Source organism: Mobula birostris, chromosome 26, assembly GCF_030028105.1.
Source record: "Mobula birostris isolate sMobBir1 chromosome 26, sMobBir1.hap1, whole genome shotgun sequence".
Lineage (NCBI taxonomy): Eukaryota > Metazoa > Chordata > Chondrichthyes > Myliobatiformes > Myliobatidae > Mobula > Mobula birostris.
The window spans coordinates 21,027,037-21,099,125 of NC_092395.1; the positions used below are offsets into that span (position 1 = coordinate 21,027,037).

At 42.9% G+C, this 72,089-nt stretch overlaps 1 protein-coding gene and 1 long non-coding RNA gene across 2 annotated transcripts; one reads left to right on the forward strand and one right to left on the reverse strand.

The window, feature by feature from the left end:
• Positions 1–5,572: 5,572 nt before the first annotated feature.
• On the reverse strand, positions 5,573–21,205 carry LOC140188332 (sphingosine 1-phosphate receptor 3-like). The gene is made up of 2 exons (XM_072244483.1): positions 20,909–21,205; positions 5,573–10,262 (listed from the first exon to the last, which is right to left on the reverse strand). Exon 2 carries the CDS (start codon positions 10,102–10,104, stop codon positions 8,983–8,985), a length of 1,122 nt encoding a protein of 373 aa, XP_072100584.1. The 5' UTR covers positions 10,105–10,262; positions 20,909–21,205; the 3' UTR covers positions 5,573–8,982.
• A 22-nt stretch (positions 21,206–21,227) lies between these two features.
• LOC140188334 (uncharacterized) lies at positions 21,228–29,983 on the forward strand. Its single transcript, XR_011883275.1, has 3 exons — positions 21,228–21,936; positions 22,838–26,846; positions 27,745–29,983. It is a non-coding gene; the product is annotated as an uncharacterized lncRNA (long non-coding RNA).
• The last annotated feature ends 42,106 nt before the right edge of the window (positions 29,984–72,089 follow it).

Consider the following 72,089-nt stretch of genomic DNA (forward strand, 5'->3'; position numbering starts at 1 on the left):
TCTAAATGGACACCCCTCTGTTCTGAGGCTGTGTCCTCTGGATTTGGACTCTGCCTGCAATCACCTTAAAATTATGCCCTCTTGTATTAGCTATTGCCACCCTTGGAAAAAGGTGCTGTCTATCCTCATATGATCTTTATCGAGTCACCTCTCATCCTCCTTCGCTCCAAAGAGAAAGCCCTAGCTCACTCAACCTTTCCTCATTGGACATGATCTCTAATCCAGGCAGCGTTCTTGAAAAATCTCCTTTGCACTCTCTCTAAAGCTTCCACATCAGCCAGTTCTCAAAAGCAGTAGTGTGTGCCATGCTGATATTGAAAGCACCTGAGCTGTGGCTTGAGGAGAGCCTGATGTATCAGATTATCAGAATGTGCTCTTGGGTTTCTGTGAGGTTTGCTTTGTTTACGTGCTCGCCCTTGTACCGATGGAATCCAGATACAGTGTGTGTTGAGGATTAAGCCCCAAATCCTGAGGCAGCCTGCAGCACTGGACTTCAGGGAGCTTCTGAACATTGAAAAATAATGGACCAGGAGTGTTAGGTATTATTGGGAGTTCTGCTTCATCCTGCTGATCTCAATATCCCTGCATTAATTTAGATTTTAGTTGGAAAGAATGGTGATAGAGACCTCATGTCAAGCTGTTGGAGAAGTTGACATTGAATCTCAGAGTAATACAGCATGGAATCAAGCCCTTCCGTCCAACTTGTCCACTCCAACCAGCTTGTCCCATTTGCCTGTATCCCTCTAAACCTCACCTACACATGTATTTACCCAAATTATGTTATTATGCCAATCTTGATTATATCTCCCATGTTCCCAGCTGAGGTAGTAGACACCTTGAGCAATTAAAGCTCAAAGTGTTTCTTAGGCTAATAAACTCCACAGAGAGTAAGCAGCAACATCCCAAATTTGATGCCCCATATAATGTCTGTAGGTTCCTTTGCTGTTCGTTGTTAATATGGGTAGATTCACCAAGAAACATCCTTTATAAAAGAAAGCCAAATCTCAAATAACAGGATTGGCTGGTACAATGATGTAGCAGGAGTCATTCCACAGATTACACATGTAATAAGAATCAGAACCAAGTTCATGTTACTAACATGTATTGTGGAATGTGTTGCTTTATGTCAGCAGGACTGTGCAAGATATAAAATAATTATAATGAGTTACAAACTAAATAAACAGATTCGCTCCTCTTTTTTTGTGGAAGTTTGTGAAGAACAAGAATTTCAGGATGTGTATTGTATACATTTCTCTGACATTAAATGTACCTTTTGAAATAGTGCAAAAGGTGAATAACGAGGTAGTGCTCATGGGTTCGTAGACCGTTCAGAAATCTTGATGGCAGAGGGGAAGAGACAGCTCTCAAAACAATGAGTGTGGGACTTCAGGCTCGTGTATCTCCTCTCTGATGGCAGTCATGAGAAGTGGGCATGTCCCATGATGGTGAAGTTGTTTAATGATGGATACTGCCTCTTTGAGGCATCGCCTCTTAAGATGCCCTTGATGGTAGGGAGGCTTGTGCCTGTGATGGAGCTGCCTGAGTCTACAACCTGCAGCCTCTTGCAATCTGTACATTGGAGGCTCCATAACAGGCTCTCCACTGTGCAAAAGTCTTCGGCACCCTAGATTTTATATGGTTTCAGATAATACGGCCTCTGAAGATCCCTGATCTCAATATCATCAAGGCTGTCTGGGATTACCTGGAGAGACAGAGGCAGGCAAGTCAGCCAAAGTCTGCAGAAGAACTCTGGCAAGTTCTGTAAGATGCTTGGAACAACCTACCAACCAATTTTCTTATAAAACTTTAGAAACTTCTCATTTCATTATTTTTTAAACCACCTTTGCAGGGTCATTTGAGAGAATAATTTTTCATAGGAATGTAAAGCATTACAGAATCTCAGCACAGAAAGAGGGCATTGGGTTCTTTGTCATCTGGAGGGGTTAAGTTATAAGGAGAGTTTTGACAGGCTGGAGTGGAAGAGGCTAAAGGCTGATTTATACTTGTGCGTTCTAGCTTACGCTGTAGCCTATGCAAGTGGGCTACGCCTTTGTGAGCATTTATACTTGTGCGTTGGTGTGTCTGTGTCACTCTGCAATTCAACGCTAAAACACCAGCTGACTAAATGTCGTTCTTTCTTCTGCCATGACTCATTATTGAGCTTTAGGGGAAGAGCTTAAACAGAAATTAAGATGCAGAGTTTAAATAGTCTGGCACAGGCTCAACTGTTAGAAGGACTTGTCTGTGTAAGTATCTTTCTTTAATTTATTCCCCATGATACTAGAGAAAAGTTAATAATTTAAACTGACAGGCTAAGGTACCTTATTTGTAGAAGAACTTAGTTTGTGCAAGCCAGCATTTCTTACCTTGCGCTTTCTCCCACTTCCAGGAAATTCTATACTCAATAATGTATCCAGTGACGGGACCCAATTCTGAATGTGGTTCCAATCAATATTACAAACTGTATGTTACAGTGGACTTTTGAGTGAGATGTTCAGGCTGAAAGTTAGGCTGTCTCACAGATGTGTGTTATGGTTAATTTATATTTCTAAAAAACATGTAATATCATCTTGTGTATATGTGATGCAAACAACATCTGCATTTGTACCTTGCTGTTAAGACCAAAATAAAGCAGATAACCCAGTTCTGAAGCTCTAGTGATTGCATCATTTAAAGTTCATCCATGCGTGGTAGCTTGTAAGACATGAGGACATGATTTGCCCTAAACAGGAAGTATTTGAACCTTATCATAGAGTCATAGAGTTACACTGTGATGTTCTTTGTCCTTTGGCCCTGTTCATCCATGCCAACCAAGATGTCTACTGAAGCTAGTCCCACTTGCCGCTTTTTGGCTTATCTTCCTCTAAACTTCTCCTAACCAGGAGCCTGTCTAAATGCAGTAAATCTACAGATTCCTCTGGTGCCTCACTCCATATACCCTCCATCACTTTCTGTAAATGTATTCAGAATTGTTTACAACAAAAACATCAAAAATCATAGATTTGAGTTTAAACTTTGACTGTTGCATGCCTTCCCCATTGCACGACATTATGTGTGAGTTGTAATGCTCTACATCACAGTGTCCCCTCTGTACTTGTAATCTCTGGCTGCACGAAGACTGCTCCTTCCCCCTTGAGACCACACAAAAGTCTTTGGACCACAAAAAGCTCTTACCCTGGAGGGACAGGCCTCAGGCTGTGGTCCTGGGCTAATTGACGGGCTGGTTTGGGATAAGCAGGTAGTGATGGGAAGTGACTGATGCTTTCGCGAAGTGAAGGTGGGGCGGGGTGAGTGTGAGGGGAGGACACCGGTACCCCATGCCTGCAGACACGCTGACCTCCCTGAGGTGATGCAAAGGTGTAATGATCCGCTGGCCCTCAAACGCTCCAGCACAGCTTCACAGTCAGGACTCAGAGTGAGCTGGCTGGCTGACCCTCGATCACAGGACCCTGCTTTCTTCATTCTTTTTCTTAGTCTGCTTAGTCTGAGGAGGGTTCTGCTCCTGATAAAGCTGGCCACTCGTGGTGGGTAATGGACAGTTAGGTGTCTGCTCCTGCAGTTCCCACAGCTTATCTCTGCCCCATGGCGGGTGGCAATCTGCTCACACACAGTATGCATCTCACCGTGGGGCAGAACAGAGAGGTGCTCATGCACACCACTCCTCTGCTGCGAAGAACATCCGGGATCGCAGCACTGACCGAGAGCAGCAGCTGCCCATGAGTGGCTTCCCACTGTGTTCATCGTGATGCTCACTGGCGAATATCACTGTTCCCTCGGGAGCTTCACGTTTCCCTGAGATCAGACCTCCACAAAATCAAGGCAAGGCCGCACGGAAGCAGCAAGACATTTCCTGGTCTCCCCCTGTTCTTCTCCAATCACTGTTCGCTGTACCCTAGGTGCTGCTGATGGAAGTGTCACCTAATGTCACAGGAGAGGTACACATCTTCTCCAGAATGGAGCTTATGGTGCCCTGGCCTCTATTCTGGAGCTTGGAGGTGAAGTCCATGTTCCTTAGGTGAGGCAGATTCAGGAAGTGCCTCCTGTCTTTATCAGCCATGTCAGGAAGGTATTCCAGTCGTGTGTCCCAGCCCCAGTCCCGGCCCCAACCCCAGTCCCAGCCCCAGGCCCCAACCCCAGCCCCAGGCCCAGGCCCCAACCCCAGCCCCAGGCCCCAACCCCAGCCCCAGGCCCCAACCCCAGTCCCAGGCCCCAACCCCAGTCCCAGGCCCCAACCCCAGTCCCAGCTCCAGTCCTAGCCCCAGCCGCAATCCCAGCCCCAGTACCAGTCCCAGTCCCAGCCCCAGCCCCAGGCCCCAGCCCCAGTCCCAGGCCCCAGCCCCAGTCCCAGGCCCCATTTCCAGCCCCAGCCCTAGCCCCAGCCCCAGCCCCAGCCCAAGCCCCAGCCCCAGTCCCAGTCCCAGCCCCAGCCCCAGTCCCAGCCCCAGTCCCAGTCGTAGTCCTAGGCCCAGGCCCCAGTCCCAGGCCCCAGTCCCAGGCCCCAGTCCCAGGCCCCAGTCCCAGGCCCCAGTCCCAGGCCCAGTCCCAGTTCCAGCACCAGTCCCAGCCCCAGTACCAGTATGCTCTCTCCTTGTCCTCCTGTGCCTCTGTGACATCCAAGAGTATGCCTTTAAGGGCTGACTCCAGTCAAATCAAAGTGTCTACATTTAGACAACCTGGAGTGTTTCCCATCAGCACTGGAGTCCCTTTTTAGTCCAGGTTTCTGAATGTTTACTGCCCTAACTCTGTCCCTAACATTTCTTTTTTGAGAACCCAGTCACCATCCACGCTAAACACGGAAATGGGCTTTCTCAGCCAACTCAGGGGAAAATACATTTTCCAGGTTTAGTCATCTTATTTCCTTCTCTTCCCATCTGCAGCTTTCACATTTTACAAAGTATAATACCTGCAACAAGTACACAGACTTTCAAGGCTCCTTTCTCCATTTCTCCTGAAGAACCTGAAGACCGGGATATATTCCATCAACTGGATCAGCAAGCGATTGGACAATAGGAAAAACCAGGTGCACAGCAGGCTTGTCCTTATCTCTGAGCCTGATGAGGACTCTTCAACTACCTCTGGTGACAGGGACCTCAGTTCAATGTATCAGCCAAAATTCCAGGTTCCTGAGGGAATTGGAATGCTACAGAATTAACACCATTAGTTCTGTAGCTCTCCAATTACTCCAACCAATTTAGAATTTGTACTCAAATTTCCAGATGGTCATTTGAATCCACAACCATATCACTTGTAATCAACAGTGCTGTTTGATAAGCCTCAGCTGACACGGACAAGGGTGTTTAAATTCTTTGCATTCAAGTGTAGGGTTAAACACATATGGATTTTGTGTATATCAGCAGATAGATTGTAGGATTAGTATCATAAAGAGTTCCTCTAATTAAAATCCATCTGATTGGACAAATGAAGCCAAAAGTCATTTGTCTAATTAAAAACCAAATGAAGGATTTGTTTCATGTTTAGACCTGGGACCATCAGGTTATTCCATCAGGACAGATGATTCAAATCAAAGGGTTATCTTCATGTTTTAACTGTATGAGACAATCACTGAAAAAAGTTAAATAAACGTATCACAGATTCTTTATTAATCAAAGTGCTCCTTTTCTCACACTGTCATACAAATATACATTGACATGCAGTACGTCGGTAGTCCATTTAATACGGCCGTCATTACCAGCTACACAGTTTATGCTACTAATACATGTACAATTCAAAATGAACATTGTCGATAGAAAATTCATTTCTACAAGGCTCAACAGAAAACAAATAATCACAATATTTAATAAATAGTGCACAATTAACAGTCCCTTTGGAGGATTTACAAAAACCATCTCTATCAACCTATAATTAATGGCACATTTCCAACCCACAAGGTCTGCTTCTTCATAATAGTTTACATGCCCACTGCAAGCCGAAGGGTAGACTGTAGCTGATGCACCCTCCTGAGTGGCAATGGGAATTATGGCATGGCATTCTCCAAGCTTTCCCCGATCCCATATTGGCACGTAGAAGCAGTGCACTGTTATAAAAGGGCAAACTAAATCCACACATTATATCTTCAGATGCCTACATACTTGCCTGTAGTGAGACATGGGCAATGGGTAATGAAGACAGTGAAGCGAATCAGAAGAGCTTTAAAGAAAGTTTAGGAATGTTGGCCAAATACATAGAATTTAAGGACAGGTTTTTGGGAAAGCACTAACAGATTGGCCCGTGAGTGAAGGCGAGAAGGGTAATGCTGAATGTAAGGACCAAAGTTAAATATTGTTACCAGTGTTATTATTAAAAGTCTCACCAAAACTAAGAAGTGACAAACCATAGTAACACTTACACATTGAATGGTAGGGCACTGTGGTGTGTGATAGCATAAGAGGACCTGGGAATACAGATCCATAATTCCTTGAAAGTGGCATCACAGGGTAGATAAGATCACAAAGATAGCTTTTGGCACATTGGCCTTCATAAATCAAGGCACTGAATACAGGAGTTAGGATGTTATGTTGAAGTTGCACAAGATGTTCGTGAGTCCAAGTTTGGAGTATTGTGTGGTCACCTACCTACAGGAAAGGAAACAATAAGCTTGAAAGAATGCAGAGAAAATTTACAAGGATGTTGTTGGGACTTGAGACCTGAGTTATAGGGATAGGTTGAATAGTTTAGGGCTTTACTCCCTGGAGTGCAGGAGAATGGGAGGGGAGAAATCTTATCGAGGTACACAAATTCTGAGGGGTGTAGATAGCTTGAATACATGTAGGCTATTTTTCCTTCTGGTTGGATGAGATTAGATTTAGATTAAGGGCGAAAGGTGAAATATTTACGACAAGCCTGAGGTGGAACTTGTTCACTCAGAGGGTGGTGTGAGTGTGGAATGAGCTGCTGGTGGAAGTGGTGGATGCAGGTTTTACTGTAGCATTTAAGAGAAGTTTAGATAGGAACATGGATGAGAAGGGCAGAGAGGGCTATGGTCTGGGTGAACGTAGATTAGGCAGAAAATCAGGCTGGCATGGACCAGGTGGGCCAAATGGCCTGTTTTTGTGCTGTAGTACTCCATGAATCTATGACCCTTACCATTTCTCTCCTTAGAATTGTGCCTAAGTCATCTCTTGCATACATTTATATCACCATTACTAATTTCTTTCTGAAAATTTAGCTCTGGTTTTCTATGGTTCTCCCATGTTACCCCCATGGTCACAAAGTTATCCATCCATCCAAGCCAGCTTGTCAATCACATCTCCCTTCATTCAGTCCTGAAGGATGAACCTGTTATTCATTCAAAGACGAAGCTGTTGTTCATAGCTGATGTTCATTCAATATAAAAAGACCATTGAATTCTATGGTTGGATCTTGACCTTAGATACAGAGCATGTGGATTTGTTTGATTCCTCAATGACTTCCGAGATCATCCAGGCCTTGGGATTCTATGCCCATACTAAAAATGTGCTGGTAGGATTATTGATTAGTGTTAATTACCCTTAGTGTAGGTTAACGACAAAGAAAAACCCTCAATGAAAAGTTGAAGGACATGAGTGAGAGAACAAATTGCAGGGGTACAGTCAGGAGCAGAAGCAGATCATGCAACACCACAGATCTACTCCAGAATTCATCAATGTCATGGTCAACCCTCTCTCTGAGTGCCACATACCAGCATTATTTTGGCATTCCTCATTTCCCTTAATATGCAGAAATCCACCAATATCTGTTTTGAGCAAACACAATGACCAGGATACCGCAGCTCTCTAGGGTAGAGAATTCTGAAAGTTTGCCAACTTCAGAATGAAGAAATTTCTCATTATTTTGGTCCTGAATGTCCCACCTTTTTCTCGCAGAGCATTACCTCTGCCCCTTGGAGAAACCTCGTCTCCGCATCTTGCCAATCAAGCCCATCAAAAGTTTGTAAGTTTTGATGAAATCTTCCCTCAATTTTCCAAACTCTACAGAATACAGTTCTGACATTCATAATCCTTCCTCATACTGCAAACCTACCATTCCTAGAACTTCTTCATTTGGTCTATGCCAAACACATCCCTCCTTTGGGAAGGAGACAAAAACTGCACGCAGTTTTCCAGCTGTGGTATCACCAGGGCCCTATACAAATGCAATTTGCATTTCCATTTCTCACTTCCATAATCAAAATATTTCATAAAAAGGGCAAGCACCCTTTTTGATTACTGCACCTATGTTGACTTTCAGTGACTTGTCCAAAGCACATCCAGGCTGCTTTGACCCAATCCAATCTCTCACAATAAACACTCTGTTTTCTGTTATATGAAGCAAGGTATACATAAACTACATCACAACATTGGATCGGGGAATGGGATGAATAAGATGCTCTCTGGGAGCCATCATGTACTCAATGGACCAAATAGAGGAGACAGCCAACTAATCAGATCAATGGACCATTTTTGCTCTGCTCTGAAGCCATTTCATACTTCTCCTACACTCTGTGAACCTTCTGGATCTCATTCCAGTTTGTCTGGATAGTTAGAGCTAGGAAACCTCTTGACCAAGGATCAGAAAATCAATCAAAGGCATAGATATTGCGGTTTCTGGAAAGGTGAAGTGGGATATGACACTGCTGCTGATGGAATGATGAGAGAAAACGTTGATATTTCAGGACAATGACCTTTCAACACTGTGGTTGCTTTGTAATGATTGTATTTCCCACTTGTTACCATCATGACAGTATTTCTGTCTCTGGACCCTTACCTCATTCAGTGAGCGTGAAACCGAGATACGGCATCTTTGCACATGAACACTCCCTGCACTGAAGGTGTGGTGATCTTTGGGCCAGAGGATTGTCAAACCTGAGCAAGTGGTTCTAATCAGCACTGTTGTGAAACTGTACTGTTTGTACAAGGTATTGCTAACGGTTTATACATTAACACAGAAACACTGACATCAATGGTCTTTAAATCACAGTCCCAATGCAGGTAAATGCACTTTTATTAGATTATTCAGCAGGAATACTCATGATTTCCCTTTCTCCAGAGAAAAGTCACTTGCTTTGACTATACATTGTGAAATGAGCATTGATGGGGAGTCAATCTCTTCCTTGGGCTTGTTAAAGTTGCTCCCGCTGGACTTACTCCTGCTGTTGTCTGCAGTTGGTGCTATTGGCAAATCCCTGGCCACTCTGGAGCCCACAAAGCAACAGCAGAGTAGCCTGAAGAAGGCAACCCGCATCTCCCTGCTGGTCAGAGTGTAAATAATGGGGTTCAGGGCCGAATTCAGTACAGCCAAGGCAACGCACCAGTCGGCATTGTAGAGGATTGTGCACTGCTTGGGGCTGCAGGCCACGTCGAGCATCAGGAAAATAAAGAGCGGTGACCAACAGGCTATAAAGACACCTAGGACGATCATGACCGTGCGTAGGAGAGCCATGGCCCTCTCTGACTGGTTGCCCTTTGGGTTTTTCCGTTTCTTGACCTTGCGGCTGCTGGAGTTGACGAGCCGGTAGATACGGACGTAGAGGATCACAATAGCTAGCAAGATGACTGTCAAAATGGTGACGCAGAAGGCCACATAGCTTTTGGCATAGAGTGGTAAAACTGTGGAGCAAGACTTGAGGTTGCCAATGCAGTTCCATCCAATGATGGGCAGGATTCCCAGGAGTACTGAGATAATCCAGCAAGCCCCCAGAAGTAGGAAGAGTCTGTACTGCTTCTTGGAGTCATATGGCCTCATCTTCACCATGGTCATGTGTCTCTCAATGGCGATGGCCAACAAGCTAAAGGTTGATGCACACAAAGCGACGAACATGCTTCCCTCTCTGACAAACCACAGATTAGGTGTTAGAGATAGAGTGCGTCTACCAGACATAAGGTTATTGATTAGATAGGCCACCCCTGCCAAGAGGTCCGATAGGGCAAGGTTTCCAATGAAGTAGTACATTCTTGTGTGAAACTTCTTGTTTTTCCAAATGGCGACAAGGACCATCACATTCTCAATGACAATCAAAATACATGCCAGGGTAATTATTACATCCTTAACATTGACGGAGTCACTCTCTGTCCTCATGTGCAATTTCCCTGAATAATTATAATGCAGATAGATGATCTTGTTCTCTTGAAAACTATTGGCCGAACTCATTTTTACGCCTGTGTTGGTTGGCAGTGGTACGAGTCTACCATCTGCACTAATGCATCTCAGACTTCAGAGGGCGCCATCGACACGCATGTACCCTGTGCATACTGGGCAAAGGAAACGTCCACTGTTTCAGATGAAATCCTTTCACTGAGGCTTCGGACCTGAGGAGAGAGGTTTTAGAGAAAGTTAGTTCAATTATATTAGTTGCTGCATGTATTTCTGAGGTTAGAAGTAAAAAGGGCATTCGCTGTTGGCAATAACATTCAAAACAACAAGTAGAAGACCCAGATCCCGTTTCTCTTTAGTAGCACACACAAAATGCTGTACGAACTCAGCAGGTTAGGCAGCATCTACAGAAAGGAATAAAGAGTCGACGTTTCGGGCCAAGACCCTTCATCAGGACTGAGGGTTGTGATGAAGGGTCCCAGTCTAAAACGTCGACTCTTTATTCCTTTCCATTAGATGCTGCCTGATCTGCTGAGTTTGGCCAGTATCTTCTCTGTGTGTTACGCTGGATTTTCAGCATTTGCAGAATCTCTTGTGTTTCCCCATGTCTTTTTCCTGGGTTGTCCAAATCTTGCCTCCCATAGCCGTTGATTCTGGTTGTTAAAGGCACATTTCTATGGTATTAAAGCATTGAGCAACATACTGTGTTATGGATCCTGTATAAACCAGACCAAAATTTTTCTGTCAACCAGCATCACATATTCTCATATTTCATAATGACATATATCAAAGCCATTTGGCCCATCAACTGTATGTCAAACTTTCAGAGACTTTCCGTTTTCCATCTAATTTCCCTGTAACCCAATTCTCTCACACCTGTCCATCGATACTCTTCCGATTCTCCCTCCACTCGGACAAATTACAATAGTCAGTTTCCTATGATGGGGGAGTCTAAGACCAGAGGACACAGCCTCAGAACAGAGGGAAGTTCTTTTAGAAGGGATACGTGGAGGAATTTCTTTCGCCAGAGGGTGGTGAATCTGACAAATTTGTTGCCACAGGCGGCTGTGGAGGGCAAGTCACTCGGTATATTTAAGGCAGAGATTGATAGATTCCTGATTAGTCCGGGCATGAAAGGATATGGGAAGAAGGCAGGAGATTGGGGCTGAGAGGGAAAATGGATCCACCATGATGAAATAGCGGAGCAGACTCGATGGGCCAAATGGCCTAACTCTGCTCCTATAGCTTATGGTCTTCAAGTCTTATAGCGCATCAGCTAGTATAACTGTTGGATTATGAGAGGTACACCAAAGGGCTGTGTGCTTAGCTCCCTGCTGTATTTGTTTTATACTTATGACTGTAAGGCAAAGCACAGCTCTAGTTGCATTGTTAGGTTTGCTGATAACATCACTGTCATTGGCTGGATCAAAGGTGGTGACCAATTAGCATATAGGAGGAAGATTGAAAACCAGGCTGAGTGGTTCCACAACAACAACTTCTCATCCAATGTCAGCAAGTCCAGTGAGTTGCTTATTGACTTCAGGAGGTCCATGACTAGTCCTGATCGGAAATCAGAGGTGGAAATGGTCAGCAACTTGAAGTTCCTCAGTGTTATCATTTCAGAGGATCTGCCCTGGGTGCAGCACAAGTGTCGTTACGAAGAAAGCACAGCAGTGCCTCTACTTTCTTAGAAGTTTGCGAAAATTCGACATGTCATCCAGAATTTTTACAAGCTTCTAAAGATGTGTGGTGGAGAGTATATTGACAGGTTGCATCATAGCCTGGTATGGAAACACCAACGCTGTCACGCAGAAGCCCTCTCACCATTGTGCACATATATATGGAGCGCTGTCACAGGAAAGCAGCATCCATCATTAAGGACCCGCACCACCCAGGCCATTCTCTGTTCCTACTGATGCCATCAGGAAGAAGGTACAGGAGCCTCAGGACCCACACCACCAGGTTCAGGAACTGTTATTACTGTCAACCTTGAACCAGAGGAGATAACTTCACTCAACTTCATTTGCCCCAACATTGAAATGTCCCCACAACCTATGGACTGACTTTCAAGGATTCTTTATCTTATTTTCTTGATATTTATTGTTTGTTTGTTAATTATTATTATTATTATTTCTTATTTTTCTTTTTGTATTTGCAATTTGCTGTCTTTTGCACATTGGCTGTTTGTCTGTCATGTGGAGCAGTCTTTCATTAATTCTACTGCGTTTTTTGCAAGAATCTCAGTTGAATATGGTGAAATATATGTACTTTGATCATAAATTTACTTTCAACTTTGAACTTTTGAAGTTTGGAAGCACTCAGAGTAGATACAAGAGATTCTGTAGATGCTGAAAATCTTAAGCTACACACACAAAATGCCAGAGGAACTTTGCAAGTCAGCAGCATCCATGGAGAGGAATGAACAGTTGATGCCTTGGACTGAGCCCTTTACCGGGACACGAAAGGAAGAGGTGGCATTCAAAGTAGATAGTCTGATCACAAGCAGGATTAAGGTAGAAAGCACTAAAAATGCTTGAATCGGAAACAACACACTAAGACTAGAGGTACTCAGCAGGTCAGACTGCATCAATGGAGGGGAATAAACAGTAAACTTTTCAGACTGAGACCCTTCATCTGAACTGTAGGATCTTGTCCCGAAGTGTATAATGCTCAGTTCCCTCTGTAGATGCTGCCTGACCCACTGGGTTCCCCCAGTGCCTTATGAGTTGATTACAAATAGAACATGCAGACTCCACTCAAGCAGCATCATGGTCAGTGCTGAGCCCAGGTGTGAGACAGGAATACTTCCTCTATCATTGATTGTGAAAGGGCTGGGTTTCTCAGCCTCCCAAAGAACTGCATAACCCCCAATCCTGAAGAACAGTATTCCATTTCTCCACCTTCAACGCTTTAACAAAAAATGTAAATAACAAAATATTTCAAGAAGAAAGAAAAAAACAATTTTGCTTTTTAAATGCCTTCAAGATTTTTTGCAGCAATTCCAGATTCTCTTCTTACTGCCTATTACACCACAGGTGTTTAGGGTAGCAATGAAAGCCCTCCACCCCTGCTGGTCTTCAGGACGTCCTTCGTCATGTAAGTAGCTTGCACTCAGCTTTCATGACTATCAGTCATGCAAGTCCCAGATGAGGACTCAGGAAAACCGTCACACTCTGACGTAGAAGGATCCTTCATTGCTGTTCCGGTAATAGTTTTGTTTTACCAGTCAGGGTTGTTAGCCCTGAGCTGAACCCCCAAACCTGAAAGAATAGTGGACCACTCTTAGTCTGGCCTCTACCCTTTGACCTGTTTGGCATGGGTGACCTTACCAAGTGCCAAAGCACAAAGCCCTGACTCCAGTCAACATAGCTCTCTGGGTCACTGAGGCACGCAAGCCTCCAAACCCTACGTTGAGGTTGTGAGCACCTTGGAGGAATCTCAGGATAATCTTTTATTTATTTATTTGTTTGCTTTACTTAGAGATAGAACATGGAACAGACCGTTCCAGCATAATAAGCCGCGCTGCCCAGCAGCCCTCTTATTTAACCCTAATCACAGGACAATTTCCATGACCAATTAATCTACAAACCGATACGTCTTTGGAATGTGGGAGGAAACCGGAGCACTGGGAGGTAACCCACGTGTTTTTATGGGGAGGATGTATAAACTCCTTATAGAGGGCGCCAGAACTGAACTTCAAACTCTAGATCCCTGAGCTGTAATAGTGTCGAGCGAACCGACATGCTACCGTGGCGCCCCTTTGAATGGCAATTGCAGTGGCAGTTCTTGAAGACTGGCAATGCAACCCTAACAGTGGAATTCTATTTGACCCACTGATATTACATCAGCTCTGTATAAAAACAATATCGTCAATACCATTTCCTGATCTTTTTCCTGGAACTCTGCAACATTTTCCCTTTGAAGTAACAAGCCAATTCTCTAAACACAAGAGATTTTGCCAATGCTGGAAATCCAGAAAACACACGCAAAATGCTGGAGGACTTTCGTAGGTCAGGCAGCATCTATGGAAAGGAATAAAGAATCAATGTTACGGCCAAGATTCTTCATCAGGGCTTCCTTCAAGGAATTCACCTCCATTTCCTTCTAGGAATGTGCTTCCACTTCCTTTCCAGGCAACAAATCCCACATCATAACTACATGGCTATATTTTGCTTCTGGCTTCCCAAGTTCTTTTGCCAGCTACTTTAACTTGTTTGGTTCTCAACTCTTTCATCAATGGAAGCATTTTCTCTTTTTCACTCCACCTGGATCTTCCTTTTGAGAAAAAGTCAAAGGGTGAACTGACAAACTTTAAAACGCTAAAAGGTTTTGACAGAGCAGATGCAGATCGAATAAATTTTGGGGAGAGAGACATCAATATAAGATAGTCACCGAGAAATTCAGTACGGCTTTTAAAAGAACTTCTTTATGCAAAGCAAGAACGTGAAACTCACAGGGAAGTAAATGGCGTCAAGAAGCAATAGAGGAACTAGGAAATAAGAGGTTACATGGATAGGTTTAGATGGGGAAAGTTGTGTTTAATCCCGATACATTTGCGATCTGAAGGTTCTTTGGAAGTCAAGATTGAGGCATAAAAATTGGATGCTTACAACGTTTCATTAAATGTTAGAATAACCAAAAATGAATGGAGAGAAGCTGAGAGAAAAAAAGAAAAAAAAAGAGAAAAGTAATCATGCTGGTCTCATACTTAGGCTAGAGATAACAAAATTACAGTGATACCTATTCATTTATAAAATAGCCAAATTTAAGTAGCATGACATCTGCTACGGCAAACTAAGAAGCTTCTAGAAAAAACGCAGAAGCAACTGTACCAAAATTGCTGGAAAATCCATTGAGCAAAGGCATGTATATAGCTAATTATATAAAAATACAAGAAAGCATAGGAAAGTTGTACTGCAAGAAAAATAAAAATTCTACATCTCAATCCAGCAGCTGGGAGAGGCTCAAAAGGAACACAACTGCTTTCCTGGGCTGTGTGGGTCAACAACTTGTTTCTGTGCCATTTATCTCAAATACTCTTTCATACCTTGAAACCCTCAATCAAATCTCTTCTCAAACTACACTGCTCCATAGAACATGCTCACTTTGCCGTCTGTGTATGTGGATGAAAGTCCCTTATTCCTGTGCAATTTCACCAAATCTTTTCTACACAAACCTCCTATATCACCAAGACCAAAATTGGAGGGAATATTCTAATTGTTGTCAAACCATAGTACTTTAATAATTTGGTACAATCACCTTGCTTTATAATCGCCATTTATAACTCCCTATGCCTGCTTATGAAGCATGTTGTACGCTTTTGTAAAATTTTCTCAACCTTTCTTGACATCTTTAAAAAACTGTGAATATGTACATCCAAATTCCTCAGCCCCTGCATCAAAGCCTTTCCTTAATTTCCTTATCAGAATTTACCAGTTTGTACTCCTCTCCTGAAGACTTAGTTTACATTGTAAATATTCATTCCAATATTCATGTCAATCTTCAAGCACTGTTGCTGCCCTCACTTTTTACCAGGCATTCAAGGTTTGTGCCATCTTCAAATTTTAAAATGGTGCTTTATATGTCCAATTCAATATCGTTAACAATTACCCACAAAGCAATTCTTGTCTAGTACACAGCCCTCTCTCCACAGTGAAGGATCAGTCCTTGGGCTCTCAATGTATTAAACACCTAAAAATACTTAGCTGTTTGACTCTTGATGCACTGCAAAATTAGGCACAATGATCCATGTATTCCATCCCTCAGAAAATAAATTAGTCATGATGCAAAGCCATAAAAATGAATGTTCAGACCACATTTGTTTTCAAATTTGATAGACTTGGATTTCTTTCGCACTGTAGGAGCTTCAGAGATTATTTGCAAACAACTTAATACTTTTGAAGTGCTGGTAACACAGTATTGAACTTGTCCGCAGTAAGTTCCCAGAAAAATACACCTCAAAAAATGACCGGATAATCTGCTGTTTTGCTGTTGGCTCAGAGATGACTATCGGCTATGAACCTGGGTAGAAGTACTATTCTCTTCTTTGGAGTAACTCATGGAATCTTCCATGATCACCTGAGAGAAGAGATGAGGGCCTCAGTTTAGCATTTCTGATTCAAAGGTCACCAATGTATCCAAGGCTACGTGCCTCAGCCACACTGACTGCTAAAGGAAGATAAGTATTAGAGCCCCTAAATCATCTCAGAGGCTATGAGATTGCTTTATGTGTCTGACCATTGTATATTCACTCTGTGCACAAAAGCAAGCAGACTTTGTGAAGTGGTTCAGTTGTCATTCAGACCAAACATCAGAATGGGAAAGACATGTGATCTATGTGACTTTGACCATGGAATGATTGTTGGTGCTAGATGGGGTAGCCTGAGTATTTCAGAAACTGCTGACCTCCTGGGATTTTCACACACAGCAGTCTCTAGTGTTTACAGAGCATAGTGCAATAAACAAAAAAACATCCAGTGAGCAGCAGATCTGTGGACAAAAATGCCTTGATAATGAGAGAGGTCAGAGAAGAATAGCCAGACTGGTTCAAGCTGACAGCAACTCAAATACCACGCGTTACAACAGTGACAGTAACTCAAATACCACGCGTTACAACAGTGACAGTAACTCAAATACCACGCGTTACAACAGTGGTGCACTGAAGAGTGTCTCTGAATTCAAAACATATTAAAGGATGAAGTGAATGGACAGCATAAGACTATGAACAATAACTCAGTGGCTACTTTATTAGGTATGGAAGGTACCTAATAAAATGGCCATTGAGAGTAAGTTTAGCTGTACCTGGCATGGGAAATCAATTCCAAATTGAAAGCTTAATATTATGAAGTAACTGCACTAGCCTCTGAAAGGAACAAAGGTAAGATTGTCTTTTAGGTAGGGACACAATGTAGGAACAAACTTCTGATGCTCAAATAGCCAGCAACTCATAATCTTTCTAGATATAAATCAGCCTGCTTCACATCTTCTGGTTAACTTCAGATTTTATATTTTGGTTCAACTAGCAGCTGCCTCACACACTGGTAATTTCCCAAATTATACCTTCTGAATTTCTGGCCACAAACCCAAATAAAGCCCCTAAGACAGAGGTTATGCAATGTTTTTGGAACTCGGATAAGCTACGCTCTGGTAAACATGTTGAAATATTTGGTTATGATCTACAGCTCTGAAGTATCAAAAGAGACAAGCAAAACGGACATAAAGATTCACTTTATTTGTCACACGTACATCAAAACATATAATGAAGTGTGTTGTTCTGTGTCAACAACACAGTCTAAGGATTGTGCTGAGGGCAGTCCACAGGTGCCACTACAATTCCGGCGTCAACATAGCATACCCACAAATTACTAACTCTAACTGTGCATCTTTGGAATGTGGGAGGAAATCAGAGCACCAGGAGGAAATCCACACAAACAGAGGGAGAATGTACAAATTCCTTACAGACAATGGTGGGAATCAAACCTCAATCAATGATCACTGGTGCTGTAAAGTGTGCTAAGACAGCAGTAATCAAATAAAGAATTTAGATGGATATCCACGCTGTTTCAAGGAAATGCTCCTTTTTCAAAGTTCAAAGTAAATTTATTATCAAGCTACATGTATATCACCACATACAACCCTGAGATTCATTTTCTTGCAGGCATACTTAATAAATCTATAATAGTACAATAACCATAATAGAATCAATGAAAGACCACAGCAACTTGGGTGTTCATCCAATGTGTAAAAGACAACAAACTTTGCTAATACAAAGAGAAAGAAATAATAATAATAAATAAATAAGCAATAAATATTAGGAACACGAGATGAAGACAACTTGAAAGTGAGTCCAAAGGCTGTGGGAACATTTCAGTGATGAGGCAAGTGAAGTTAAGTAAAGTCATCCCCTTTGGTTAAACACCACAACAATCTTTGCAACTGGCTGAGCATGATTTAGATGCCATTAACTTGCCAGATTATTCAAAGTTGAAGAGGTTTACAGTAGGCAACTCAATGAAGAATTACCTTAGCCTCATTAGAATATTTAATTCCTGGCATTTTCATAATTGGTTGTAATTTTAAGATCTATCAAACTTTAAGCAACACACATCAAAGTTGCTGGTGAACGCAGCAGGCCAGGCAGCATCTCTAGGAAGAGGTACAGTCGCCGTCAGGACGAAGGGTCTCGGCCCGAAACGTCGACTGTACCTCTTCCTAGAGATGCTGCCTGGCCTGCTGCGTTCACCAGCAACTTTGATGTGTGTTGCTTGAATTTCCAGCATCTGCAGAATTCCTCGTGTTTATGCGATCAAACTTTAACTGGTTTTGATAAATGAGTAGATAATTAAGGAAGTGATTATTGCTGCCTTTCCCTGAGATGCCCTCATTCCAGAATATGAGGGTGCATCAAATTCCAATCCCAATCACTCTACTCTGTCCAGTGGTCATCGCAGCTCACTGACCTGACAGCACAAGAGAAATCTGCTCAGTGATCACAAATTAGTATTGATTCTCAAAATGATACCTAGGGCTTATCAACACCTGCCTGTGTGAGGAATGCAAGTCCTGCCTTGTTCACACATTTTACAGTTTACTGTTCGGTTCAGTTTAATCATTCAAATTTTTAAAATCAATTTGAAATGGACAGAATCACAAGGAAGGTCAATATTAACCATATGTCCTCAATATTTTCTTTGTTTATCAAAATGACATAGCTTGATATATTGTTTCTTAAACCTGCAATTAATTTTTGATAACAGAGACTGCACGTAGAAAGAGCATAACTGAAAGTAAAGTGCTTTGGGTGTGCCGAGTTCATGTAATGCAAGTCTTTAACTTTTCCTATCGAATTCCCAACTAATTGATGCAAAATGGGATAAGGTAGACTGTACAGTTCTTCTGTTGTTTTAATCATTATTTTATCATGACTCCCACTGTCCGAACTAATATGATTTTATTTCTATGTAAAGCCTGCAAAGTAACATCTTACAGGGGCATACCCAACCCATATGCAATAAAAATTCCAAATACACTCAGTGTCCACTTTATTAGGTACGCTTGCTCATTAATGCAAATATCTAATCTGCTAATCATGTGACAAACACTCCATGCATAAAAGCATGCAGACATAATCAAAAGGTTCAATTGTTTTTTCTGACCAAACATCAGAATAGGGAAGAAATGTGATCTAAGTGACTTGGACCATGCAATGATTGTTGGTGCTAGACGGGGTGGTTTGAGTATCTCAGAAAGTGCTGATCTCCTGGGATTTTTAAGCACAATAGTCTCTAGAGTTTACAGAGAATGGTGCAAAAAGCAAAAAACTTTCAGTGAGCAGCAGTTCTGTTAGCGAAAAATGCGTTGTTAATGAGAGAGGTCAGAGGAGAATAGCCACAATGGTTCAGGAAGGAGAGTAACCATATGTTACAACAGTGGCTTACAGAAGAGCATCTCAGAATGCACAGCAGCAGGGACCTTTGACTGAGCTACAGCAGAAGACCACACTGGATTCCACTCCTGTACCTAATAAAGTGGCCACAGAGTGTATTTTCCCAGTGTAACCAATATCTTCTGCTTACAACAACAGAAGCTAATTCAAAGTCTCACAGAATGCTGTCTTTTTTTTCTTTACCATTTTAACTAACAACCCGATCCACTCGCATTGCCATACAACAAGTAGGCGCGTTGACATTTAATTCCTCAAACGCAAGAGCATCCGCAGATGCTGGCAGTCCAGAGTAACGCATACAAAATTCTGGAGGAACACTGCAGGTCATCTAACATCTACAGAGAGGAATAAGCAGCCTACCTAGTGGGCTAAGACCTTCATCAAGACATTTAAATCCATAAATGTGTTGTAGAATTATGAGGTTAATGAAGCCGCCGGGGATAGATGTCAGTCAGATACCTTTGTCAACGATAGGCACCCATTGGACTCACAGTAAATCAAGAAGCATATAATCCGTGGAGAGAAATTAAATGTATGGTCAGTGCCGTAGACATAGAGGTATAGCGCATAACTTTATTGCCTCTATGCAGTTGTGCCAACTAATTCCCATTGAAGTCAATGACGCCACATACAAGGAGCGGAGCACAGCAGCCTGCTGATATACTATCACTTGACTAGCATTACCCCTCACTGAGTGAATAAAGGGGAAAGTGAAGGGCTGTATTTTTGAGGTTTCCCCTGTTTCCTGTGGGTGTTACATCTCACCAAACACGCCCGGTTAGGGAATCAACCCGGGCTTTCGGGCGCTGCCTTCCAACTCCTTGCAACGAGTGACTCTTTCTCGAAGTCCCTTGCTGTTTTTCACATTCTGTGTTTATCTCTCTTTGCGCTTGATCCTCTTCTAAACTTCGGCATTTCTGCTTCTAGTCTTAGTGAAGTGTTACCATGTCTGCATTACTATTTTTTTCTCTCTCTGCCCACTTCATGCATCTCGCTTTCACTATCCAGCCTGTGACTGTGCTTGGGACTGTCTCCGTGTGGGTGAATATCCCTATGTCGTTATTTCAGCTTGAGTTTGCATGTTTCACTTAATGTGTGTCCTTGCCTTTTGCTGTGTGTCTGTTTCTGTCTGTCTGTCTGTCTGTCTCTCTCTCTCAAATTGTACTTCTCTCTGTAGAATATTAATCCCTCTAGGCTGTAATTATATCGCTAGCCGCATCCGTGAGGTGTACAACAAGTTTGCAAGTATTGTAACCTTCAAACTCTACACAACCCCCGCGGAGACCTTCCGATTTACACCCGTACATGAAGTGTCTCCACACGATAATGAGCAGAGTTGAAAGTCAGACAATATCTCTCGCTCTGATCTGCTGAACTTTTAGAAATAGTTAAAAGTTTCAGAAACAACGCACTCACCTCTAATACATCCAGAGACGGCCGGCTGTTCTATCCAATATCAATCTAACCGCAAACACAACATCTTCAGATAGTTTTGAGCGCGATGTCAACAATCTGCCTTTCAGTATTTATCCTTGGCGAGAAAAATATAGGAGAGTGCCACGGCGCCCCAAATGTATGCGAAACACCTCTCAGTAATGTGCGGAAGTCAAGAGGGCAGTGAGGCAGCGAGTTTCTAAAACAAGATTTCACGCATGGTCCTCTTATTCTGTCTGAGTGGGAGGTGGTACATGACGTTACCCATCAATCCAGTCACCATTTGTCAAAAGACTGCCCAGTTCTGTTAGCAGGGGCCACAAATGATCGCGTCGAACCGGTACGCAGAGAAGTTTCTTTCACGCGGGATAATATTCAGCATGCCTCCAAATGTTTCCTCGCTGAGGAAATAAAAGCTCACGTGTAATTTCTGGGGACGGAAAAGCTTCGCGCACTTTAAATCTTCTACCCCTAGACTCCAGAACATCTGTTGTCAGTGCCTGGCGTTTTATCCTTTGTTATTTATCTATCTTCCCGCTTCGTTTTCATCAAGTGATCCCACCGGCCAATTAGCTTGGCTCAGTTAGCGGGGAGCAGGTCTCAAATTAAGAAAGTGGCTGGAATGGACTCCCTTCTAGGAATCAAAGTCTAGTTTATTGCCATATGCATAGGTACATTCCTCAATATAATCTAGACCGACTACCCACTCCAGTGCTAATGGACTACCCAGTATAAGGGTTCCCACACTTTTTTTTAAATGCCATGGACCTAACCATTAACTAAGGGGTCTGTGTGCCTCTAGATTCTAGAGCATCGGTCCCTAAAGTGAAACTTGGCAGTGCAAGGGACGACAGATACAGATACCGGAATCTGGAGCAACGAACAATATGCTGGAGGAACTCAGTGACCAATCAACCAGCATCTGTTGGTGGAGAAGAACTCTTAGCACTCTGGGTCGAAACCCACAACAGGCCCCGAAGATTAGCCCTCACTGGTGCACCTGAACGTCGGTAGGTCTTGTTCTGGCTGTCCACAAAATATGACATTCAAGGCAAAATTTATTTAAGTCTAAGGTGGCTGACAAGATTTACTGTTAATGAATGACCACCACATGTATCCCTGTAGATGCATTCCAAAACAACTCAATTTACAAGAGCATCTAATATATCTAATATTCAGTGACTATAAATTTATTTGGTATCTTTAATGCAGTTAAGTATTCCAAACTGCTTCAAAGAAACATTATCAATCAACATTTGACACTATTTATAGCGGCACTTGGAAATGCTTGTTCAAAGAAGGAAGGTTTTAAGGGCATATTAAAGGAGGGAAGTCAGGGAGAGAGATTCTTTTATATGCACTAGTGCATTCATTCATTTGTTTGTTATGTACCATGTCACATAGTGTAGGCAATCATGGTCTTTCCATGACCATGATTGTTACTGGAATTTTTTTTCTGCAGAAGTGGTTTGCCATTGCCTTCTTCTGGTCAGTGTCTTTACAAGACAAGTGACCTCAGCCATTATCAATACTCTTCAGGGTTTGTCTGCCTGGGGTCAGTGGTCATATAACCAAGACTTGTGATAAGCACCAGCTGCTCATATGACCATCCATCACCTGCTCCCATGGCTTCATGTGACCCTGAGCAGGGGGGGGGGTTGCGGGGGCTAAGAAAGTGTTAAACCTTGTCCAAGGGTGACCTGCCGGCTCATGGAGGAAAGGAGCACCTTACACCTCCTTTGGTAGAGATGTATCTTCACCCTGCTACCCGAAATGCCTTTTGGCTTATTGAAACTTGAAGATCTCAGATTTTACATTAACAACTGATCCACCATAGATGAGTATTTGTGGAAGAGAATCCTCTGTTAACTAACTGTCTCTCTGTTGCAATTTCATTAAATGATTCCACAGGCCAATTATCGGATACCATATGGCAAGACATCAAGCATGAAGCTGGCCGAAGACGATGACATATAAGATAAGATAAGATAAAACTTTATTTATCCCAAAGGAAACTATTGTTGCAAGGTTGTTCAGTCAGATTATATACTTTAAAATACAAAATGTAAGCATTGAGGTCCAAAAAATACGAAATGTCCATTAAAAAGTAAGAGTGCAAAATAGAGATGTGCAATGAAACCATATACGTATATACTTAAAGAGGAGTAGTTGTAGAGTCTTATTGCCACAGGGAGACAGGATCGCCTGTGGCGTTCAGTAGTGGAATTGGTCTGTTACTAAAGGTGCTCCTCTGTTTGTCCAGTATGTCATAGAGGGTCTGAGAGGGATTGTCCATAATGCTTTGAATATTCTGCAGCATTCTCATCTCAGACACAACCACCAGAGAATCCAGTTCCACCCCCAGAACAGAATCAGCCTTCCTGACAAGTTTATTGATTTTCTTGACATCAGCTGTCCTCACCTTGCTGTCCCAGCAGACTACAGCGTAGAATAGAATGCTGACCACCACTGACTCGTAGAACACCTGCAGACATTGAATGACTGGAGCCTCCACAGGAAGTACAATCAGCTCTGTCCCTTCTTGTACAGAGCCCCTGTATTTTTAGTACAGTTCAGTTTATTGTTCAGGTGAATTCCCAGGTATCTGTAGTCCCAGACAACTTACACATCTGTACCCTTGATGGAGATGGGAATGCAGGGTGTTTTCACCTTCCTGAAGTCCAGCACCAACTCCTTTGTCTTAGTGATGTAGAGCTGCAGGTGATTCAACCCTATGCGTCAGCCTCCCCGCATTAAACAAGGTCACGCTCAGGCATTCTCCATGTATGTGGATCCCTACAATCATCTGAAGGCCCACCAGTAGACAATTCCTTTGGAGAACGTCATGCTCACCTCACCTGATTGTGCCCCTTTGGGACATAAACCTGTAACTTCTCACATCAGGAAAAAACATAGAGCAAGGCTGACTTCATACAGAAGTCCATGAATGTGAAGGAACCCTCATAGTCTATCCAGTGCGCCCATCCACAACCACGATACTTATGGACCACAGTTTAATGACTTCCAACATCATCTGAATATCACAATTTCCTGAGAGAGAAAATAAATGGGAAGTAAAGAGAAGCTGGAAAACTTTTCTCCTTTTCTTTTAGCTAAGGTCAACATTTAATGACCAACTCCAAAATACCCTTGAGAAGGTTGAGCTGGGTCAGTTTCTTGAATCTCTTCAGTCAGTGGTGATGGTGCTCAGATTGTACTATTTATTCATTCATTAATAACAATAGATCCAACAGCGTAACACAAAAACTTTTCAAAAGATAATGATTCTTGATGAAAGTTTTTAAAGAGCTGGTACAACTGATCTCACAGTGGGATTACAGATTGTGTCTACCCAATGTAGATACAGCTTTTAGTTCCTTTCCCCAGGATAGAAATGGCTAATAAAATAGCTAATATTTTAAGGTGATTGGAGGAAAATATAGTGGGGGGACAGGACTGTGCAAAAGTTTTAAGCACATATATATAGCGAGGGGTGTCTAAGACTTTTGCACGATACTGTTATTTGTCAATGTGGAGCAGGCAGCAACTTTGTAAATGCGGTGGAAGCGAAAGATGTTAAGAATGGTGAGGGTGGAGCACCGCGGTGGGGTGTGGGACAAATGTCAAAGAAGGAATTCCAGGGCAGAGGGTGTCACGACACACACACACTCAACCCTGAGACACCAGGCAAGGTCATTTGATTCCAAACAATTGGTTTATTGATCATTACAGAATGTTTCATTTGGCCATATTAGGCAAGTGATCACAGGGTAAAAGCTGGAGGGGTGTACTATTGAACAAAAAAATCCTACCTGGTATCTTATTTGTGAACAGATATTTCACTGAGTTACATATATTGAAATTGTACAGCTAACATCTGACTATTTATATATATACTGGTGTTTCTGCAAATGTGATAAGATTTTCACTTTGTAATTATCTGAGCAGATGCAGCCTGCCAGGCACAATTTGTAAATCAGTTTGTTAAATTAGCTTTTCTCTGAAGTAACTGCTAACGCAGTCAGCTGTCTAATCATACTCATAAGCTTTCTGAAGACCAAAGATAAGACAGAGCAAAATAAAGTGATAATGAGTTTGCCAGCGAGGAAGGAATTGGGGAAGGAGTGGTTAGGGATGAGTGAGGCCAATAAATATTTCCCAGGGTTCCCATTACTGACCACCTAAGTATCCCTGCTGCCTTTGCCCCAGCACTGACCTCAAAAAATAACCTACGTATAGGCAACACATTTAACATTGAGGAACATTACTAGCCATATTAAAATAGTACTATAAGGCACAGTTTCCCATGAACCATGAAGTGGATGATGGGAGAAACAATTACAGAGCTTCGAAGCTGTGCCATTGATGAAACAATTAATATGGGAAAGGACGGAAGTGCAGGTGGGCTGCAACCCTGAGGAGTTCCTACAACCTATTTTGCCCTATTTTGCCATTTGATCAAATCAGAAATGCCTCCTTACCTGAGTTCTGCATTCCCTTGATTCCAAAGATTCAAAGTACATTTATTATGGAAGTCTTCTCCATGGATTGTCACCTTGCTGTGGTGGAGAAGCTTGTGTGGTCCTGTGATCCCGAGAGCAATGCCATCTGGAGCTATGCTCCTGGTAGGGTCACCCATGGCAGTAAGGTCGAGGGTGAGGTCCCTGACAAAGAACAATCCAACCAAGACCTCAACGGTGGAACAGGCGGACGAAGTTACTTTGAACTCAATGGCTGTGAAGGCGGATGAAGGCTGCAACAAATCCATCACCTCCAATCGTCGTGGTTTCCATGCCATTGGAATCAGTTGGTTGATTTGTGAAGTATTACGTGCTTCTTGGAGTGCAATATCAAGTACACATTAAACAAATACACACACAGGCGTCTTCACTCTGTGGGCCACTTCTTCAGAACGAAGACCATCATCCTCGACCTCGAGGGATAGCCACGACGACGACAACAATTATGGAAGTATGTATGCAGTATACAACCCTGAGATTTGTCTTCCCACAGACAGTCATGAAACAAAGAAAACCCTGGAACCCGTTCATAGGAAAGTATCGAAAACAGTCCCCCACATACAAAACAAAACAAGTGCAAAACACAGAATACAAAAAACGAAAGAGGTGAGGCATATTCAGTTCCGTTAAGTTCAGTTCAATGCAGCATTACATCACTCATTCTCCATCTAACTAAAAAGCTATGAATCATATTCAGTGAATCAGCATCTACACCACTTTTGCTGGGACATTCTGTAATTTCTCCACAGTTTGAATAAAGACTTTTCTTTTCATGGTTGCCCTAGTCTCTTATTGTGAGAATTTGGGGCACTGTTACCGTACTCCAAGCCAAAAGAAACATTTTCCCACCATAATCCTGTTAAATCCCCATGAAAACGCCTCATGTTTCTATGAGAAATTAGTTTTGATACATCCCACATTTAAATTACCCAAGGGACCCCCAACAGGTACAAGAGCAAGTGCCAGAGGGCTAGGCTGAAGAGGCAAGGAAAATATGAGATTAATAAAGAGCTTTCAAAAAGTGTACAGCAATCTGTAAACTATAATTTAGCTAAGCTCAAAAGAAAGGGAACATTAAGAAACTGGCATTGAATTTAGAATCAGAATCAGGTTTATTTTCTCTATTTTATACGATGTGCAATTTATTGTTTTGAGCAGTAGTACAATGCAAAGACATAAAATTACGATAGATATAATTACAGGATGAATATAATGCAAAGAAAGGAATAATGAGGTCATGTTCATGTGTTCATGGAACATTCAGATATCTGATCATGGAAGGGAATGGGCTGTTTCTGTATCGTGGAGTACGAGTCTTCAGGCTGTCACTGATGGCCATAACACAAAGATGGCATGTCCTGGATGGTGAGGATCTTTCATGATGGATTCACCTTTATGAGGTATTTCGTCTTTAAGCTGTTCTTGACACTCAGCAGTATTGCGCCCGCATAGAAGCTAACCAAGTCTACAACCCTCTGCAAACTCCTGTGATCCTGTGCATTGGAGTCTCCACATCAGGTTGCGATACAACCAGTCAATATGCTCTCCTCCAAACTTCTATAGAAATTAGCACGATTCTTTGGTGACATAGCAAATCTCCTTAAATTCCTAATGGTGCTGGCGTGCTTTCTTCATGACTGCATCAACATGTTAGGTGAGACCTGACCAGCTCCTCAGAGGTGTTGACACCCAGGAACCGAAAGCTGCTCACCCTTTCCACCACTGACCCCTCAATGAGGACTGGTGTGTCTTCTCCCACCTTCCCCTTCCTGAAGTTCAGAATTAAATCCTTAGCTTTCTGATTTACAGTGCGAGGTTGCTGTTTCGATGCCACTCAACCAGCTGATCGAGATCACTCCTGCATGTCTCCTTGTTGCCACCTGAGATTTTACATCCCTGGTGGCATCTGTGAATTTAGAAATGGCGTTTGAGCTGTGCTTAGCTACACAGTCATGGGTGTAGAGAGAATGGAGCCATGGGCTTAGAATGAAAGAATGTTCCCATTAGATGTTCATCAAAAGTATAAAATTAACTGAAAAGGAACCAAAAAAAAAAGGAAGGAAGTAATACATTAAACAGACATGTTTAGGGAATTTGTGGTCAGTGTTTCCACTCTGTGATCCGTGGTGTCTGGGAACTGAGGCACAAGAGGTGGATAATGATGAAATTGTTTGAATACTCAGCATTGCATTTAACCCTCACTGCTACAGTCATTCTCAAAGCATTGGCCTATCTGAGACTCTGCTGTTGTCCAGTTTCAGTACTTTGCTGGATTTGTTAAACATTTTGTTTCAGCAGTATTCAAAGTTCAAAGTTATCGAAGTATGTATCCATCTCCACAAAACAGAGGAATGCAAAAGAACCCATAAAAGGAAGAAGACTGTCAAACACCCAATGTGCAGAGAGAAAAAAAATCAAATCGTGCTAAAAATAGAAGTAAGCAAATAGCATTCAGAATGAACATGAGTCCACGGAGGTGAAGCCTGGAGCAGCCGCAGAAGGCCCAGACTCAGTTCAGCACAGAGCTGAATACATCCCGCGGAGGAGTGAGCAGAACCGGCCTCTGGTCCCAACACTCTACCTTTTCAATCTGGCCCGTTGCTTAAATGTGCACCAGAGTAAAATCATATCACCAGGCCTTTTGTCAGGTAAGCACAGGAGGCAAACTATCACAATGGCAGTGGACAAATGTACAGAACCACAATGTCTTCACCAGTGATTGAACAACGCATCCATCTGCCACGGTCTCCTCATTGACCCCTCGTTTCAGTTAATTTCCTTTTCCCTGTGTTCCATTGGGCTCCTTGATTAGGGCACCTGATCCTCATTCGAACCGGCAGCATAAAAACTCCAGCTTACATCTACTCGCCGCAGGTTCGTCACCTCAGCACTGCAGCTATGCTCGTTCCAGGTCGCCGAGAATGAGTCGAGTTGAGAGCCTGCCATCCGCAGCTGCTGGGTTGAGTCGAGAGCCTGCCGTCCAGCTGAGATTTGCCGGCTGTTTGTTGCTTCTTGTGCTACCCGGAGTTGAGACACGAATGGACTGTCATTGTTGGTTTTTATCATCTCGTGTCCGGCTGAGCATTGCAGGCAGTTTGTCGCTACTCCGAGCCGCGATAGGAATTGTCTGTCATTGTTCGTTTTTGTTGTCTTGTGTCTGGCTGAGTATTGCAGGCCGTTTGCTGCTGCTCCGAGCCACGATACAAATTCTCTGTAGTTCTTTGGGCTTGTCGCTCGGTGTCTAAGTCAAGTCCAAGTCCAGGCTCCGAGTCCAAGTCAACGTTCAAGTCCGCGTAAGAGTCCTAACCCGCTCTCTGTGCCTGTGTCCTGCACTTGGGTCCGCTTCAGTCGCTGATTGCAACACCATCACAATTTGATAGTGAAGAGATTGTAAAATATCTGATTGGCTAGATAATGGACATGGCCCAGTCCATCACAGGTAAAGCCCTCCTCACCACTGAGCAATCCTACATAAAGCACAATCACAGGAAAGCAACATCCATCATCCATCAGAAAGAAGGTACAGAAGCCTCCAGAACCTCCCCACCAGGCTCAGGAGCAGCTACTACCTCTCAGAACCAGAGGGGCTAACTTCACCCAACTCCACTTGCCACGTTACTGAACTGTTCCTACAACCTATGGATTCACTCTCAAGGATGTTACATCTCATGTTCTCAATATTTATTACTACTGTTACTTACATTTTTCTTTTGTATTTGCATAGTATGTTGTCTTTTGCACATTGGTTATTTATCCATTTTGTTGTGCAGTTTCTCATTGATTCCATTATGTTTCTTGGATTTACTGAGTATGACCACAAGACAATAAATTTCGGGGTTGTATATGGCGACGCATATGTACTTTGATAATAAATTGACTCTGAACTTTAAATTTTTGAAGAGACTGGTCCAGTCTAAATGTTTGGGTGTTATTAACTTGAATGTCTTGATAATATCAAGATCCAAAATACTCATTTCAACTGGCAGTATCTGTAAAGGGAATGAAGAACCATACTTTGTGATGATCTTTCATCAGAAGCTTTCATCTATTTTTGTTTCAGGTCTCAAGCATCAGCAGTTCTTTGCTTGTCTTCTATAATTTACAATTCCTTATAACTCTCTTAATCTTCTCCTACAATTGACCTTATGGATTTCCTCCTACATTCCAAAGGTATACTCTTTAGTAGGTCAATAGGTCATTGGTTGCCACAAGTTTGATGGGCTGAAATGGCCCATTACTGCTCGATATCCCTAAGTAAATAGAACAAACTACAGATCTGAGGCCAACATGGCTAGAGACAGGCATGCTATGCATTTTTTTCAAAGCTGGTGTGCTGATAATGGGTTTGGAGGTAATGGTATGTTCTTTGTGTGAGATCTGCGAACTATGAGAGACCTCAGTCTCCCTGATAACTACATCTGCAAGAAGTGCATCGAACTGCAGCTCCTTAAAGACCGTGTTAAGGAAACGGAGCAGCACCTCAATGACCTTTGGCTCACATGGGAAAACAAGGAAGTGATAGATAGGAGCTACAGGGAGGTGGTCACCCCTAAGTTGCAGGGGGCGGGTACCTGGGTGTCCGTCAGGAGAGGGAAAGGAAATAGGCAGCCAGTACGGAGTACACCTGTGGCTGTTAATAGTAAGCATACCACTATGGATACTGTTTGGGTGGGCAACCAACCGGGGGAAACTGCGGTAACCAGATCTCTGGCATTGAGTCTGGCTCTGTGCCTCAGAAGGGAGGGGGGGAGAAGAGGAGCTCAGTAGTGATAATGGATTCGATAATTAGAGAAGCAGAAAACAGATTCAGTGGATGTGAAAGAGACATCCAGATGGTATGTTGCCTCCCAGGTGCCAGGGTCCGTGGAGTTCTAAAGGGGGAGGGTGAACAGCTAATGTCATGGTACATATTGGTACTAATAACATAGTAGGTAGGAAGAGAGGGGAGGTCCTGAAGAGAGAATATAAGGAGTTAGGCAGAAAGCTGAAAAACAGCACCTCCAGGGGAATCCTGACGAAGAGTCTTGGCCCGAAACATCGACTGTACCTCTTCCTAGAGATGCAGCCGGGCCTGCTGCGTTCACCAGCAACTTTTATGTGTGTTGCTTGAAATTCCAGCATCTGCAGATTTCCTCGTGTTTGCCTCCAGGGGAATAATCTCCGGATTGCTGCCTGTGCCACAAGCCAGTGAGGTTAAGAATAGGATGATTTGGCAGGTGAATGCACGGCTGAAGAATTGGTGCAGGGGGCAGGATTTCAGATTTATTGATCATTGGGATCTCTTCTGGGGAAGGTATGACCTGTACAAAACGGACAAGTTACAGCTAAACCCAAAGGCGTTCATATCCAGCTGTTGAGAAGGGTTTAAATGAATTTGGTGGGGGGGAGGGAGGGGAACCAGGGTGATAGGGCTGATGATGGGGCAGCTGGTATACAACTAGATGCAATGTGTAGTGAGACTGTGAGGAAGGACAGGCTGATAATGGAGCAAAACTGTAGTCAGTTCGATGAGAAAAGTAACAAGACCTCAATCAAAAAGGGTGATGAATACAGGACTGAAAGCGTTATATTTGAATGCAGCTCATAGACAGAATAAGGTAGATGATCTTGCAACAGAGTTAGAGATTGGCAAGTATGATGTTATGAACATCTCTGTGGTGTGGTTGAAGGAAGATCATAGTTGGGAGCTTAACATCCAAGGATACACATTACATTGAAAGGACGGGCAAGTAGGCAGAGGGGGGTGGGTGGCTCTGTTGGTAAAAGATGAAATAAGATCTTTAGAAAGAGGTGAGATAGAATCCGAAGGTGTAGAATCCTTGTGGGTAGAGTTGCATGTGTAGAAAAACTCTGATGGGAGATTTATACAGACCTCTAAACAGTAGAAGGATGTGAGCTAGGGAGGGGCAATGTTGTGATAATCATGGGGGATTTCAATATGAAGGTAGATTTGGAAAATCCAGTTGGTGCTGGACCCTAAGAGAAGGAATTTGTAGAATCCCTTGACTTGGGTTTTTAGAATAGTTTGTTGTTCAGCCCATGAAGGGAATGGCAATTCTGGATCATATGTTATTTAATGACACAGATTTGATTAGGGAGCTTAAGGTAAAGGAGCCCTTAGGAGGCAGTTATCATAATATGATAGAATTCACCCCACGAATTGAGAAGGTGAAGCTAAAACTGGATGTATCAATATTATAGTGCAATAAAGGGAATTACAGAGACATGAGAGAGGAACTAGCCAAAGTTGATTGGAAGAGGACATGAGCAGGGATGATGGCAGAACAGCAATGGCTGGTGTTTCTGAGAAAACATTCAGAAGGGACAGCAAAGATACATCCCAAGGATGAACAAATATCTTAAAGGAAAAGTGAAGCAACCAAGGTTGACAAGGGAAGTCAAAGACAGCGTAAAATCTTAAAAAGAGGACATATAATATAACAAAAATTAGTGATAAGGTAGAGGATTTTAATAACCAACAGAAGGCAACTAAAAAGCTATCAGGAAATTAAAAATGAAATATGATGGTAAGTTGGCGAACAATATAAAATAGGATACCAGAAGTTTTTATTCAGATATATAAAGAGCAAATGAGAGACAAGAGTGGATATTAGACTGCTGGAAAATTATGCTGGAGGGGTAGTAATAGGGTTAAAGAAATGTCAGATGAACTGAATAACTATTTTGCATCAGTCTTCTCTGTGGAAGACACTAGCAGAATGCCAAAAGTGCAAGCGTGTCAGCAGGTAGAAATGAGTGTCTTTCCTGTTGCTAAGGAAAAGGTGTTTGGGAATCTGAGAAGTCTGAAGGGAGGTAAGTGACGTAAACCAGATGGACTACACCACAGAGTTCTGAAAGAGGTAGCTGAAGAGACTGTGGAGGCATTAGTAATGCTCTTTCAAGAATCACTAGATTCTGGAATGGTTCCAGGGGACGGGAAGGTCGCAGATGTCACTCCACTCTTTAAAAAAGGAAACAGGAAGAAGAAATGAAATTGCAGACCATTTAGCCTGACATCAATGGTTGGAAGGACGTTGGAGTCAATTATTAAGGATGAGGTTTAAGGTAACTTGGAGACACAGGATAAAATGGGCGAAAGTCAGCATGGGTTCCTTAAGGGGAAATATTGTCTGACAAATCTGTTGGAATTCTTTGAGGATATAACAGACAGGATAGACAAAGGAGAGCCAGTGGATGTTGTTTATTTAGATTTTCAGAAGGCCTTTGACAAGGGGCTGCACGTGAGCCTGTGGTATTACAGGAAAGATACTAACATGGATAGAAGGTTGGCTGATTGGCAGGAGACAAAGAGTAGGAAACCTAACCTGGTTGGCTGCAAGTGACAAGTAATGTTCCACAGGGGTTGGTATTGGGACCACTTCCTTTCATCTTATATGTCAATGATTTGGATGATGGAATTGATGGCTTTGTGGCCAAATTTGCAGATGATACAGAAGTAGCTGGGGGATCAGGTAGCACTGCGGAAGCAGTGAGTGAGCAGAAAGACTTGAACAGATTGGAAGGATGAACAAAGAATTGGCAGATGGAATATATTTCAGAGAAATATATGGTCATGCACTTTGGTAGAAGGAATAAAGGCAAAGATTATTTTCTAAATGGCAAGAAAATTCAAAAATAAGAGCTGCAAAGGACTTGGGAGTCTTTGTATGCAGATTTTGGCCCCTTATCTAGAAAAGATGTGCTGGCATTGGAGAAGATCGAAAGGAGGTTCATGACAATGATTGCAGGAATGAAAAGATTAACATATGAGGAGTATGTGATAGCTCTGGGTCTGTACTTGCAGTAGTTTAGAAGAAAGGTGGGTGGGTGGGGTATCTCATTGAAGCTGATCGAATATTGAAAGGCCTAGAGAGAGCGGATGTGGAGAAGACGCTTTCTATAATGGGGGAGTTTGGGACCAGAGGGCACAGCAGAATTGAGGGATGTCCATTTAGAACAGAGATGAGGAAAAGTTTCTTTAGCCAAAGGGTGGTGAATCTATGGAATTCATAGCCACATACGGCTGTGCCAGCCAAGTTATTGGGTATATTTAAGGAGGATGTTGATAGGTTCTTGATTAATCAGGGCATCAGGGAGAAGACAGGAGAATGGGGTTAACAGCGATAAAAACTCAGCCATGATGGATTGGTGGAGAAGACTCACTGGGCCAAATGTTCTAATTCTGTTCCTATGTCTTATGGTCCTATGGTGTTATGGTCATGCCAATCTACTGAGAAATGACGTCTCATTCAGTATGCCACTGTTAGGCTTTCAACTAAAACTAGGATAAGAGAACATAGCACTGGCTTCCAGGATCTTTTAGAAATGATCTTAAATTTCTCTAACTTGTCTTTGATCATCTAGGATCAGAGTACATCACAGAATTGTTTTCCTTTTATTATCCTGCTTGAGTTCTCTGGTCTTCTTCCACCGGTCTCTTAAATTGAAACAATCTTCCTCAAAAGATAATTGGCAGGTCAGCTTTTTTGATGTATGCTGTTAAACTGTGGGCGTCAGTACCTGAAACTAAAAGGGATGCAAACTCAGTTGACACTTAAATGTCAGCTCAAAACCTATTTCCTTAACATTGCTTTTAACTAGCAACTAGTCTTAACTAGTCTTTTATTTTCAAGTTGATTTTTATTTTAAATTTTATTTCATTTTTGCACTTAATCCCATTGTAAAACATGTTGAACTATATCGTCTGTATGAAAAGTATTTGATGAACTAAGTTATTTATTATTATTGTTATTATTATTACTTATTTTTTTCTCACCTCTGGTAAAACCTGAGGTATGGGCATAGCCAAGCACACTCATTTGTCAATTGCTAGGAACTCTCAGACTATTGTAGTGGCATTTAGTATTATGGTTTTCTGAAGATTTACATAAATATTGCTGTGTAACCCTAATTGTCTACTGTAACACTTTTGTGTAGTGCCTTTGGGATGGCACCAATTGTAGATATTACTATGGGACAATGTATGCCCTGTTCATGTTCCATTGTCTTTCAATTTCCTCTTTTAATTCAGCATGTTTCTGTTTTTTTCTCACTTATTGATTTCTATACGTTATATATGTTTGTAGTAGCTATATCTATTAAGTAAGTTGTTTTTACTTGTTTATCCTGTCATATTATATCTGGACGATTATTATGGACTATCCTACCTGTAATAATGGATGAGTCATAATATAATTTGTAGGACCCTGACTCTAAAACTGAACCAGGCTTATATTTGTAGTAAGATATGATGTCTTTTATGAGTTTGTATTTTAAAGCAAGGTTTTGAATAATGATGTTTGGCACTTGATTTTGCCTGTGTAAGTTATCAGATTGAGTTAAACTGCTGCAGGATCTTGTAATATATTTGATTTTTTTTTCTGGTTTCGCTTGGCATTTTCTGCATTTATCATCCTGAATTTTTTGGTGTATTTTGTATTTTTGATAAATTTTTGTGTTAACCACCTGGTCCTGTCTTGCCATAAGGAACCCCTGTGATTCTGAGGAGAGGTCTCCAACTCTGAGTTAGGCATTCAAAGCATCCTTGTTGACATCTAATCTGCTCAGTTCATGGAGATGTCTTCCATGGAGGGTCATGTTCTTCCATAGGCTAACCTTTTCTAACCTGTTGCGCATTCACTTACGTTTACTGGTGTGTATTTCTTATCGGAATTGCATATGCTCACGTGGAGTGCTGAATCCTACTTTCATTGATGAAAATATTTCCTTAGAAGTTCCTCTAGTCTGCTCAGATCATGGGGATGTCTTCCACAGGGAGTCATGCTCCTCCATTTGTTAACTTCTTCTTCCTCTTCATCTTTTCCTCCTTCTTCTTCTTCTTCTTCTTCTTCTTATTATTATTATTATTATTATTACCACTGAATGTATAATGCCATGAGGACACCTCTCATTGAAATAAATTTTCCTGAGTAAAGGCTATTCTTACTTAATCACTCTTATTAGACAATCCCTTGATCCCAATAATTAATTTTGTAAACCTTTACTGCATTAGCTTTTATGCATTTCCCTGCAAAACAATGCAATGGGCGGCTTTCATGACAGACAACAGTGGCTTAAGGAAGTGGATTCCCTCTATGGTCTCCAAGGCCATATATAGCGATAGCTAAAAATGCTTGTTACACCCACATCTCATAAATGAGATATAAAAAATCTGCATACTGAATGCATCATTATCTACTTTGACTGCATTCAGTTGGGCATTTATAATAAAGGTTGTGGTTTTTCTATGGCATTGTAATTCCTCAATACATTCCCCGCCTCTGTAAATTGTTTTCAAGTAGTTGCTATTATAAAATTTAGGATAAGGGCCCCTGACCTCAAAGGCTTTCCATCCACGGTTCATCAGTCACTTGTTATTTTCAGAAGCATGTCATGATATTGACTAACGGGTACCATGTGTTTATTTGGCTTTGTGTCGGAAAGTTCTGCTTTAATTCCCCATCTACTCCTAATTCACAAATTATGGGAAAAGTTTCCCAACTACTGGCCATAAAGGGAGCAGTAAGTCTAGCCCATGTATCCCCTGTGGTTTGAAACCTTCAGCACAGTGAACAACTTGTCTGGGTTTTAAGAAAAAGAAACTACTTTCAAGTCAGTTTTGTTTGTGTGGAACAAAATACATTGAGTACTCTTCCTCTGTACTGGGCTCTACTAATGCAAAAAGATTTCTCTACGCTGGCCTATAGTTACTGACATCAACTGCATGTAACTCACTAACCCTAATTACGTTATAACTGTATTATATTTGCTTGACTCCAATCTAGACTGAGACTGCCTCTGTCACTGACCTCAAGGTTTGGATCTGTCTTAATCTGCCTCATCTGCCCACTCCATTAGATACCTCCTGCCCTGTATGTGGAAGATGTCACGTAGTACAAAACCCTCTGAACTGGAGTGGACTCAAGAGATTGTGCAGATGTTGGAAATGCAGAGCAACATACACAAATTCTATCACTCGACCCATTGTTTCCATTTGCCCCTACTGATATCAATATCAACATTTGAATACTAACAAATGAAAATAGACATTGGCATTGGCAGAAAAAAATCCTTTTGCTTTGAAGCTTCAATGATTGTGAGATAATCCTCATCTTCTTACCCAGTTCATTGTGGATGAAGGTGACTTGCTTCCTCTCCAGCCTCGGCCCAAATTGTCGACTGATCACCCATTTCCATAGATGTTGCCTGACTTGCTAAGTTCCTCCAGCATTTTGTGTATGTTGCTCAGATGGGCGCAGAAAGTCCCCACACATGGAAATATGCTACCAGCCAGGTGGCCTGCTTTTATGAGGTTGATTGAGAAGCTGGTGCCTAGCAATGTAACAGTTATCATAACACTGTTACAGCACTGGGGATCTCCAATCGGTCTGTAAGGAGTCTGCATATTCTCCTGTGACCACATTTCCTCTGAGTGTTCTGGTTTTCTCCCATATTCCAAACACGTACAGGTTAGAGTTAGTGAGTTGTGAGCATGCCATGATGGTGCCAAAGCACGGCGACACCTGTGTGATGCAAACAACACAGTTCAATGTAAATTTCTACAAATGAAGTTACATTTTAATCTCTTTAAATAACTACTGCATTTTCTTCAACATTCTGCAATCTTTTCTTCACCATGTCACTGGGCAATCTCTCACATCCTTGTGAAAGTCTCATTTTGTCATCTCACCTGCAAACAGCACAGCCAGAAAGTGCAAAATGTTTCACCACTACAAAGAACATAGAACATAGAATAGTACAGCACTTTACAGGCCCTTTGGCCCACAATGTTATGCCAACCCTCAAACCGTGCCTCCCATATAACCCCCCACCTTATATTCCTCCATATTCCTGTCTAGTAGTCTCTTAAACTTCACTAGTGTATCTGCCTCCACCACTGACTCAGGCAGTGCATTCCATGCACCAACCACTCTCTGAGTAAAAAACCTTCCTCTAATATCCCCCTTGAACTTCCCACCCCTTACCTTAAAGCCATGTCTTCTTGTATTGAGCAGTGGTGCCCTGGGGAAGAGGCGCTGGCTATCTACCCTATCTATTCCTCTTAATATCTTGTACACCTCTATCATGTCTCCTCTCATCCTCCTTCTCTCCAAAGAGTAAAGCCCTAGCTCCCTTAATCTCTGATCATAATGCATACTCTCTAAACCAGGCAGCATCCTGGTAAATCTCCTCTGTACCCTTTCCAATGCTTCCACATCCTTCCTATAGTGAGGCGACCAGAACTGGACACAGTAATCCAATTGTGGCCTAACCAGAGTTTTATAGAGCTGCATCATTACATCGTGACTCTTAAACTCTATCCCTCGACTTATGAAAGCTAACACCCCATAAGCTTTCTTAACTACCCTATCTACCTGTGAGGCAACTTTCAGGGATCTGTGGACATGTACCCCCAGATCCCTCTGCTCCCCCACACTACCAAGTATCCTGCCATTTACTTTGTACTCTGCCTTAGAGTTTGTCCTTCCAAAGTGTACCACCTCACACTTCTCTGGGTTGAACTCCATCTGCCACTTCTCAGCCCACTTCTGCATCCTTTCAATGTCTCTCTGCAATCTTCGACAATCCTCTACACTATCTACAACACCGCCAACCTTTGTGTCGTCTGCAAACTTGCCAACCCACCCTCCTACCCCCACATCCAGGTCGTTAATAAAAATCACGAAAAGTAGAGGTCGCAGAACAGAACCTTGTGGGACACCACTAGTTACAATCCTCCAATCAGAATGTACTCCCTCCACCATGACCCCCTGCCTTCTGCAGGCAAGCCAATTCTCAATCTACCTGGCCAAGCTTCCCTGGATCCCATGCCTTCTGACTTTCTGAATAAGCCTACCATGTGGAACCTTGTCAAATGCCTTACTAAAATCCATATAGATCACATCCACTGCACTACCCTCATCTATATGCCTGGTCACCTCCTCAAAGAACTCTATCAGGCTTGTTAGACACGATCTGCCCTTCATAAAGCCATGCAGACTCCACACATTTTAATTCCATATCCCATTCCCATTCTGATATGTCTATCCCCGGCCTCCCCTACTGTAAAGAAGAAGCCACACTCAGGTTGGAGGAACAACACCTTATATTCCGTTTGGGTAGCCTCCAACCTGATGGCATGAACATTGACTTCTCTAGCTTCCGCTAATGCCCCACCTCCCCCTCGTACCCCATCCGTTATTTATTTTTATACACACATTCTTTCTCTCACTCTCCTTTTTCTCTCTCTGTCCCTCTGACTATACCCCTTGCCCATCCTCTGGGTTCCCCCCGCCCTTGTCTTTCTCCCCTGACCTCCTGTCCCATGATCCTCTCATATCCCCTTTGCCAATCACCTGTCCAGCTCTTGGCTCCATCCCTCCCCCTCCTGTCTTCTCCTATCATTTTGGATCTCCCCCTTCCCCTCCCACTTTCAAATCTCTTACTAACTCTTTCTTCAGTTAGTTCTGACGAAGGGTCTCAGCCTGAAACGCCGACTGTACCTCTTCCTAGAGATGCTGCCTGGTCTGCTGCGTTCACCAGCAACTTTGATGTGTGTTGCTTGAATTACCAGCATCTGCAGAATTCCTGTTGTTTGTTGTCCCTGATCAGACCATGATTCTATAAATGCCCATAGATCCTATCTCTAAGAATCTTTTCCAACAGCTTTCCCACCACAGACGTAAGGCTCACTGGTCTATAATTACCCGGACTATCCCTACTACCTTTTTTGAACAAGGGGACAACATTCGCCTCCCTCCAATCCTCTAGTACCGTTCCCTTGGACAACGAGGACATTAAGATACTAGCCAGAGGCTCAGCAATCTCTTCTTATGGAGCAGTCTGGGGAATATCCCATCAGGCCCCGGGAACTTATCTGTCCTAAAGTATTTTAACAACTCCAACACCTCCTCTCCTTTAATATCAACATGCTCCAGAACATCAACCTCACTCATATTGTCCTCACCATCATCAAGTTCCCCCTCACTGGTGAATACCGAAGAGAAGTATTCATTGAGGACCTCACTCACTTCCACAGCCTCCAGGCACACCTTCCCACCTTTATCTCTAATCGGTCCTATCTTCACTCCTGTCATCCTTTTGTTCTTCACATAATTGAAGAATGCCTTGGGGTTTTCCTTTACCGTACTCGCCAAGGCCTTCTCATGCCCCCTTCTTGCTCTTCTCAGCCCCATCTTAGGCTCCTTTCTTGCTTTCCTATATTCCTCAATAGACCCATCTGATCATTGCTTCCTAAACCTCATGTATGCTGCCTTCTTCCACCTGACTAGAATTTTCACCTCACTTGTCACCCATGGTTCCTTCACTCTACCCTTCTTTATCTCCCTCACCGGGACAAATTTATCTCTAACATCCTGCAAGAGATCTCTAAACATTGACCACATGTCCATAGTACATTTCCCTGCAAAAACATCATCCCAATTCACACCCGCAAGTTCTAACCTTATAGCTTCATAATTTGCCTTTCCCCAGTTAAAAATTTTCTTATCCTCTCTGATTCTATCCTTTTCCATGATAATGCTAAAGGCCAGGGAGCGGTGGTCACTGTCCCCCAGATGCTCACCCACTGACAGATCTGTGACCTGACCCGGTTCATTATCTAGTACTAGATCTAGTATGGCATTCCCCCTAGTCGGCCTGTCCACATACTGTGACAGGAATCCGTCCTGGACACAATTAACAAACTCTGCCCATCTAAACCCTTGGAACTAATCAGATGCTAATCAATATTAGGGAAGTTAAAGTCACCCATGGTAACAACCCTGTTATTTTTGCACCTTTCCAAAATCTGCCTCCCAATCTGCTCCTCTGTATCTCTGCTGCTACCAGGGGGCCTATAGAATACCCCCAATAGAGTAATTGCTCCCTTCCTGTTCCTGACTTCCATCCATATTGACTCAAAAGAGGATCCTGCTACATTACCCACCCTTTCTGTAGCTGTAATAGTATCCCTGACCAGTAATGGCACCCCTCCTCCCCTTTTTCCATCCTCTCTATCCCTTTTAAAGCACTGAAATCCAGGAATATTGAGAATCCATTCCTGCCCTGGTGCCAAGAATTCAATAGTTTCCTACACTGCACTGTTTTGTGAACAGGTCTTTGGAAAAGGACATGATCCCACAGTATTCGGAGATGGGAACTCTGCTGACTGACCTGGTTCAATTCCTGCAGATCCCTGCTCAATCTTGGGAGGAGAGGGGTGGGACATTGGTCAACTTTCCTGGTTTACTGATGGTTTAACCAATTGCCAAGGGTATTCTGGCCTATGGTACAAGTACACGAACTATAGTTAAATTTCCTGACAGCTGCCGCAGAGATATGAATTCCAATCCCGTTAGAACAAATAAGGAATTTAAATGTATGAGGGCATGGTATGAAATGGTTAGTGCAGCACTTTAAGTGCCAGCTGAAAGATCAGGGTTCAATTCCTGCCACAGCCTGTAAGGAGTTTGTATCTTCTCCCGGTGGGTGACCGCGTGGACTTCCTCTGGGTGCTATGGATTCCTCCCCAATAGCAAAAGCATACGGATCGGATGAGTGATTTGTGGGCATCGTACATTGATGCTGGAAGCATAGAGATGCGTACGGGCCGCCCAGCGTAACCCTGACTGATTTGATTTGCCTTTCACTGCATGTTTCAATGTGCATTTGATAAATAGACCCGGTCTTTAAAAATGATTAAAATGTAAGGAATTAAATGAGGTCAGAGTTTGCATTAGTCATGGTGACCATGAAACAACTGAATTTCCACACAGAAAAAAAATCTAGCTTACCACTGCCTTGAAGGAAAGGACTTCTATAGGGGCCTCCAAAGTTACCAGTGTAGCTGGCTGTTAACAGCCTCCTTAAATTCAGGGGCAATTAGGGATGAATAATAAACATTGGCCGTGCTATGAATTCCACAGGTCAGTGAAAAAATCTGTGATGGCTGGAACTGGTGTCTTGATAACAATTTTCATTAAATCCTAGCTCATGCTATCCATACCTGAAAAATATTTAATTTCCACTCTTCTGTCAGGCAGATATATACAGAACCTAAAACTAGATATTTAAGGTCCCTTCTGTGGGTTTCAGAGAAGTGTATCCAATGTTTTTCTTTTCCTTTGTGGAAATGAATAGAAAATAAATATAAGCCTCAGATCGTAGAGTTAAAGATTTTAGCGTTGTAATCATGACTCATCTTGGTAATAAAAGCCTTCAATCCCACAACCACAGCACCCAAATATTTTCTCTATATCACTCCAGTGGATTCGCCCCCACAAACCCAACTTCCTCAAGAAGAATTTGGCAGGCACGTCACCACATCTGCGTGGTGTCCCAAATCGCAGTCCGAACACTTTAGAAATGTGATAACAGGGTTGCCGAAACAAACAGAGAAATCTGTCCTGTGCAGCAGGATCCCAGAAAAACAGGAAATTAGTTGGATGACCAGGTAGAATGTTTTAATGTTCTGACGAAGGATCATGTTTTACCTCAGGTGACACGGTAGAATAGTGGTTAGCGCCATATTTTACAGCGCCAACTGTAGGAACGGAGTTCTGCTCCCACTACTGCCTGTAAGGAAATTGTCCCATGAGCACAGGGATTAGGGTTGGAAAGTTGTGGACATGCTATGTTTTTGGTGACTCTTGTGGGCTGCCCCCAGCACGTCCTCAGACTGCGTTGGCTATTAACACAAATGACGTATCTCACTGTACTGTATGTTTTGATATTTCGATTTACATGTGACAAATAAATCTAATCCTTCTTTGTTTTTTTTCTAGAAATAGAATGAGGCTATTCTGCCCGTACAGAATCTCAGAGCAATCCTATCAATCCCATTCCCACACTCAGTTCTCTGTAACCTAATCTTTCTCGTGTGCCGTCCACCACCCCTGTTGTCCTGGCATCCACCTAACTAGGGCAATTTCCAGCATCCATCAACAAACATCCTCACCTCACAGGTCATGCTCTTTTCTCACTACTGCCATCAGGTAGAAGGTACAAGAGCCTCAGGACTCACATCCCCAGGTTCAAGAACAGTTACTATCCCACAACAATCAGGCTCTTAAACAAAGGGGTTAACTACACTCACTTGCCCATTCATTGAAATGTTCCCACAACCAATGATCTCACTTTAAGGGCTCCTTATCTTGTTATTTCATGCTCTCATTAGTTATTGCTATTTATTTGCATCTGCACAGTTTGTTGTCTTCTGCACTCTAGCTGATCGTCCGCTGATCCTGTTATAGTAACTATTCTATGGATTTGCTGAGTATGCCCACAGGAAAAAGAATCTCAGGGTTGTATATGGTGACACCCATCAGAATCAGAATCGGGTTTATTATCACCAGCATGCGTCGTGAAATTTGTTAACTTAGCAGAAGCAGTTGAATGCAATACATAATTTAGCAGAGAGAGAAAAAGGTAACAATAATAAATAAAATAAAAGATAATAACTAAACAAGTAAATCAATTACATATATTAAATAGATTTTTTAAAAATGTGCAATAACAGAAATACTGTATATTAAAAAAAGTGAGGTAGTGTCCAAATCTTTATCCATTTAGGAATCAGATGGCAGAGGGGAAGAAGCTGTTCCTGAATCACTGAGTGTGCGCCTTCAGGCTCCTGTACCTCCTACCTGATGGTAACATTGAGAAAAGGGCATGCCCTGGGTGCTGGAGGTCCTTAATAATGGACGCTGCCTTTCTGAGACACCGCTCCCTAAAGATGTCCTGGGTACTTTGTAGGCTAGTGCCCAAGATGGAGCTGACTAGATTTACAACCTTCTGCAGATTCTTTCGGTCCTGTGCAGTAGCTTCTCCATACCAGACAGTGATGCAGCCTGTCAGAATGCTCTCCACGGTACAACTATAGAAGTTTTTGAGTGTATTTGTTGACATGCCAAATCTCTTCAAACTCCTAATAAAGTATAGCTGCTGTCTTGCCTTCTTTATGACTACATCAATATGTTGGGACCAAGTTAGATCCTCAGAGATCTTGACACCCAGGAACTTGAAGCTGCTCACTCTCTCCACTTCTGATCCCTCTATGAGGATTGGTATGTGTTCCTTCGTCTTACCCTTCCTGAAGTCCACAATCAGCTCTTTCGTCTTACTGACATTGAGTGCCAGGTTGTTGCTGTGGCACCATTTCACTAGTTGGCATATCTTACTCCTGTATGTCCTCTCATCACCACCTGAGATTCTACCAGCAATGGTTGTATCGTCAGCAAATTTGTAGGTGGTATTTGAGCTGTGCCAAGCCACACAGACAGGTGTATACAGAAAGCAGAGCAGTGGGCTAAGCACACACCCCTGAGGTGCACCAGTGTTGGTCGTCAGCAAGAAGGATATGTTGTCACCAATCTGCACAGCCTGTGGTCTTCTGGTTAGGAAGTCGAGAATCCAATTGCAGAGGGAGGTACAAAGGCCCAGGTTCTGTAACTTCTCAATCAGGATCTTTGATAATAAAATGATCATGTACTTTGATAATAAAACTTACTTTAAACCTTGTTCTTTGAGCTTCAAATCTCAAAATTGGCACATATTTGAGTGGTGTGTTGAACAGGACAATATGATCGTGGTCAGAACATGGGACCTGCTTAGACGGGCATCTTGATCAGCAGAGACTGGTTAGTCCTGTTTCCATTCTTTATGAATCTTTAACATTTAAACTCCGTACGGATGTCACCAGTTGACTCAGCAATTGAACCTGGGTCAGTTGATCTGAAGGACCTGAGCACTAACCTAATATGTTAAATCTTCTTCTCTCTCCATTGATGCCACCTGGCCTTCTGAGCAGCCTGCATATTTTCAGATTGAAGTCAGTTTAATAATTATGGAAAATTTCTGGCATATGAGGCCATTCAGTCCAGTTTGTCTGCTATGCAGCCTAATCCTACCTTCGAAAATGGGGTCCAAATACCTACAGGAGATTGCTCTTCAAAGTATGCATTCGAGTATTTTCAGGCATTAGATTCCAGATGCCCACCACCCCTCTGAGTGAAAATATTTTCCTCATTGTCTGTTTGATTCTTTTACCACTTTAAGCTTTGAGAGAATTAGATCAACTCTCTTTCCTTTGACATAGATCCCTGATTATTATTTATCACATTCAAAGTTCAAAGTTTAATCTATTATGATTGCATGTGTGTATTACCATATATTAGCTTGAGATTCATTTTCTTGGAGGCATTTACAGGGAAAAAATACAATAGAATTTTACACAAAGCTGTACATAAACAGATAAAGACTGTTTCAAGGCTCCCCTCAGCTTACTCTGCTCCAAAGAAAACAATCACAGGTTTTCCAGTCTTTCCTCTTTTTTTACAGTTTTTATGTGACGGGAAAATCCTGTAGGTATCCTTTGGACCCTCTCCAATACAATCTCTGAGGTCTCCGTCCGTCAGAGTTGAACATGGACATTGTGTCCAAGCTGTTGCCAACGTAGCAAGCTCCCCCTCCCCACGCATCTGATGAACCCAAAGGCATGCCAGAGACCAATACAGTTCGGTGCCAGCAGCATCGCACAAGTTGCCAGTCAGCATTGAACTAACGTGGGACTGCCTTAGGGACTCCAGCTCTGGAATTTTCCCTCGGGGTTTGCTCCCGAATCCTTCCCATGAGTGGGTCTAGCCTCAAGGCAGCGGAGGTTTGAGATCAGAGTATTCCTTCTCCTGGATGAGCTGCCAACCATGGCTGATGAGCCCCAGCTGTCTGAAGCGACTGGTTTTAAGCCGCCTTTGACCCTTCTCCTGTCAGTAGAAATGGTTCAGCTGGGATTAGTAGCTAAGCCACATGTGAAGGCCAGGAGCTGGGCCTGGCTGTCAGAAGCTATTTGAGGCTATACAATCATGCCCTTTCTATAATGCAGTGAACCAAATTCTAGACAGTACTAAATCTGTGTCAAACAAGTGTTATATACAGTAGTAGAATAGGTTCCCCATTCTGATATTCCACATGCTGGCTAACAATGCCTTCCTTATGACTTTTTAATCTTCTCATTTGAGGGATCTATGGATGTGAAGTCCAACGACCTCAGTCACACCTCTCCAGTTTAGTACTTTGCTGCAGAGTGCTGATTAGTTGTCGTCCTCTTGGCTCTAGAGGCAAGTGCACGTAAGTATTGTACATACCCTAGCTCCCTGAACATTAAAAACAACACATGGTTATGGTTACATGCTCAGACTGCCTGCTGCTGAAGTGGAAACCTGGCCTGCTGGCCTGGGCACCGGACCTCACCAGCTGTTGCGTGCCGTTGTGCCAGGAACCTGGCATAAGCAAAGAGGGACGGAGACAGCAATTTCCATCGCAGGGAACATAGAACCTAGAAACCTATAGCGCAATACAGGCCCTTCGGCCCACAATGTTGTGCTGACCATGTCACATCCAAGGTGGCCTTTTAATTTCAGACATAGGTATTATTCATGATTAAAACAGATATATACAAAAGAAGAAGCAGGGCAAAACAAAAAGCCCTCTATATTCTGAAGGGAAAAAGAAGCACAAACATAGCACCCTTGCCACTCATGAGGCTCTTTGATTGTCTGAGGGGCTTCCTCTACACAACTCTGTGCGGTAGCAGAAGGAGTCTAGACTGCGGTCTGTCCCTGCACAGGCTTAGCGTTGGCGGCATTAAGTGTCAGTGCCCCTCAGCAGATGCTCCTGCAGCCTGGTGGACTGAGCCAGTCTGCGGTTTCCCCACTACGTCCAAGAGGAGATAAGGGAGATGGTAGGACCTGGGCGTGAAGCAGCTGCTGCTGGCATGCACCCCTGGGCCCCACGCCACAGTGCCAAGTGGGCACACAGTTCCCCATGGTCCACCCAACACAGGATCTCACAAAAAACCCTCTCCACTCTCACAAAAAACCCTCTCCACTCTGAGCCATGGGTGATTCACGGCTGAGGGAATACCAGAAGAGTCTGGGCAGGAAAAGGTTTCATGTCAGGTTCTCCACACAATGGTGAAGTCATCTCCCTACACATAATACTAAAATTAACACAGTCTATTCCTGCTCTCTTTCTTGTAGACACTGTGAGCTAAGCAAGATGCCAGTGCATTGTATGTGCCCTTCCCAAAAACAATGCTTCACACTACTTTTGTTTAAATTTAATTTGCCACTTTCCTGGTCAACAGCTTATTGACATCGTCCCGCAGCCTGAAGTTTCCCTCCTCACTATTATCCACACAGCCAGCTTTTCTGTCATCTACAATTTTTCTCCCAGTGATACAGCCTGCATTTAGATCTAAAAACATGAACATATTCTGCATATTACAGATAGCGAAGGACCTGTGGAAACCCATTCATCACAGCCTATCAGTCACTCAAATATTACTCAGTGTAGGCTGGAACTGAGCCAGCTTTGGATCTGACTCGCCAGCTCTCCTTTAGATCCCTCAGGCTTCTATGTTTTTTGACCATCCAGCCTTCTGAGACCTTGTCAAAGCTTCCCCCCTGAAACTGAAGAGAATAAATAGCTGGCAAACACATTGTTTCTGCAGCTGTTTTCCATTTGACGCCAGCAAGCAAGTATTTTCATCTAGAATGGAAACCAAACACATTTTCAGGTATTTCCTTCATTCCTCCTTCTTCTCTTCTTCGTCCTTTATTGAACACACTGTTACAGTTGAGACTGTTCGCAAAGCCATCACCTCCTCCATCACACTGACAACATGAACAACGTAGCAGATCAGTTTCTGCATTAGCGGAGAACCTGAGATCTCATGCACAAGTCTGAAGCACGGTGACTGGACATTTAAGTTCAAATTAAAATGCCAGCACTAGCAACATTGACCATGAACGTATGGAATTGCCATTAAAATTTTATGAACACTCTTCAAAAAAGGAAATCATTGTGACTCACAGTCTCCTCCCCCTTTTTTACCACAGTGATCTGTGGTGGATTTGAAGTATGGTAGCACAGATGGAAGAACTTGCATTTATTCAGCACCTTTCCCATCCCCAGGATGCTTCAAAGTTCATCGGAGCCAGATAAAACAAAATTCTCTAGTTCCAGTTAGTGTTAACTTCGCTTGCCTCTCTTCAGATTCTGCCTGACTTGCTGGGTACTTCCAATATTCTCTTTAATTTCAGTTTTCCAGCCACTGCTGTGATATGTGCTTCATTGTTCCAGCACTCTCCTCTCTTTCTCTTCAGTCCTAACTTATCTTCTATTTATATCTTCTCAGGAACGCTCGCCTACACCATTTCCTTTCAGCGGGCTCGGACACAAACTGTGTCACTCAGTCTCTCATTTTCACCGAGGTGTAGACAGCTGCTTTGCTCCTTCCTTCTTGTTCCTCGAGTTCAGTGAAAAACATGCTGAATTTGTAACCTTATCCAGGTCTGAGGAGAAGTAATTTAGCTGAAACCTTAACTTCGTTTCTCACTCCATAGCTGCCACCCTACTTCCAGTGCAATTTTAGCATCACCTGTTTTAATTTTTGGACCATAAAATAAGATTGGAATAAATTTAAAGGACAAATCTAAAAGCGCTATGCCTGAAAGGATGTACCATTCAAAGGAGAATAGGTGAATCAAGGTTCAAGTTTCAGATACATTTATTATTATAGTGTTATGCAGTATGCAACCCTGAGATTTGTCTCCTACAGACAGCCATGAAACAAAGAAAGCCACGGAAGACTTCAAAGAAAAGCATTAACCCTCAAAATAACAATGAACAAAGAAAAAAAAACAAATCATGCAAATGGCAACAAGAACATCAACCGCCCCCCCCGCCCACCATTTGCAAAAATTGAAAAATAAATAAATTGTGCAAGCATTTGTGTCAAGAGCACAAATAGAAAGATTAGCTTTATTTGTCACATGTATATTGAAACATATAGCGAAATGCTTTGTTTTGCATCAAATCAGATCACTGAGGAATGTGCTGGGCAGGCCGCAGATGTCAGCACACTTTCAATCACAACAAGGCATGCCCACAATCCACTAACCCTAACCATATGAGTTGGGAATGTGGGAGGAAACCCATACGGTCATGGGTAGAATGTACGAACTCCTTACAGACTGGGGTAGGAATTGAGCCCCAATTTTACAGCTTGTGCTGTAACACTAACCACTGCATTACCATGGCACCCACAGGAAATAAATGTTATCTGATAGCCAATACAGACAACAATGATTGGGCCCAAAATATTGAAGGGTACGTGATATTTAAGAAGAACAGAAGGCAAGGAGAAGATAGAGGAGTGATTCTGTCAGTTAATGATAGTCATAGCAAAATAGAAAAGAATGATCCAAGTTCAGGAAACCCAGATAAAGAAGCTGTTTGGGTGGAGATAAGAAATAATAAGGGCAAGAAGGTACTTGGAGTATGTACAGCCCCCTACCAGTAACTACACTGTAGGACAGAGTACAAATGGAGAGCGATTAGAGCTTGTCACAAAGGCAAGCTGATAACTATGAGGATCTTAAGTGACAAAAGAGTGGAAAAAAGAGATGGACAGGGGTATCCTAAATGAGACATTCACTCTTCTCCTCTTATCCTTCAGGCAGAAGATAAAAAAGCCTGAAGGCACATACCACTGGGCCGAAGGTCAGCTTCTACCCCACTGCTTTAAGATGATTAAATAATTCCCCGGTATATTAAACTGGACTCTTGACCTCACAACCTACCTTGCTGTGATCTTGCACCTTATTGTTTACCTGCATGCACTTTCTCTGCAACCGTTACACTTTATTCTTCATTGTTATCTTCTTACCTTATTCTAACTCGGTGCATTTACTCTTTTCCATAGATGCCGCCTGGCCTGCTGAGTTCCTCCAGCATTTTGTTTGTGCTGCATTGTTTAAAGATCTGATTTGTATGAACAGCAGCAAGATAAACTTTTCACTGTATTTTGGTACATGAGACAATAATATACTATTTCCAGTTCCAGTTCCATTGAGACGCCTCTGAGCTACCTCTTTAGAGGCAGAGGATACCTCCAAACCATGTGTTTGAAAACCTTTGAAAGTGGATGCGGAAAGAATGTTTCCTAGGTGGGGGAGTCCAAGACTAGAGGATGCAGCCTCAGAATAGAGAGACGTCCATTTATATTGGAGCTGAGGAGGAATTTCTTTAGCCAGAGAGTGGTGAATCTGTGGAATTCGTTGCCCAGGCAGCTGTGGAGGTTGAGTCATTGGGTATATTTAAAGCAGAGGTTGATAGATTCATTAGTCATGGCATGAAGGTTACGGGGAGGGAAATGGATAATGAAATGTGGAGCAGACTCAATGGGCCAAATGGCCTAATTCTGATCCTATATCTTATGCTCTATCAATGTACCTGTCCAGGTATTTTTTAAACGTTAATGAACCTGCCTCAACCACTTTCTCTAGCAGTTCATTCCATATATAAGCCACATTCCGGCTGAAATTGTTGTCCCTCAGGCTCCACTAATCTTGGTTCCCCAACCTGATAAAAGCACAGTGTACATCCACCTTATCTATGCTCCTCATGATTTTATACACCTCTATAAGATCACCCCTCATACTCCTGCACTCTAATGAATAAGATATTCTGAGCTTTTTCATAGGAAGCAGTTGGGAGGTGGATAGAAGAGCGGATTCAACAAAATGTTCAAAGCTCCCTTGAGAGGTGTAACATCTCACAAATCTGTGAAAATCCTAGGCGCGTGACAGCTGAAGGTGGAGAAGGATTCAGAATCTTTGGCTGCTGTATATCGGAGGCTAGGTAACGCAGTATGGATGGCAACTCCTTCCAACTATGCATTCACTCTCTCATCAAACATTTCCTTCCCTACATTGTGCAGAGTGTCCAGCACTGTACTCATTGGTCTCCTCAGAACCTTACGGGAGTGAGTCACTGTGCAAACTGGAACTGCCCAAGCAGAACTAAGATATCCAAGGAAATAAGATTAACATTTTTACATTGATATTTTAGGAGACAGATCATGGTCCAAAAACAATTTCCTACTATGACTTTCTAACCTCTCTGTCATCTCCAACTCAACCCTAAGATTTACTGAGCAAAGAACATTTATGTTGGAATGATTGTACCTCAGAATGTGAATTATTAGAGTTACAAGATTTTCCCAAGCAAAACATCTGTGTAAGTGCAGGATTCCCAAGAGAATGTGATTCACAGAACATTGAACTTTGCTTCAAGAGGGTCTCAAGCTGCTGACTAAACACTTTGGATTGCAAAGGCTTTGCATGCAGTCCAAATGTTAACACTGAGGATGTGCGAGTTTGCAATTCCTATTTCGGTGGTCAAGGTAGAGATCCAAGACTGCAATTATGAAAATGAGGTCGCAGTGTTAATAGCAGCCTTCAGAAAGATTAATGCCACTGCCAGCATCTGGTCACTAAATTGGTTTCTCAACAATGATCACTTTCCACATGGGTATACCTGAATTTACTAGTATGCAGATTCATTCTTCCTTAAATGTGGAAAGCTTGTGAACTGGTTTGGGAATTCTGTGCACAGCATTCATTCTTTATATGCTGGTTCTGTGAGGTTGATCTGCTGCTCAATATTCCAATGCGACACTGTATCAGTCAACGGCAGATGCCATATCTCTGGCCCTACATTCCTCCTTAGACCACCTGGAGAATAAAGACACAGATGTAAGGCTCCTTTTCATTGACTACAGCCCTGCCTTTAATACCATCATTCCAAATAAACTGATTCCTAAACTCCGGAACCTGGGTTTTAGCACGCAGGTCTGCAGCTGGATCTTCAACTTCCTCACAGACAGGACCCAGACTATAAAAATAGGGGACAAGCTTTCCTCTACAATCACTCTGAGCACCGGTGCCTCACGAGGCTGTGTACTCTGCCCCCTGCTGTACTCACTGTCCACCCATAATTGTGTAGCCATGTTTCCATCGAACTCAATATATAAGTTTGCTGATGACACCACAATTGTAGGCTGTATCTCGGGTAATGATGAGTTTGAGTACAGAGAGGAAATTAAGAACCTGGTGGCATGGTGTGAAGACAATAACCTATATCCCTCAACGTCAGCAAGATGAAGGAATTGGTTGTTGATTTCAGAAGGAGTAGCGGACCGCACGACCCCATTTACATCGGTGGTGCGCAAGTGGAACAGGTTTAAGTTCCTCGGGGTCAATATTACAAATGACCTGACTTGGTCCAACCAAGCAGAGTCCACTGCCAAGAAGGCCCACCAGCACCTTTACTTCTTGAGAAAGCTAAAGAAAAACCTGTCCCCTAAAATCCTCACTAATTTTTATAGATGTACCGTAGAAAGCATTCTTCTAGGGTGCATCACAACCTGGTATAGAAGTTGTCCTGTCCAAGACCGGAAGAAGCTGCAGAAGATCGTGAACACAGCCCAGCACATCACACAAACCAATCTTCCGTCCTTGGACTCACTTTACACCGCACACTGTCGGAGCAGTGCTGCCAGGATAATCAAGGACACGATCCACCCAGCCAGCACACTTTTCGTCCCGCTTCCCTCTAGAAGAAGGCTCAGGAGCTTGAAGACTCGTACAGCCAGATTTGGGAACAGCTTCTTTCCAACTGTGATAAGACTGCTGAACGGATCCTGACCTGGATCTGGGCCGTACCCTCCAAATATCCGGACCTGCCTCGCAGTTTTTTGCACTACCTTACTTTCCCTTTTTTATTTTCTATTTATGATTTATAATTTAAATTTTTAATATTTACTATCGATTTGTACTCCAGGGAGCATGAAGTGCAGAATCAAATATCGCTGTGGTGATTGTACGCTCTAGTATCAATTGTTTGGTGACAATAAAGTATGAAGTATAAAGTATCAATATTTTTGATAATGTTCCTAAAGCATCAAAGGTGCTGCAGAAACCTTGCTAAATAGCCACCAGTCTGAAAAAACACGATTTCCATGAATATGTAGACTGGAATTTACAGGAGATTTAACAATCCCTTGACACTCTTTGAAGAGGAGGAGGACAGTTCTCCCTCATATCTTGGCCATTACTTATCTTTCAATCAGTATAAGAGAAACTGAATATCCGATGATTTTCCACTGCTGTTTGTTTTCTGGTAAGCTGGTGGCGCGCTCAGATGCAGCGGCCTCCATGGGGCCAGCCAAAGGTGTTATTGTCTTTTTTAAATATCTTTTTTACGATTGCAAGATGCTACTGGACATTAAGAACATTAAGTACTGCAGGTCTAGCCCATCAGCGAGGTGCTCGTTAGCGGAGGAGCTGGACTTGGTGCAGACCATGTTGCAGCCTGCTACAGAAAGGCGTCAGAGTTGGTGCACAATGGTGGTGCGCAGTCTAACAGCAAGTGATTGTCTTGGACATTTTTCTTGTGATCGCAAGACCCTGCTGGACCTTGATAATGTGGAATGCAAGTAGGTTCACTGGTTTATTGGTGAGACTGATGGAGGGGCAGTGGCGTGGCCTTAGTTGTAGAACAGACTAGATCGCCTCAACAGACAGGATCTCTCTGTAGCCACCCACTTCAACTCTGCTTCCCATTCCCATTCAGATATGTCCATACTTGGCCTCCTCTACTGCCATGATGAGGCTAGGCTCAGGTTGGAGGAGCAACACCTCATATACCGTCTAGGTAGTCTCCAGCCCCTTGATATGAACATAGAGTTCTGCAACTTCTGGTAATTCCCTCCCTCTCCCTTCCTCTATCTCTATTTCACTCTACCCCCTCCCCCAGCTCCCTCATGGTTCCGCCTCCGTCTTCTACCACCCATTGTTTTCAGGGCTATGACGTCAATGCTTCCCCTCCCCCACCCCTTTGTCTTTCAAATTACTGGTCTTTCAACTGAAACTACAAGCATTCTTCAAATCCTTCCCCAACTTTCATTCTTCAATCCTGACGAAGGGTTCCAGCCCAAAACATTGACTCATCGTTTCTAACTGATGCTGCCCGACCTGCTGAGTTCATCCAGTGTACTGAAAGTGTTCCTTCATGCCACAGTGTCTCCTATTGCAACTGCCCAGAAGAGGTGACCCCGACATCTATACTGGATTAGGGCTGGCTCCTCCCATTGGTGCTGCCCTCTAGTGTTCACTTGAGGGAAGACAAGCTGGATTGCATTTGTCTGCGGAGTGCTGTAGGTTTGTTCTTGCCAACTACACCTATGGACTCAAGGGCTTGAGCTATATTATATAATTGCTTGCGTAACTGTACGTTTACTGCTATCTTGTGTGCGCTATACATGCCTTGTGCTGTGCATGGCTGTTGCTATTATGGTTAGTACCTTGGCCTCGGAGAAATGCCGTTTCATTTGGCTGTGTTCATGTATGGTTGAATGACAATGTGGAACTTTTTTTGCAGAAGTGCAAGCCTGCTTTTCAGAGCTGCTTTTTATTTAACATTTCCAGTTTCTGGCCCTCCACTCCCAAATGTCCAACTTCTCAAAAACCGTTCACCATTTCGATATTCTTCATACCCAAGGATATGCAGACATCGGAGTGGTCATCTCACCAAGTAAGTGTGTTGCTAGCAATGACTAGACCTCAGGCCTTGGATCTTCCAGCTTTTCGCCGATGTCCTCAGGGCAGACTACGGCCATCGAAAGGCATGTTAAACTCATTTTTCAAAATGGGTTTGAAAATCAGTAACAGAGATAATGAAAATATAAAACTCACCAGAACAAATTAAAAGATATAGCACTAAGGGGCTACCAAGTGGATGCGAAATAAAACTCTTAATTTTAACAAGCCCTAAATTTGATTGATCAGAGCTTTACAGTTATTTTAATGTTTCTCTATATAATCACTCATAGGTCATGCTCTTGCTGCTGCCATCAAGCAGAAAGTTCAGGAATGTTATTACCCCTCAACCACCAGGCTCTTGAACCAAAGGGGATAACTTCACTCTACTTCACTTGCCCCATCACTAAACTGTTCCCACAACCTATGGTCTCACTTTCAAGTACCCTTTATCTCACATTCTCAATATATTTTGCTTATTTATTTATTATTATGATCTCTTTTTTTTGTATTTGCACAATTTGTTGGTTTTTGTACGCTGGTTGAACGCCCAAGTTATGGTTATTATTCTATTATAGATTTATTGAGTATGCCTGCAAGGAAAGGAATTTCAGAGTTGAACTTTGAACCTTGAATATTCCTGCAAGTGGAATCCTCTTTGAAATAAAATAGTAGAGAAATACTGAGAAAGATAAATAATCATCTGCACTTAACCCTTTAATCATGGTCGGTAGTTCTGTTTGGTACATTAGTGCTTCATTAATGGATAGAGTGCTGAGTTCTACAGTGGTCAGGTATTTGCCATTGATCTCCAGGTCAGACCTGTGTGCTGCAGTGAGTGGGCATCGAAGTCAGAGACCAACCGACCTGCACAGGAAATATAAGTGTCTGGGAGAAGAACACAAGCTTCATTCCCACGTCACCAGGATCAGTTGATAAAGTTAGTTTACTGGGAGGATAAGATCAAAGGACTTCAAAAGGCCCTTGGTGTACAAAATATCATGTTTATTTTTCTACTTCTAAAGGTCACAACGGGTGTTTCTGTACAGTTCACAGACCTCCGTAGCAAATAACTCTCATGGTCTGTTGGATGGGGTGATTTTTTGATTCTGAACTTCCAAAATGTAACCATATCACCTTTCTGTTACACACAGTTCAAGAGGCTCAGCAGCCACTCTGCATTTCACACAGCTACTGTATCCAGTTGTATGCACACTGAAGACGGGGTAACACTTGTCCAGACTCTGGGAGCATTAGCGAATTATTAGAACCCAAAGCAATTCATTCCACATTTTCTGTCTTCTGCAGAGAGATATTGTTGCAGCAAAGCCTTCTTCAGCACATTGAAACAACTTTAGCATAACAGCAATAACCATCTCTAACAAGAGAAAACGTGATCATGGATCCTTTAAATTCAGTGCCATTACCCCCACACAATCTCCCACTATTGAGAAGGACAAGAACAAGGGAATTTCAACACACCATAGAAAGCATCGTATCAGACACATCACAACTTGGATCGGCAACTCCTCTGCCCAAGACTGCAAGAAACTACAGAGTTGTAGTCACAGCTCAGCACATGACTGGAACCAGCCCCCACTCCATAGATTCTGTGCACATTTCTCAATACCTCAGTAAAGCTGCCAGTGTAATCAAAGACCCAGCCGCCCGGACATTCTTTCTTCTGCCCCCTCCCCCCAGGCAGAAGATACAAAAACCTGAAAGCACATAATATCAGGCCCAAGGACAGCTGTTATCAGACTATTTGACTGGTCCCTTGGTAGGATACGCTTTTGACCTTACAATCTACATTGTTTTGACCTTGGGCTTCAATGTCTACCTTCATTGCATTGCACTTTCTCTTTAATTGCAGCACTTAGTTCTGTACTCTGTTAGTGCTTTATCTTGTACCTCCTCAATGCACTCTTGTAATGAAATGACCAGTATGGATGACATGCAAAACAAAGATTTTCACTGTACCCTGGTCATCTAACAATAATAAATCAATTTTCCAACACTGCTATTTTCATCTCTCTAATGTATCACGTTGAATCCTGATTTGCAAGTATATTGCCATTCATTTGGTTAAATAACAGGACTCCCTGCTGAGCAACACTGGGATTATCTTCACCACATTGAATGCAATGGTTCAAGAAGGCAACTGGACAATGAATGGCAGACCAGCAAACACTCCACAAGAAGGTGAATGTTATGGTCTGGTAATGTCGTATTTAAAATTATTTTGTTTTCCCTAGCTAAAAATAAATTGCACAATTTCCACATTTAGCTTCTAATTTCATTGGAGTATTTCCTCCTTTGCTGAATTTACAATGATCCCACTCATCTCTGGTAAATAAATCGCGATGAGGATGTCAGAGTGCAGGATCTAATAACATTCATGTGAAGCACTGTACAAATATAGAGCTGCCACATGTTAAGGAATGTTAAATGCTCCTCTTGCCTCGTATTAGCAAGTTCTAGGCAAACTTGTAAAGCATTAGTAAAAAGTCAGAATAGTGTACTCAAAACAAATACATTTCATTTCCATCATTGAAGTATCAGCATTCTGCCAACTTCCATACACAAACTCTGCGGCAATAATGTCTACAGTGTGGTAATTTCAAATTTGAAAGTAAATTTATTATCAAAGTACATATATATATATATATATCACCATATACTACCCTGGGCTTCACTTTCTTGTGAGTATTCACAGTAAATACAAAGAAACACAATGGAATTAAGGATAAACTACATGCAAAGGCGGGCAAACAACTGATGTGCAAAAGAAGACATTGTGCAAATGCATACAAAAAACAAAGAATAATAAATAACATTGACAACATGAATCGGAGAGCTGCTTTTTAAGCTAAGTATTTAAGGATCTTTTCCTTCATGTGCGACACATAAATAGGGAGAATCTATGCTTCATTTCACAACCCTTTCATGGGATAAGAAGCTTCCGTTACACGTGGGCAGACAGAGTAAAGCGTGAGCCAGTTTGGTGGATGCGTTCAAAATCATCAAGTGTGCAGATAGGGAAGATATGGTGGAAGAGTCAAGAAACAGTGAACACAGATTTAAAGTCACTCACACAAAATGCTGGAAGATCTCAGCAGACCAGGTAGCATTCATGGAAAATAGTAAACAGTCAATGTTTTGGGCCGAGATCCTTCTTCAGGACTGAAGGAGAGTATTGGCATGAATCGTTGACTGTTTGCTTTTTTCTCTAAATGCTGCCTGGCCTGCTGAGTTCCTCCAGTATTTTGTGTGTGTTTCTTCTGTTACATACCTCGGGGGTATCTTGTGACTGTCTCATGACCATGACGTAATTAAGTATCTTGTGAGCCTGATGTAATGGTCTTGTGATGGTGGGGTGATGTAATTTTCCCGCCAGTGTGAGGTCACGTGATGACATGTTCTCAACAGATATATAACAGGATACCCCTGTTGTTACCCAGTTTCAGTTTGGTTCGTCAGTTAATTCGACAGTTACTCAGTTATGCTGCGTATTCGTCTCATGACGCAGTTTTGTTTTTAAAGTGGAGTTTTACTTTCTGTGGTAAGTCTAGTAGTGGAGAGTGAAGCCCTTACTAAAGTATGGGAACCTGAAGGATCAAGTAAAGTTGGTGTCGTTCGGCGGTTTAATACAGGATTGACCTTACGGAATTTTCTTTCAGAAATAGTGACTTGCATCTGAGATAACTCCTGCAACATCAGGGAAGTTTGTGCAGTGTTCACTCACCAGGAAAAGGACAGTTCCTTTAAGCCATTTTATTTCCTTCATCGTGAATCCTTTGGACAGAATCAGCAGTAATGTCACGTCTTCAAAGAAATCCGTTTCCAGAGAAGTCTCTCCTTATTGACTGTGTAAATCACTTGGACTTTTGAATTTACCATTTTAAGACTATGTTCGAATTTATCACTTTAAGAACTGTTTTCCAATTTACCCTTTTAAGAATTGTTCCATAGTTGCCGTACAGCAGTTAACTTCCAGTTAAGTTAGTCGGTTGAATACTTTTCGCTATTGTTGAGCAATAGACAATAGGTGCAGGAGTAGGCCATTCGGCCCTTCGAGCCAGCACCGCCATTCGCTGTGATCATGGCTGATCATCCACAATCAGTATCCAGTTCCCGCCTTATCCCCATAACCTTTGATTCTGCTATCTTTAAGAGCTCTATCCATCTCTTTCTTGAAAGCATCCAGAGACTTGGCCTCCACTGCCTTCTGGGGCAGAGCATTCCATATATCCACCACACTCTCTGGGTGAAAAAGTTTTTCCTGAACTCCATTCTAAATGGCCTACCCCTTATTCAGAGTTTAATAAATGTTTATCTTGGTTTATGAAACTTGACTCAATTACATATTCATTGTTGCTGGTCACGTGACACTTCGGACAAAATCAGCATCTGCAGATTTTGCATGTTTGGGACAAAAATTTTAAAAAGTTTTTTAAACAACAGTGAATGACATAAGGGAAAACATTTCTTTATTATTCAGAGATGTTCCATGGTAACAATCCCAATAGGCCCAATGAGCTCACACTACCCAATTACAACCATGTGACCAATTCACCCATGCATGTCTGGAATGTGGGAGGCAACCCGAGCACCGTGAGGAGACGCACGCCATCACGGAGAGAACATAAGACTCCTGACAGCAGCGCAGCGGGAATTGAACCGAGATTGCTGGCGCTGTAAAGCCTTACACTAATTGCTACACTACCATCATGCAATAAATGCCCTCAAGCTGAAATCCCTTCTGCCCAGTAGGATGTTGAAAACAAAATTATCTATGAAGAGAATTAGATGGATATTTGAGAAAGAGAACAGTTACAGAATTCTAGGGAAAGGACTGAAGTGGACTGAGCATGAAATTGCCAGAGGGCTGCTTCTATACTGAAACCATACCATCATTCTTTCAAACTATATTAGATACACAAGAGTGCATTGAAATAGTTGCAGCTCTTGGTTATAATAGGAGTTCCTCAAGGTGGGATAATTCACTGGTTCAGATTACAAATAGTTTATAGTTAATAATAATAATAGTTTCATGTAAAAGATTACAAATTACAAATGTTATGATCAGGCTCTCAAAGGCTACTCTTTATCCTTCTAGTAAGCGGAAGGCGGTGATATTTTCGCCATTAATAAACCATTTTTCATCAGTTACTTATGGATTCCTTCTTCATCATGGCGATGTTGTTTATGGGATTGTTTTGCAACTCTTGCTCAATCTCGTGCAAGTGACAATCTTCCTAAGTGACCCAAGATAATAACAACTAATGACTGGAAGAGAATGCAGCCTTTCATTCCTCAACCAACATCCGTAAATATTTACCAACTCGGATCTCTGGAGACCAATTGAGAGAAGAGAGGCTGGATAGTTTTCTTTATCTAATCTTTGAGTACAAAATAAATTTGGTGCCATGCTGACAGAAGACAGGGGATCAAAGCACCATGTTCTGGATCTCTGTAGCTTGATTTAATAACAAACAGCATATTCTCCAATTTCAAAGAACCTTTACCATCGCTCAGTGGATCACCTGCCTAAAATTTTTTAAAAAACTTGGGAGTTCAAGAGCTTTTCAGGGAATTTAACATTCAGCCAAGCTGTCAGTTCCCTGCAGGACTGTGAGAGGACTTCATGGGTAGAGGTGATGACTTTCAAATGAAATGCTAGATAAGAGTTCACCAAGCACTGCATGAAACTCCTCATGGATCACAGAAAATAAGTACTGTACATACATCAATAATATCCTGGTTGACAGCATGAAAAGTGCTATATAAGCATAGATGTTTTTTTGAGTTGAAATTTATTTTAGGTCTGTGTGTTGATAATTTGTTCCCACATACCTAAAAAATTAAACAGCTCAGTTTAAATAACTTTTCAATGAGTTAAACCTTCAGTATAGAATGGATGGGAGATATAGATTGGGATGAATTTGGGATTCCATCAGAAAGCTCTTGCCTCGATTAGATGCAACACACAAAGGAGCTGGAGGAACGGAATGGTTTAGGCAGCATCGATGGCGGAAAAGGTACAGTTGACATACAGTATTCGGTCAACACCCTTCATCAGGTCTTGAAAGCTTCTTCCTTTCTGTCATCAGATTAACAAATGGTCCTTGAACCCATGAACATTATCTCATTGTTTCTTTTATTGCACTATTTATTTTCTAATTTATAGCGATCTTATGACTTTGTACTGTACTTTTGCAACCAAAAAATCAAATTTTACATCATATAAGGCAGTGATAATAAACTGAATCGGAAAGAGGGAAGATAATAAAAAGGTGGGGAGAAGGGGAAGGGCAAAGCTGACATGCGATAGGTGGATCCAGGTGAGGGGGAGGGTGATAGGCAACTGAAGGAGGGGTGGAGTAAGAATGATGTAAGAATCTGGGAGGTGATAGGTGGAAGTAACAAAGGACTGAGGAATATTGCATTTGATAGGAGAGGATTTTGTACCACATGGCTTCTAGCCTTGTGTCTCTGTAACGTACATAATCCCAGCATGGTGTTTGCTAAATGCGGCTTATGAGGTCTATTCAAATGTTAATGAGAAAATTTTTTTGAAAAGTGCTGGTGAACGCAGCAGGTCAGGCAGCATCTCTAGGAAGAGGTACAGTCGATGTTTCAGGCTGAGACCCTTCGTCAGGACTAACTGAAAGAAGAGCTAGGAAGAGATTTGAAAGTTGGAGGGGGAGGGGGAGATCCGAAATGATAGGAGAAGACAGGAGGGGGAGGGATGGAGCCGAGAGCTGGAAAGCTGATTGGCAAAAGGGATACAAGGCTAGAGAAGGGAGAGGATCATGGGATGGCAGGTCTGGGAGATCCTGCTTTCTCTGGTGGACAGAGCATAGGTATTCAGTGAAACAGTCTCACAGCCTGTGTCGGGTCTCGCCAATATATAGAAGGCCGCACCGGGAGCACTGGACACAGTGTATCACCCCAGCTGGCCTACGCTCTGTCCACCAGAGAAAGCAGGATCTCCCAGTGGCCACACATTTTAATTCCACGTCCCATTCCCATTCTGATATGTCTATCCACCGCCTCCTCTACTGTCAAGATGAAGCCACGCTCAGGTTGGAGGAACAACACCTTATATTCCGTTCGGATAGCCTCCAACCTGATGGCATGAACATTGACTTCTCTAACTTCCATTAATGCCCCACCTCCCCCTTGTACCCCATCCATTATTTATTTATTTGTTTGTTTGTTTGTTTGTTTGTTTATTTATTTATTTATTTGTCTATCTATCTATCTTCCCCCCCTTTTTTTCTCTCTCTCTTTTTTCTCCCTCTGTCCCTCTCACTATAACTCCTTGCCTGCTCTCCATCCTCTGGACTCCCCTCCCCCTTTCTTTCTCCCTAGGCTTCCCATCCCATGATCCTCCAGTCTTGTATCCCTTTTGCAATCAACTTTCCAGCTCTTAGCTCCATCCCTCCCCCTCCTGTCTTCTCCTACCATTTCAGATCTCCCTCCCCCCACTTTCAAATCTCTTCCTAGCTCTTCTTTCAGTTAGTCCTGACGAAGGGTCTCAGCCCGAAACGTCGACTGTACCTCTTCCTAGAGATGCTGCCTAACCTGCTGCGTTCACCAGCATTTTTTTTTGTGTGTGTGTTGCTTGAATTTCCAGCATCTGCAGATTTCCTTGTGTTTGTGTCAGAAAACTTAAGATGGGCAATTAACATGTTAGCATTTCAAGTTCTTTATTTATTGCTTATTTATTTTTTTATTATAATTTTTTGATTTGTATTTGTACATTGGTTCTTTGTCCATCCTCCTGGCTGCCATCTTCCATTGATCCTTTTTTGTTTCTTGGATTTACTGTGCATGGCTACAAGAAAATGAATCTCAGGGTCGTATATGGTGATATATATGTACTTTGATAATAAATTCACTTTGAGCTTTGTTACCTCACTAAATATTAATAATGGACTTTCCCACTGTGTCAACTGTTGTGATTAAGGTAAGATGGGTGCCTAGTGAACCCCAAATTACAATAAAAGAACACCAAAGGGAAGATAAACTTTGACGTCTGCGTACAAAGTGGACTTTGCAAACTAATATGAAAACATGAATTAGCACTATAGCTAGTTTAGTGTTTCCAGGTACATAATGACGTCTTTAAGTTCCCACTTTGGTAGCTCATTTTGCAATAGCCTTTTGAAAAAGACTTCGTCACAGTAAGATGTTATGGACGGTCTCTGAACATTGTGATCTGAGTTACAATCTAAGTTGGCACTGATCCTCTAGCAAATGAATCTGAAAGTCCAATAAATCTTTTTTAAAATAAACAAGTGATATATCCTGTTTATTAATTTGTTTCTTTAGACACAGCTGTAATATGAAGACAGGATATTTTGTCCATTAGCAATGCTACAATAAGAAACAATCTTATTGCCCGTACTTTTCAAGGAAATGTGCTTTTCCCAAGTGAATCTGGATTTCCACTGAAAAGTACATCTGTAAAGGGTGAGACAAGAATATGACCTTTTAAAAGTTTTGAAACAGTAAATGTATTTTGGATTGAACAGAGGCATATTGAACGTGCAAACTTTCAGTTAAGTTTTCAGTAGAATAAAATGAGGAAGCCTCGAGGAATATTTAGAGCAATATTAGTCACACCCACCCCTCCCTAATTACTCAAATGCAGCCTGATCATCTTTTTCACAAAAAAATAAGAAATCTCAACCTTTTAATAGGCTGTGGCCCATCTGATTATTGGCTTCAAACCCATTTTCCTGTCCGATTCTCATTGATCCCCTATCCGTTTGTTGTTTAAAAGTGTACCCGGTCAACATTAGATATTTCAGCCAGCCTCTAAGTCTTGCTTAGAATAAAGGAGCCAAAATTCTGCAGTGTAAACAACTCACAGACCCCATTATCAGGAGTAAAGTGGAGTTCCATTGTTGGAAATGATGGCATACGCTTATGGTCACAGAGGTCAGTGCGTCATCTTTGTGTCAATTTTGTCCTGTCCAACAGAAAAATTTGCAGGAGCTTATTAAGCCATGAGAATCTGTATGTTCCTGTCAATGACTTTCCACTGAGACTTACTGAGTGACCCTGCGTGATTCTGTGATAATTCCATACCACTTATACGACGGAGGCAAAAAGTTTTTTTTCTGATAAGGAGCAGCTTGACAGTGTACTCTGGGCAAACCATAACAAAAGCCATGAATCCTCCAGAATATCATAAATCGAAACAATTTTATTCACCATTATCTTTCATGGTCGGAAATCTGCCATCCTTACCTTTCCTTGTTTCTCAACTAGTCCAGATTCTTTGAAGTGGTTGAACCCAAACTACACATTTATAGTTACCTTTTCTGATGCTAAGTGTGGGGTTTAGTGCAATGCTTTTTAGTAGCAGTGGTGAAACTGGGGTTTGATTCCTGCTGCTGTCTGGAAATAGATTTACGTTCTCCTCATGACTCCCTGGGGTTTCTCCAGGTGCCCTGGTTTCTTCCCATATTCCAAAGACGTATGGTTGGGATTTAGTGAATTGTGGGCGTGCTATGTTGGTGCTGAGGGGGGTGGGGGGGGTGGGGGTCATTGCTTTGCTGCTGATTGTGCATGAGTGTGGAGAGAAGGGGTTCTAGTGCTTTACTGTCACTCATTCTTCGAGGCACTCATCTGCTTTCATGGATGTCTGCAAGGAAAAAGAATTTCAGGTTGTATATTGTATACATTTTTCAGTTATTAAATGGAACTATTGAACTAATGAACATGTGGCAAACAAAGCTAATCTCCCCTTTAAACCCTGGAGGCATTAAGGAGGGGCATTGCCAGCAATCACAACATCTTATGAACAAATAATATTGAAACCAACCTGATCTAACTCCCCCTTCCCTAACAAGCAATAAGTGAGGGTCTGAAGCAAAAATGTTTCTGTAATACTGGAAATACGTGATAAAAAGGAAATTGCAGGAAAATTCCACACAACATCAGTGGGAAGAAAGCAGAGATAACGTTTCACAAGAAGTCAAATGTGTTTACGGGTAATTTTAGGAACCAAGATAGGACCAAAGGCCAGCATTTGCTCCACCCCTTCCAGCCAGCAAATTCATCACCAGTCTTCCTAACACTTATTTGTACACACAACGGGTGAATCTGAATGTTCATTCCATATTAAGTTAGGTAATAAACTTTCTTAAATTTGCTTCACTCTATATAAAAACTAGTAACACAAGTGATTCCGCTGATGCTGGAAGTCTTGAGCAACGTGCACAAAATGTTGGAGGAACACAGCAGAGGTCTCAACCAGAAACTTTGTATTCTCCTCCATAGATACTGCCTGACTTGCTGGATTCCTCAACATTTTGTGTGTGTTGCTATAAACAGTTCAGTATTGTGCCAAAGTCCAGAATCACTTGCACAGTTCAAAATTAGCTTCTTTATTTGACAACATGAAGTGCACTGGCAAAATCAAAACCCAAGTTCAGAGGAATGACAGACTCTAATGAAGCGATGGCGATGAGAGTTTATTCATAATAATTCCGAAAGAACATCAGTGGGTTGGTCGATTGACACCATGAAAAAGTAACATTCTCAAAACTAGGAGCCCGTGATTAATGCTAATCGGGTGCCCACTTAAGTAATACAAGCAACACAGAATCCTTGACCCCATCAAAATAAACTTAACAGAAATTACTAGGAAACTGCATTACAAACAGTGAATCACTCAAGAAAATACAAGGAATTCTAAATAATCAACAACTCTCATCAAACAACTATTAACCAATTCAGGGGCTCTGAAAACCTCAGAGCCCAATGCTCTCTGACATCCCCCACAGGCCCAAGAAGCACATTACACTTGATTTCCCATTGTTTGTGTTGAACATGTAAGATTCAAGATTGCTTAATGTTACTTCCAATACATAAGTATAGAGGAGAATGAAATAATTATTACAATAAATATAAATAAATAACAGAGCTTATATAGATAGATTGGTTTTATATCCAAAAAGTAACTCCAGGCACAGGTGTGTCTGTACATAAGGTGACTCTAACAGGAAATGATAAAGTAGTGGTGGTTGGGGGTATGGTAGGGTGGATTACTGGATGGAGGTGTTGATCATCTTGCTGCTTTGGGAAATTAACTTATTTTGAGTCTGGTGGTCTTGGTGAGGATGATACATAGCCTCCTTCCTGATGGGAGTAGGACAATTAGTCCATGAGCAGGGTGGGCATGGTCCTTCATGATATTGGTGGTCTGGCACCTTTCTGTTATATATCTTTGATGGTGGGTAGACTGGTGCTGGAGGTGTGTTGGACAGTTTTGACTAGCCGTTGTAAAACCTCTGGTGGTCTCCATGGCCACAAACTCATGGAAGCTCCCATGCTCCCAGAGCCAGGCATTTTGAGTCCCTCCCTGCCAGCCATGCGCCTGCTCTATCTGATCACCTGGTCAGTCGGCAATGGTGAGCATGGGTGGCCAGGCCTTGAGCCCGGACCTGAAGCTCCACTGCTTCCCAAGTGGCTGCATCCCTCTCAGCCACCGGATCACTAGATACAAGTATGGGAAATCGGAGCTGGTTTTGCTCACCAGGCAGATGAGCCTCATCAGCCATGGATTGGCAGCTCCTGTTTTTTTAAAATCTTTTTATTGATACATAATCTTCTGCAGCTTTAAAATGGTACAAGATTTCAACAAAGGCAGCTCCTCTAAGAGAAGGAAATCTCTGATCTCAAACTGCCGCTGACTTGCATCTTCTTTGTCCTTCTCCAAAGGCACACATTTGGCACTCCTCACTAGATCAGATGGTTAACCTTTAACCTTGTCCACCTAAGGGCCAACACCAAAGTGCATGAGGCTGTGATCAGGGACATGCTGTTTGCCAGCACCTCCAGAGCTTGATGGATCAGTTCTCCCAGGCCTACAAGGAATTTGGTCGGACTATCAGCCATGGGCGCCATGGTAGCGTAGCCGTTAGTGTGTCGCTATTACTGCTCAGGCATCAGAGTTCAAAGCTCAAACTTACCATCCTTGTTAAGGAGTCTCTGTACATCCTCTCCGTGGAATGTGTGGGTCTTCTCCAGGTGCTCCAGTTTCCTCTCACAGTTCAAAAGAGTACCGGTTGGTAGTTTAATGTGTCATGTAGATTGTCCTGCGATTAGGCTAGGGTTAATCGGGGTTGTCGGAAGTCGCTGGGGCAGCATGGCTCAAAGGGTCTGAAGGGCCTACTCCGCACTGTATTGCTAAATAAATAAACAAGACAACTGTCTTGGGACAAGATGTAGAGGCACCACCAGTCATTACCACTGACAACTATGAACGGGATTAGTTCATTAGTTCACATACCTGGGGTCCATCATCAGTGACAACCTTTCCTTGGATGCAGCAATCAATAACACATTGGGAAGGCTATAACATCTCTTGCCTGCCTCACCACGCGAATCTGGGAGAACTCCAAACTCTCAGTCAAAACAAAGATGGCAGTGTATAATGCTTGTGTCACCAGCACGCTGCTGTACAGCAGCAAGACCTGGACAACGTACATGAAGCAGGAGAGGGGGCTCAACACCTTCCATTTAAGGTGCCTTCATCACATCCTGGAGAGACAGAGTACCCAATGCTGAGGTTCTCACTCATGCCAGCATCACTAATGTATAGGCTGCGCTGTATCTGCCACATGCAGAACGGCTACCTCCCAGAAGACATCCTCTGCAGTGAGCAGGCATCAGGCAAAAGAACCATCGGCTGCCTGCAGCTGTGGCACAAGGATGTCTGCGATCGGCACATGAAGGCACTGGACATCAACGTTGAGTCTTAAGACCGTAAGGCCATAAGACATAGGAGCAGAATTGGGCCATTCAGCCCATCAAATCTGCTCCACCATTTCATCATGGCTCATCCCAGATCCCATTCAATCCCGTACACTCGCCCTCTCACTATATCCCTTGATGACCAAACCAATCAGTAATCTATCAACTTCCCCTTTGAATATACCAATGGACTTGGACTCCATCATAGTCTGTGTCAGAGAATTCCACATATTCACCACTCTTTGGCCAAAAAAATTCATAGAAACATAGAAACATAGAAAATAGGTGCAGGAGTAGGCCATTCGGCCCTTCGAGCCTGCACCGCCATTTATTATGATCATGGCTGATCATCCAACTCAGAACCCTGTACCAGCCTTCCCTCCATACCCTCTGATCCCCCTAGCCACAAGGGCCATATCTAACTCCCTCTTAAATATAGCCAATGAACTGGCCTCAACTGTTTGTCTTTACCAGTCTTTTCCTTTTTACATATCTATAAAAGCTTTTACAGTCAGTTTTTATGTTCCCTGCCAGTTTTCTCTCATAATCTTTTTTCCCCTTCCTAATTAAGCCCTTTGTCCTCCTCTGCTGAACTCTGAATTTCTCCCAGTCCTCAGGTGAGCCACTTTTTCTGGCTAATTTGTATGCTTCTTCTTTGGAATTGATACTATCCGTAATTTCTCTTGTCAGCCACGGGTGCACTACCTTCCTTGATTTATTCTTTTGCCAAACTGGGATGAACAATTGTTGTAGTTCATCCATGCAACCTTTAAATGTTTGCCATTGCATATCCACCGTCAATCCTTTAAGTGTCATTTGCCAGTCTATCTTAGCTAATTCACGTCTCATACCTTCAAAGTTAGTCCTCTTTAAATTCAGAACCTTTGTTTCTGAATTAACTATGTCACTCTCCATCTTAATGAAGAATTCCACCATATTATGGTCACTCTTACCCAAGGGGCCTCTCATGACAAGATTGCTAATTAACCCTTCCTCATTGCTCAAAACCCAGTCTAGAATAGCCTGCTGTCTAGTTGGTTCTTTGACATGTTGGTTCAAAAAACCATCCCGCATACATTCCAAGAAATCCTCTTCCTCAGCACCTTTACCAATTTGGTTCACCCAATCTACATGTAGATTGAAGTCACCCATTATAACTGCTGTTCCTTTATTGCACGCATTTCTAATTTCCTGTTTAAATCCATCCCCGACCTCACTACTACTGTTAGGTGGCCTGTACACAACTCCCACCAGCGTTTTCTGACCCTTAGTGTTATGCAGCTCTACCCATATCGATTCCACATCTTCCCGGCTTATGTCCTTCCTTTCTATTGCGTTAATCTCCTCTTTAACCAGCAATGCCACCCCACCTCCTTTTCTTTCATGTCTATCCCTCCTGAATATTGAATATCCCTGAATGTTGAGCTCCCATCCTTGGTCACCCTGGAGCCATGTCTCTGTGATCCCAACTATATCATAATCATTAATAACAATCTGCACTTTCAATTCATCCACCTTATTACGAATGCTCCTGGCATTGACACACAAAGCCTTCAGGCGCTCTTTTACAACTCTCTTAGCCCTTATACAATTATGTTGAAAAGTGGCCCTTTTTGATGCTTGCCCTGGATTTGTCGGTCTGCCACTTTTACTTTTCTCCTTACTACTTTTTGCTTCTACCCTCACTTTACACCCCTCTGTCTCTCCGCACTGGTTCCCATCCCCCTGTTGTGAACTAACCTCCTCTTGCCTAGCCTCTTTAATTTGATTCCCACTCCCCAACCATTCTAGTTTAAAGTCACCTCAGTAGCCCTCGCTGATCTCCCTGCCAGAATATTGGTCTCCCTAGGATCCAAGTATAACCCGTCCTTTTTGTACAGGTCACGCCTGTGCCAAAAGAGGTCCCAATGATCCAAAAACTTGAATCCCTGCCTCCTGCTCCAATCCCTCAGCCACGCATTTATCCTCCACCTCATCGCATTCCTTCTCTCACTGTCGCGTGGCACAGGCAGTAATCCTGAGATTACTACCTTTGCGGTCCTTTTTCTCAACTCCCTTCCTAGCTCCCTATGTTCTCCTTTCAGGACCTCTTCCCTTTTCCTACCTATGTCATATGTACCACGACCTCTGGCTCCTTACCCTCCCACTTCAGGATATCTTGGACACGATCAGAGATATCCCAGACCCTGGCACCAGGGAGGCAATCTACCATCCGGGTCTCTAGACTGCATCCACAGAATCGCCTATCTGACCCCCTTACTATCGAGTCCCCTATTACAACTGCCCTCCTCTTCCTTTCCCTACCCTTCTGAGCTACAGGGCCGGACTCTGTGCCGGAGGCACGGCCACTGTCGCTTCCCCCGGGTAAGCTGTCCCCGCCCCAACAGTACTCAAACAGGAGTACCTATTGTCAAGGGGCATAGCCACCGGGGCACTCTCTATTACCTGACTCTTCCCCTTCCCCCTCCTAACCGTGACCCACTTGTCTGCCTCCCGTGGCCCCAGTGTGACCACCTGCCTATAACTCCTCTCTATCAACTCCTCACTCTCCCTGACCAGACGAAGGTCATCGAGCTGCAGCTCCAGTTCCGTAACGCGGTCCCTTAGGAGCTGCATCTCGATGCACCTGGCGCAGATGTGGATGTCCGGGAGGCTTGGAGACTCCAGGGCCTCCCACATCCGACACCGAGAACAACAAACTGCCCTCACACTCATACTGCCCCTCTCCTCAAATAACAACAGAAAATGAATGCCAAACCTTCCTCGCCTCGCCCGTTTCCGCCTAAGCCCGGTGAGCCGAAGCCCTTAAGCCTTCACTCTGCTCCTGGCTCACTCCGCTGCCTGCAAACTCCGCTGCCCACTGTATGAGGCTCTGTTCCTTTTAAATCTGCCGCGCTGCACTGCCCGTCGTCACACGCCTGCGCAGTCCCGCCTCTCTGAACGCCGATGGAGAAAAAAAACCCAAAAATTTCAAAAATGTCTTCCTCCGCACTCCCACTCCGACTCTCAGACTTCCTTCTTCGAATTCTTCCTCACTTCTGTTCTAAAAGGTCACCCCTCAACATTGCATTTGCCTTCTTTACCACAGATTTAACCTGTGAACTAACCTTCTGGGAGTCTTGCACGAGGACACCTGAGTCTCTTTGCATCTCTGATGTTTGAATTTTTTCCCCATTTCGGTGATAGTCTGCACTGTTGTTTCAGAGAGGAACTTGCAGACAACCACATCAGATGGAGAAGCACCCTGAAACGCCATAAGCCAGGCAGGAAAAATTCCTGAAAGCGGCAGAAGACAAACAGGCCCATAGGCCCAATGCAGCTCCAGCAGAGTTGAGACCACTTATGTATGTGAGCTTTGCAACTGAGACTGCCTCTCTCGCATTGGTCTTGTCAGCCACAGATGGTGCTACACTAACAATGTAGACCAATATGGAGCTTTCCTGTCTGTCACAGTGCAGTTTCAGTAGCATGCTTTGATGCGGCATGTTAGAATGTGCACCTGCAGAATCTACTGCACATCTGCAGAAGGTCATGAGTATTGATGTGAATGGTCCAGTACTCTTCAGCCTCCACTAAAATAGGAGTGTTGGTGGCCTTTCTTGATTGTGTAGGATGTGTTCTGGGACCATGAGAGGTTGTGCGTGATGTACATCCTGGACATCAAGTGGACTGACCAAGTCACCAACAATGAGGTCCTGGCCCACGCCCAGATATCCAGCCTCTTCACCCTGCTCCAACAACGCCGTCTCTGCTGGCTGGGCCATGTGCACCGCATGTCAGACGGGAGGATCCCGAAAGACCTGCTGTACAGGGAACTGGCCTCCGGCAAGAGAGCAGAAGGGTGGCCCCATATTCGTTTCAAAGATGTCTGCAAGAGAGACATGAAGTCACTGAACATGAATGTCGAGAGGTGGGAGGACATCATAAGCGATCGCTCTCGCTGGAGGCTGGAACTACTCAGCGGTCTAAAAAGAGGAGAAGGGAAGCTGATGCTTGCTGCTGAAGAAAAGCACATTCGTCGGAAAAACAGCACCAAGACAACACTGGAGGACAGTGCCTTCAAAGTGCAGTCGCTGCAGCTGAGACTGTCACTCCCGTGTGGGCCTCTACAGCCACAACAGACGCTGCTCTAACACAGACTAAAGTAAGACTTTCCAGGTGCAGATCCATGGTCTCGCGAGACTAACGGATGCCACCAGGACACTCTTAGAAGTTTAAAATTGTTCACAATGTAAAAAGGTGTGTGAGTGATGTGAGGTCTCCTGAAGTTGATAACCATCTCTCTTGCCTTGTTGGCATTAAGGAAGAGGTTATCTGCCTGGCACCAAGCCTTAAGCTCTTCCACCTCCTCTCTGTGGACCATCTCATCATTGGTGATGAGCCCCACCACTGTTGTGTCGGTGATGAACTTGACAATGTGATTACTTGGGCGTTTGGCTGTGCAGTTGTATTTGAGCCCTAATTTACAGCAGTGGGCTCAGCACACAGCCCGTGCAGGCACCTGCTTTGAGGATGATAGGGAGGTAGGTGCAGTTGTGCCTCTATACCAGCTGACGTCTGTTAGTTAGGAAGTCCAACACCCAGTGCTGCATTTAAACCTAGGAGTTGGAGTTTGTTCACCAATGTATGTTGGACAATAGTGTTGAATGCCAAACTGAAATACAGAAAGAGCATTTTGACATAAGTGACCTTGTCTTCTGTGCGTGTCAGGGCCCAAAGCAAGACAGATGTTGTAGAACAGTTCTGACCATAAGAATATTGGTAAGAGTCAGAGCTGTCTCTATTTCCTGAGGAGACTGAGGTCCTTTAACATCTGCCGGACGATGCTGAGGATGTTCTACGAGTCTGTGGTGGCCAGTGCGATCATGTTTGCTGTTGTGTGCTGGGGCAGTAGGTTGAGGGTAGCAGACACCAACAGAATCAACAAACTCATTCGTAAGGCCAGTGATGTTGTGGGGATGGAACTGGACTCTCTGACGGTGGTGTCTGAAAAGAGGATGCTGTCCAAGTTGCATGCCATCTTGGACAATGTCTCCCATCCACTACATAATGTACTGGGTGGACACAAGAGTACATTCAGCCAGAGACTCATTCCACCGAGATGCAACACTGAGCATCATAGGAAGTCATTCCTGCCTGTGGCCATCAAACTTTACAACTCCTCCCTTGGAGGGTCAGACACCCTGAGCCAATAGGCTGGTCCTGGACTTATTTCCTGGCATAATTTACATATTACTATTAATTATTTATGGTTTTATTACTATTTAATTATCTATGGTGCAACTGTAACAAAAACCAATTTCCCCCGGGATCAATAAAGTATGACTATGACTATTAAGTGTCCAGTATGACGGAATAGAGTTTTGAGGCGTGCCATTACCAGCCGTTCAAAGCACTTCATGATGATTGGCGTCAGTGCCACTG

Excerpts from the sequence above, each read along its gene's own strand:
- LOC140188332 (XM_072244483.1), bottom strand. The coding sequence starts at position 10,104 with ATGAGTTCGGCCAATAGTTTTCAAGAGAACAAGATCATCTATCTGCAT.